Genomic DNA, 72,089 nt, shown 5'->3' with positions numbered 1-72,089 from the left:
AATTTTTCTTCATATTTGAAGTTTAAAAGTAAACAAACTCAACTAATACTCGGCATTTTTTATTAAGTAAAATATAATACTATAATATTATATTTTATCCACTTTTTATTAAAAAAATTATTTATATTTGAGATTCATAAGTAAACTTAATTCCTATGTAAACATTTGATCCCAGTATGGTAGAGATATTCTAATTTTTTATTAGGTAAAATAAAAATAAAAATAAAAACACATAACATTAATAATTATATTTATATTTATATAGATTTGGTCCCTCTCAGTACTTGGTAGATGTGGATTTAAGATACATCTAAGTTGATATATAGTGACATATATATATACACCTGAAGTGGACAAATTTATTTTGTGTTCTATTTATTAAAAAGACAAAATTCCTTTAAAGGGGTGGACTTTATGACAACTCTATTTGCCACCCCTAATGTAAATAGTACTATGTGAATTTGTTGATATAAATAAATACAAAAATGCAAATTATCACTGAGCTAGAGGAGTAAACATGGAATCAAATATATGAGGAAAAGTTACTTGTGCAAGTGATTACCCAAAACCACACCCACTTCATTCAATTCTATCCTCTTGACAAATTTAATGTTTACATAACAAATATTGAAGAGAGCATGGGTTGTCTGAATGGAGGACGAGTCCCACATTGTCCTTGTTCTCGTAGTATGTGTTTGGAAAAAAAGGCAAATTGCAAAAGAAAAGAGAGAAATAAAGCAATGTGGTGGGAAGAGAAAGAAGCATAACAAGAGTGACACAAGTGATACAATGAAGGAAAAATGTGTTTGGAGTGTTGGATTGAAGAAGAACTAATTTCGAGCCAAAGTGACATCGTTCCTTGTAAATTTGGTGTGTCCAATGGTTGCTTGTCCGTATTGGATTAGCCAATGAAGATTTGGTGTAGACGTTGACTCACTTATTGTTTGTTATTCAATAAAGATTTGGTGGAGATGTTGACTCACTTATTTCTTATTGAGTAAGTTGATAAACTTCTAGATTTTTTCTACAAAGCTAATAAACCACTTAGAATCTTTTGAAAAAGATCTCTAAAACCTATAACATTAATAAATTTAATAAGAATGAAGATCCCTTTAGAGATAATTATCCATTAATAAAAAAATAAAATCCGTATATATTTAATACTAAAAAAATAATCAATGTGGTGAACCATTTGCCCCAAACATCTCACATATTAAGAGAGCATAAATTATAGATCCAAATTTGATCTTTTCCATCAGTTACTAGTGATTAGTAGTTAACTCAATCAATTTTTACCAATCAACAAGTTTGTTAACATTGGATCTTCAAGAAGACTTGTTTGATTAGGTAATCATAGTAAGAAGCCACTAACCCATAGCAATCCAATCTGTGATAAAGAGATAAAAAGTTAAACCAAATCCAATTCAAATGGTGATTATAGAATTTGTCTCTATCACTTGAGGTAGTCATCATGGGATCTCATCGTAAATCATGAGAATGAAACATTGCATTAAGAAGCTTAATTCGTTTATTTACATGTTGTTGCGCCAATATAAGTGAGTGTATTCTAAAACCTAGTATTCATTTGTTCTATATTTTTTTTTAAAATGTGTATAATGATGCAAATGCACCTTGACACAATATAGCATCTTACACCCCACTAAAATTTAGCATCTTACACCCCACTAAAATTAAATTAAGTCATAATGTTGATTAAATAAAAATAATTTAAAAATTAAAAATCTTAATATATAAAAATAATACTAAAAAATAAAAATTATATCAACTATTGGAATGGAAGAAAAGGAACTTGGTGTAATTTATTCACAGGGCATTATTTTCCTATCTAATCTATTTGGTACGTCGGTTGTAATCTATCAACCCACAATATTAACTATACTCTACATGATGCCAAACATTATACATTATGTGTGTGAGAAATCACGATCATAAATTATCTTAACATTATATCTTTTAAGCACTAAGAGACTTTCATCTCAAAATTTCTCTTGGATTCTAATATATTGAAATTTTAAATAAATGCAAATTAGAAAGTGAAACAAAAAAATTGACTACTTTTATGAAAAAAAAAATCCATATATACTGTGTTTTCAATATTAATCTCTCCCACATTATGTGTTGTTCTTGATTTCTTTACACCTTTGTAAAAATTAGCCTTTGCAATTATTGTTTTCAATGAAAGGGACTGAAAATAATTTTCAATTAAGGAAACCTTATTGGATCTAAGTTGACTTAGAAAAGAAATCTTACTTGTTAAATCATTTGACACATTGTTGTAGATTAATTACAAATCATTGTTAGTGCTTGAATATTTAATTAAGAGAGTGATTCATTGATATATTATATTAAATGTACAAAATTGGGTTAAATAACTTAATATTGTTGGGCATATGTATATTATTTAAATGTACACTATATATTTATGCACTAGTAGCATCATGTGGATTATGCATTCATCCACATGTAGGTTATGCATTCATCCATGAGTGATAGTATATATTTATGTACTAGTAGCATCATGTGGATTATGCATTCATCCACATGTAATGTAGGTTATGCATTCATCTATGAGTGATAATTGGGATTTAGGGATTAGGGTTATGCATTCATCCATGAATGATAACTGGGATTTAGGGATCATGCTTTTTGATTTATGTGTTAAATTATTTGTATGTAGGCTATATATTTAAGCACTAGGAGCATCCACCCGTGATAATTGGGATTTAGGGATACCTTTTGATTTATGATTTTACTCTTTTTTTTTGTTTGGAATTTTGTAATCTAATCCCAATTAAGGGATTAGGGTTGCAATCTAATATAGGTTAGTGGATTAGGATTGTATATGTTGCATAACACTTAAATTTTGTGTTATGAATGGTTTATTTGATATATTGGAGAAGATAAAGGCGAAATTCTAAGTTATGATGGTTTCTCCAATTATTTTTCTTGAGTAAACAAGCGGATTATGTATGTGCTACCATTGTTCTTTCTATTATGCATTTTTTTACTTGTAAAGAATTAAAACTTACATTTGGCATTAGAATGATGTTATTGGTTTCAAAGAGACATCTTTGTTTCTAGGGTTTAGCTCAGTGTTGGAAGAACGTGTTTATCTTAGGTTTGTGATCAACTTGGTTTTAATGGGAGCATTGAACAATGATTCCTATGTGAAAGGGAAAGGAGAGTAGTTCCAAAATTAAGATTGAGGAGCTTTTTGTAGACAAAAAAAATAGTGAGTCATTGTGGATCTTGGTACTGCACCTACAGACATTGTAACAATATGCTAGATAAGTTGGATAAAACGACAAAAAAACTAGTTATGTTTTTCCAATTTAGTGTTATTGATTATCTCAAGAGAAGTTAAGTGAAGTAATTATTGGATAATTGTAGGGTTATGTATTAGTCTAAACAAGATTTCCTTTTGAAAGAAACTATACCTCCTAAGGATGAATGATGGAAACTCCATTACAAAGCATTTCAATGTCTTTAACTAGTGTGTTAAATTAGCTATTGCCTATTGATATTAAATTTTTTGATGAAGATAATTGCATTACCCTATTTTGTTCTATTGTGTTATTGTTTTATTAAAATGATTTTCGTCACATCAAAATCAATACCAAGGCTTATCAATACCACATTCTAAAAAATGATATAGGTTTAATTTGTATGTAGGATTATCAATACCATATCCCAAAAAATGATATAGTTTTAATTTGTATATAGACTTATCAATACCACATCCCAAAAAATGATAACTCATTTGATATGACACTTTTGAGTATTCTACATCCTAGTATGAGAGACATGTGTAATTCCTTCCCTGCGTAACTTCAAGTTACATGTGTATCTTTTGAAATACAAAATAGAGTATTCTCTAAATAAAAAATAAATTAAAATAATTCTTTTTTTGCTCAAAAGTTGAAAATTTTATCTCTATATATAACTCATTAAAAAAAAATATGTACTAGTTCAATTAATTGATGATAATATAACCTAGTAAGAAAGAGATATAAACCCCGGATGCGGGTGTCATCGAGCCAGGACATGGGGAGCCACATGCCCAGCATGTGCCGCCACGTGATGGACTAAGGACTTTAATGCCCCTCAGCGCCGAGACGTTAAGACGGGAGAAGCATAGCGGAATCCTTAATGAGGTCGCTGGGAATGATGGCGAACCTGCAAAGAGCATTCAATGCGGACAAACTCCAAGGGAATGTCAACTGGTTTAAGAGGGATGGAATGTTGCAGTTATAGGCTCAGAGTGCTGAGCAAGCTACTCAGATCTCTGAGGGAAAGGGTCGCGCCATTGATGCTGAGAGCGAAGATATTCATTCGGAAGAGGTTTGGCCCCTGCTTGTTTATCCTGGGCTTTGTTTATGTACAGTTGAGCTCTGCCTCGAGTCAATTTGGGGACAGCACACAATTGGGGGTGAACGCAGTAACAACAGGCCCTCAAGCACTGCTCTGGAACAAGCTGAGGGCGTCGTTGAAACCATGGTGCGATTGCGTGACAGAATGCCGTGTAGAAGAGGTACTGGGCGTGGTGAGTCTTCGCGTCCCCCTGCAGCGGATGTCCATCATCACTGCTGCTGCTGCTATTGCTACAGAAGGGCGGGAGCCACACCAATTCCAGCCAGTCAGTTTTTGGAGGCCGGCAGCTCCAATGATGGAGCGCCCATGCTTCCAGCGTTCGGCTCAGTCATTTTTACCCTGGGCAGCTCGCGGGATAATGCTGGCATTAACGCACACATCTCAGTTCTTTTTACAAAGGTTCCTGAGGAGAATGCAGAAGAAACGCAACCGGTCTCCGCTGAGGTACTTCCAGAGGGCAATAGGGAGAAACGCCCAGTGGTGCAGCCATCAAATGCCGAGGGTATTTCAGAGAAGGAGCTTCAGCAAGCCCCTACCCGACCTCAAGAGCAAGAGATGCCGGCAATGTGGGCAGGATCCTATGGCAATGTGGGCAAGCATCCCAGAAGGCCAAGGCTGGTGCAGAATTATTGAGGAAAAACCTGAAGATTAATTCCCAGAGGCACTCACTGGCATACATTTCTCTCTCTCTGTCTGGTGTAGGTTTGGGGTCTCGGTTGGTTTCTGGATTATGCTAAATATCTATGTTTGTGTCCTTTCTGTTCTTGTTCACGTTCACGTTTATTATAGTATGGGAAGTAGGCCTGGCAAAGTCTGTTATGCGTCGTTTTGTTGGATGCCCCTGCGTGGGCCGTTTTTTTGCTACCTGGGAACATCTCTGTGTCATGTGTTTTGGTATAAACTGGAAATGCTGCCCCTGCGAGGGCGAATTCTAAGTCAAATTCAGCTACCCAAGGCGCCACTGTCGGCCCTGGGTAGCCTGCTTTTTTGAATGTAATGTTCTCTGTATATAATATAATAGATTAGCTAGCTTTGCCGAGGAAAAAAAAAGAAAGAGATATAAAAATATTTTATTCTCATTCATGAAAAAATTATATATATATATATATATATATAAAACACTTATAAAAATAATAATGAGTTATATAATTCATTTAAATTTTAATATAAAATTAATAAATAACATTTAAAAACATTAATAATAATAAAAATATTCCATATGAATTATAAATAAAATATATTAATAAATATATTACCTAAAATATTTCAATGTTAATTATATATTATATTATATTTTATGTATTAAAAATTTAAATATCTGAAATAATTTTTAAATATTAAATTTATTTATATATTTAAGAATATAATTTAAATCATTAAAAATTAAATAAATAAACCAACTATTTAATTTTCTAAAACAAATTATAAGTAATTTCATTTCATTGAGGAAAAAAATCGAAAAATTTATGCATATCAAGACCATGGTTAAAATAAATCATTATTATCCTTTCATTTAATGTGCGAAAAAAATCAATGCAGATCACGTTTACGTGCCAGAACGACTCGAAATGGATATTTTCTTGTCCGGTAAGAATCCATATGTTAGATAATTAATCTTTAGGATTTATATATATCATGTTGCATCAAAGTGGCTGCTCGTATCAAAACAACAATGTGTACAGCTATTACATATGAATAAATGATAGCTCGTATATAGTTACTCAGATTGGTGCTAATGAAATGTTTAAGGTTGATGATATTTATAATTGTGAGTTTTTTTTAAATATCTGATTGTAGAAATCTTCTTATATAGCTTTGAGAATTCTTTTATGTAAATTTTCTTATATAGTTTTGAGAATTCTTTTAAGTAAATAACAGAAAATTGTATTGAGAGTGATCAATGAGAACCTTTCTTCAAATTTTTCCTTCATCTCTTTAATTTCTTTTCTCAAATAAAAGATGAAAATGGATTATAAATTTTGTCCCATCTTTTTCTCATTTTTGAAGTCACCTGATGGCTCTTATTCTCTCCCACAAGTGGTACATGCCGAGGGTCCTTACGAGCCCCCTCGCGCTCATAGGTACATCCCAAGCTGGGTCCATAATAATGAGATCCAGTATCAATGTAGTTCGACCTCATATGTAAAACAAACTCTACATATAAATGCTTGGAAAAATATATGGTGACTTGGTCATGGTAAGGGAACTGGCCCCAACCTCTAATGAATCTGTCATACAAAAAAGGGGTTGCATCAACCTTCATAAAATATTTAAGTGGAGGGATGTAAAACAACTCCCCACAAACATCAATGTTCTTGGTGGCCTCTTTCACCACCTCCTAAGTAGTTGGGCCTCTAACCTCATGCCTCCTAATCCTTTATATGGAATGTAGGAGGTGGCTTTGCAGGCTCGACCTCTGTTATGCCTTAATCAACCTATTGATGCTATATGGCATCAAATACAAACTATGACAAATCAGTGAATTTCCAGGGAAAAGGGCCTGCAAATCATAAACATAATTTAACATATATAATTAACAAACTAGAAGCATAATAACATATAAACTAAATTGAGACATATCAGTTTAAGACAATTTCAAGACATAAACACATAAAGTTTAAAGAGGATTTAAAATTGCAGGTGTACCTAAAATAGGTGAAGAAGGTCCACTAAAGGTAGCATGATCATCCAGATCTATGAGTGGAACGTTCACATTGGGTGGGCTATATGATCTATCACGAGTCAACTACGTAATGACCTGCAATTGGGGCATGTCTGTGGGATTCATCTGCATATTACATATAATACATATAAAGTAATCCAAGAAAAAAAGGTTCACTAAAATCTTACATATAATACATATAAACTAATCCAAAAAAAAATTGTTGACTTAGAAAGAATGTTGACAAAAAAAACCATTTTTAATCTCAAGTAGAATAATCTAGGGCGAAGTCCTAAACTTTAGAGCCCATTTTTTGATAATTTATCAACCAAAGTATTGAGTTCCATGTAAACACAATTGAAAGAAGTCATCAAATCTACCTTCATACTTTTTAACGTTTCTAAATAATGCATTTTATTCATAGCCTATAAATATGTAAATGCATATGTTAAAAATTGAAATAAACATATTTACAAAACTAATAAAATCTTTTGCCAACCAAATACTCCAATAGACTTTAAGTTCTTAATGTTTGACTTTGACACATGACATGTACTGGGTGCAAGCACATGAAGACAATGTTTCTTGTACAAGACACTACATAATGAAACAATATGGTACAAATTAGAAAATGACCTAAATGATTTTATTCATTGGAGCAAATGCACTTTTCATAATGCATTTAATGTATCTATCATTGAAATATATATATATATATATATATATATATATATATATAGGACTATAATATATAGTTATATGATATTATAGTTATAATAGTATTTAAAGATATGTATGTTAAATGTCATGCTATGTTAGTTATATATGTGTGTTAAATAATTTTATGTTATGTTAAATGTTAAAAAGTTATAGAAATATGTTATGTCATATTTTTTATATAGAATTATAATATATAGGTATGTGATGTTATAGTTAAATATAGTTATGTTATGTTATAGCTATATATGTTATGTTATGTTATGTTATAATTATATATAGTTAAATATTATATATAAGTAAGGTAAATGTTTTGTTATTGTGACTCTACAACCTAATATGGGGTAGATGTCAAGAGTAAATGTTTAACATTTAACATGTATTTATGTTTAACATTTAACATTTAACAAATTTAATCTAATGTCAATGTCAGACCTAATTAAAAATAGATATAATTTTATGTATAAACAAAATATAAATTTAAGTGGAATTGGCTAAGTGGAATTATGTTTGTAGAAATGGTGAAATAATTAAAGTAAGATAGTTAATTTAACGTTTTTGGACTTATAGTTTGAATATAATATTTATATTTTAAAATATATTAGAAATTGCACCTTAGGTTGCAAAGGGAATGCATGTAGCATAAGGAAGAGTGGCATTGAAGAAGGTTCTTAGTTGAAGCAAGTAGTTATAGTTTGAAAGGTGCAATGGTGAAGTTTTGCATTCCAAAAACTTGTGCAATATGTATACCTTGTGATGTCAATACTTTCAAAATAAAATGTTTCCTTGGCTTAAAAGTTTATCAATACCACAATCCACCCAAAGATACTTAAGAAAGAACTAGTTTTAAGACTTGCTTGTAAATTGACAAATGGACAGGTTTTCAATGTACTTAACATTTTCCATAAAAAAATTATTAATGTACAAAAAGTACGTCAAATTAATCTGAAAAGATTACATAATACCATGTTTTTGCTTGACAAAAGGTTGTCTCAAAGTGGTTGCAGACATTAAATATGCCTACTATGGTAAAAATGGAATCTTTCAAGCGAAATGGATGAACATTAAAGGCTTGACAGTCACAACATCTAGGTCATATGAGTATATGTTGTCATATATTTTTCCTACAAACACTATATTTGATTTTTCTCACAATAATCTTACTGGGAAAATACCCACAAGCATAGGTAGTATGAGCCATCTGCGGTTGTTAAATTTATCTTGGAATTAATTGGAAGGGAGAATACCTACAACGTTTAGTCACATATCTACTTTGGAGCTTGGATTTGGCCCAAAATAATATGAGTGGACCAATTCCCAAGGAGCTTGCTAAATTACATGAATTGAGTGTTATAGATGTTTCATCAAACACCCTCTATGGGAAAATCCCAACTAGGACACAATTCCCTACTTTCAATGCAACTTCATTTCAAAATAATAGGTGCTTATGGGGTTGTCATTTATATTCATGTAATGAAAATGAAAGACAAGTGCTTATGGGGTTGTCATTTAGATTCATGTAATGAAAATGAAAGAGAAGGCAAGGTGATAATTCTAGTAAGAGTGGGATGGTTAAGTCACATAGATGAAAATATGTCATTTATAACATTGGGCATGGGAAGGGGGATTGGATTTGGGGGAGTGGTTGTTTTCATTATGTTATGGAAAAGAGCTAAGGATAGGGTAGTACCCCAAAAATACCTCATCCCTTTCTTGGGGTATATCAATTCCCTACTTAAAAAGGTTTATCCAACTCAAGAATTTCAACTTATTGTATGGAAAAATATAATATATGATTAATTAAGAATTTCTAATAATATTGATTTAATTACTAAATTATGCATTGTATTCCCATAATGGAACTATGATCTCAATGGAAATGGCTTCCTCACCTATCATGACACAACAATCTCAAACAGTTGATTGAATAAAGTGATTAAAAAAAACTTATCCCAAAGAGAAAAATGATCCATGTTGCTACAACAAAGTAACTTATGATTAATTCACTTCAAAATATTCTGCAAATATGAACTTGCACATTGATCTCTAGATAATATATGTGAGTTCTATTTTAAATTAAAATTATATAGTGATAACGTGATTTATCTTTGGCACTTCCATAATTATAGATTTCCAACTATCCTATGGAAGGTAATGCTCAAAAGGACCAACCATAGTCAATGCAACAATGGTGATGATTATGTTTTTAGGTGAAGCCACTGAGAGCCACACTAAATAGAGAAACAAGACAGTAAGATCTTCCCAATAATCAGTGTGTTACATATTCTGGTATTAAGGTCATCATGGCCACATTGGGAATGATTTTAGCCATTGCTATAACAATGAAACAAAGTGCAAAATTCTTTGAGTCCTTGCAAGGCATATGCACGAACTTATATTTTTCAAAAATTTTCATTTTGGATTTGATGGAATTGCGAAATCAAGGAAAATAGGCATCACTATTGTAGATATATTCAACGAAATGAATTGTGTCTTGTAAAATCCACAAATATTAGCACCTACCATTGGGATTCTAAACAACCCAAATGGCTAAAATTTGAGCAAAGAAAAAATAATAATTAAAAAACATGCAATTATAGACAAAGAACTGAATAAATAAAATTACTCATGCGTTGAGAAACTCCTCAATATGGCCCTTGGGGAATTGACCTAGTAGACATTGCCCTTTCCCAAGTTATGACATGCACTGGAATCTCCAATTCTTGTCTTCCTTGTTGAAGAGAAAATCCAAGCCCTCTCCATAGGTTTGAACCAATGCCTTCCTAAGATTTTTCCACTTCCTTGTCTTCCAATTACACTAAAAAACCTCATTCGTCATGGTTCCCTTGAGACGCATTATTTCCACATGTTTTGCATCCACGACGTCCACCAAATTCAACGCCAAGGACTGAAAATTAATCGTGGCTTCTTTTGGGCTTCAGAGGCCTAAGGCTAACTTGATGGTGTTGGTGTGTTATGTGTGAATGATAAAAACATTTGATTTATTATAATTGTGTTTCTCCTTCCTTATTTGTCATGGTGCCCTTCAGAGCTGTGATTTCTAGATACTTTACATCCATAATGTCTACCTAATTCAACACCAAGGAGTTTAGAACAATCTCGGCTTCTTTAGGCAGGCTACCCTTTGTGTACACAAATTTTGGATGTCATTATCCCAATTTTCTTAATCTAAAAACAATGGTTTTGGTGCATTGTTGCAACTGTATTTGGTGTCTCATCTAGAAGAGAACCATGAAAAATAGACTGATATAGATTTTCTAAGTTCTTTTGGCACCAAGAAGAGATTGACCATGAAAATGATAGATGGATTTGGAATATGTGAATATTTGCTGTTACAAAAAGCTCTATTTACAAATTACTGATAGATAAAAGGATACTCTTCCACATGACATGGATGACGAAAGTACCATTGAAAATAAGTTGTACCTACACATCATCTCCATTACATTTACTACCAGTGTGGATGCATAACATATATTGACACAACAAAGGTTAAATATTAACATTTAAACGTTGAACAGTCGAGATACCTATCTATAACTATGAATGTAATGTGTGTGCAGGTTTGATGAATGAGAATGATTTTATCAGAAGAAAATGAAAACATTAATCATCTTGGTTTGAAATATCTTCTCTTTAATAGGCTTGAAACTGTATTTATCAACGGAGGCATGGACAGGAGGTACTATTGGAAAAGTTGATGCATGGATTCCATTAAATAGGTAGTGATCATCAATAGAACCACTACACAAGTATTTTCCTACAGAGATTGTAGTATGGCCTGCTCATGGTGTCAGAAGTTTTCCAGTTGTTTCAATCTATTCCTAGAAAAGAATATAATGGCCATGGATGAATTTGAGTTGTTGTATATTTTCACATGTTGTACAAGAAACAATGTATGCAGGACTGCAAAAGAGTGCTCCCTTGTAATTATTTTTACTATCGTGGCCCTTTGTAGTTCCCAAAGTATGAGACTGCCATTGGTTGTAAGTGACGTTGAATGTAAAGAATGAAGAGGATGTGTTTTCTTATCCAGGGATAAATATGAAGAAAACACTGGATATATAGCTCACAAGAAACACCATGGCCTAGAGCAATGAAAAGACATTGAAGATAAATCCAATGGTCTTGGGGGATAGCCTCTTCATGAAGTAGCACAAATATAAGTCTTGTTAGCAGTGTGAAAATGCAACACCAAGTGAAACAGTGACACTAGGCCTCCCAAATTCAACAATTTTGTAGGCATTAGGGCTCCAACCATGATGCTTAGAATCATGTCCAAATTCATTTTGGTTGATACAGGAAACAAGATGTTTCTTGTTGTAAGCATCATTTTTTATCAGGTGCTCAAAAAAATACAACAGAGAAACGTGACCCTGAACAAATCCATAATGTCGTAAAGATTGTTTTCTAAAAATGATTCAAGCAGAATACATTCGACACCAAAGAAAAATCATGTTCACATTATATGGCTAGAGTCTGCAATAAATTAAAAAGAAAATTCATGAACAAGAAAACCATAAACATTCATAAATGCATCATTTTATACAAATTTTCTGTAACGACTATGGCCATAGAGGGAGTTTAATCATTTCCTCCTTGTCCAAAGGAAAACATGTTAAACACACATGGGAGCAAGAACAATATGAAAGATAAATCATGAGAGTACAATTTTTATTAACAAGAGATATACATTTATAGTACAATATGTAACCGTTGGGTTTCACATCCCAAGGTCTCTTGGAATCCTTTTGTCCATTCGGCTTCCACACTAACCCATTGAGGATTAGGTGTCCAACATTCCCCCCCTTAATCCGAAGGGTTATGTATGAGTCCAAGAAGAGAGTTGTAATACAAAATGTGCAAATATGCATGGCAGCACTAGGCTGAATGTGCTCTATGAAATGTTGGTATAAAGGGCGGTGGTTTAAGGATGACCACCAACACTGGAACGCTTAGTGCAGTTCCTAGAACTCTTCCAAAACTGGCAAGAAGCTGAAGTCTTCTGCTAGAGGAAGTGCTCCTATTGTTTTGAAGAGGGAAACCTTCAACCAATAAAGGGACGTCTCACCCCACATAAAAGGGAGAACTTCAACCTGTGATGGTTTAAGGATGACCAACAACTCTGGAATGCTTAATGAAATTCCTCGAACTCTTCCAAAACTGGCAAGAAGCTGGAGTCTTCTGCTAGAGGAAGTGTTCTCAATTGTGTTCCTGGAATTCTTCCAAAGCTGGCAAGAAGCTGAAGTCTTCTGCTAGAGGAAGTGTCCCAGATTTCCAACTCAAGGCATGTTCACGGGCATCTTAGTCTCTGGCTACAACTTTGAAACTGGTGTGGCAGGTTGTGGCTCAGGCTCGCTTGATGTGACTTTGAAGCTTGTAGATGACCATCATTTCCCCCCTGTCAGATTCAAGGTGAGATGATGGAGAAAACTCAACTGCAAGACTGTTCAATATTCTGGAACAAGTTCTGACATGTGTTTGGAATATCTTCTTGGCTGTTGATGCCCATTTCCAAGAAGCGATCCATCCAAGATGAATCTTTGTTCCTGCAGGACGTTTGTTTTTGAAGCATTTGTGTGAAGGATGGCTAGTTTTATGATAATGCTTACATGGATGAAGATCAAAACAATGATCTTTTAGATGGCCAACTCGATCACAGTGTTGGCATTTCACAATCTGTTGTTGTTGTTGTTGTGGAAGAGGGGCAGAATCTGGAACAGCTGACAGTGAACTGTCATGAATGAATCCAACACTCTGAAACTGAATGGGCTTTGAGTAGTCTGGAATATGAAAGGACAAGTCCTTGTCATATCCAAGACCAGTTCTGTGCTTGTTGTGGACAAGCTGTTCCCAAGGTCTGATGGGCTTGGGAAGTGCAGACTGAGTTTCTGCATTTGCATGTACAACTGCTGCTTTATTTGAATGAACAGTAACATTATTGACTTGCTGCTAATGGGTGGTTGTCTCAATGTTCTGAACAGAAACATATTCAGAATGATGACTCCACTGTTGTAATTCTTCTTTTTGTAGCTGAGATTCAAGCTGCAAAAAATCAACTTTTCCTATGCATTTTGTAGACATGTCTGAATTTCTGAGAGAAAATCCTTGCTGATTTTGACTGTATTATCCATAGTAGAGAGTATTAGATTTTCCACTAACTCTAATATTGCACCAATTGGAGCCATTTTTAACCTCAAAAAATAGTAAAACAATGAGGAAAAGATGGACACCAATTGCTCTTTTATATAAACTTATGGCAACAACTTCAAATCAATCAGCTTGCAATAGATTCAACACACAAAGAATGGTGATATCTGGAAAATAGACTCCTCATTCAAAAAATGAATTTTCTTCAATTCACCTGAAAATTTAACTTCCAACAAAGCTACAAGCAATTTAGGCCTCAAAAAGATATTTTCCTGTACCAGCCTTGAATCCAAGGGAACTTGTCCTGGCAACAACTTCAATCTAGTTCAATAACAATCTCTGATATGAACAACCTTTAAGAAAATACACCAATTCGATCTACAAAGGATAGTCTTGGCTTGAAACAATTTCCACTGAACTCCTAAATAATGCCAAATTGCTGCAACTTTAAAGAATATAAACAGTCCCCAATTCTTATGAACATTGAACTCTGTCATTCCCACAAAACCCCAGCATAATCACTTTCAAAGCAGAAATGATGGCTATCAAAACGCAATACCCTTGTGGATTATCTGCCTTTCGAATGAAAGTATCGAAATTAATAAAATAATTATTTGAAGTACCTACACCAACACTTCTTCAGATATATCCAAGTCAGGAGACAAACGAACTGCTGAAGATTCACACACCTTCTTATAGGGCATGGATGTTTTAAATCATATTTAAAATACAAACAAAAAATTGCAGGCAGCTCGGTGTTTTAAATTTCTTCAGAAAGCTGAATAATAGTTGGAAAAAGGAATGATTTGCATATTTTCTGCACATTGGGCATCTTTCACATATTCCAGACCATGCGACCTTGAATGCCCAGATGAATTTTTTTTTTTTCAAAAACAAATTGGGTTTCGGAGAATTTAACCGATGCAAATGCCGCAAAATATCACGGTTTCCTCTGCTTGGAAGAAATAGAACAAGAAGCTGAAGTCTTAAAGTCGGAGAAAAAATATGCAACTTTGATTTGTAACTCAAATGGAGTCCTGATCAGTTGGACACAATTGCTTCACTCTTCAGAGGCAGAACACCGCCAAAATCAAAGAATCAAATGAACAAGGAAAGGTACCTTCCTCTGTGAACGGAGACCAAAACAACACATTTGCTTTCAATTCTTCTGCGTTGCATTGAAAACATGATTTCAAACACACGTTCCAGCATCAGTTTAATACAACACCAACTGTTTTCCCTTCGACCATTTTTCAAACCAACGTAGGAACCCAATACTCGAACAAAAGTAAGCGAATGCACATAAAGACCACAGGACATTCAATGCTTATGTTTCATATTCGAGATATTTCACATCAAGCGAGTGCTGGAGGAGGAGCATGCACAACTGGCTGAGGAGGACTGTAGACTGGTGCACGATGAGCGGTCCTTCCTCCTGGTATTTAGATGGCAGCTAACAAAGATTGCATATACATATGAGATAACATATTTGGAGGGGTTTTCCAGCTTCAGTTTGAGAAATATGCTACCCAATACCATATATCAAGTGGGCGCCATGTCAGTTCAACGCATATACAAAAGCGGTGTATACCAAAATAAAACCGCAGAGCTGTTGTAGGATCAATTTAAAATTGAGATTTAAATATGATTTAAGTACCATATACCAATCGGACGCAGAGACACCATTCAATATATACGCTGGACCATTCTACAAACTCAGTTCATATTCAATATATACACTAGACCATTCAACGCATATACCACTGTAGTTCAACGCAAAGACAAAGCCAGCACCAAAACAAAAAGCTTCATCGGAGGAATTCGCAGAATTCTTCTATAAATGTTGTTGGCGAGCGAATTCTAACAGGGTTTCGCATTGGGCCGTTTGCGTCCTAAATTTGAAGAACAGACAGGAAAGATTCTTGATGAAAAGCATCTTGGATACACAAAGCTATCTGAACTTGTTGTTACATACAATCACTTTATATCAGTGGACAATTCCGGCACTTTATTCAGTCGATTTTCTTCCAAGCGTCCTGCATATGCTACAGGGAAGGAAAACCCCAACGGAAGCCCATCTCCAATTAGGGCTACGGAGTATGTGGATTCTCGGCTCAATGTCTGGTCCAAACAAGTTTCCTTTAGTGGTCAAATTGATTTCATCTTGTCGAATAGAGTTTAGAAGCATTTGCATAGATTATGGATATGTTGCTTCTGCCTATGGAAGCATGAACCCCAATGATCCTCGCAGTGGTCACTTTCACCAAGTAGCATGTGTGCTTCATCAAGACCATCAAACCTCAACAAGGGCAACTTTCACTCGGACATGAACATCATCATTCATATATTTAAGATCCTCATAATCCATCAATGCATTCCAGTGCTTGACATTAGCCCTTTGAACAAGTCACTAACAAGCGATGCAAGACGAGAATACTTTCCTTCTCCAGTGAGAGTACTCTACTTCTGAACAAGCGCGAATATGGAAACAGGCCACAACAGTAACATATGGCAAACCAACTGCATTATGAAAGCTTCCAATTTTTTCCGTTGAAGACAAGAATGAACATGAATAAAGCTGAATAAAATTGATAAATCGATGGTGGGTATACCTGTTTTGGTTGCCAGAGGCGTAATACGATGTCAGAGGCGTAATACCATGTCAGGCTGGGCGGACTGGTCTATGCGCAAAGTTTAGAGAGTGGACAGAGGGACAGAGAGCCCGACAGTGAGCATACTGCATGAAACCATGTCAGACCACCAAGGCAGAGGCAGCGCTGGTGCGCTCTGATACCACAATGCAAGTTTTAGACAAATTTTCCTCAGCCACAGCTAATCATGGAAACTTAAGTAAAATCCTCCATATCATATCCATTAACATAACAACGCATATCATTCCTTTTCTGAGAGTGCAGGTAAGGAATATGGCAGAGAATGAGAGCGCAGGTACAGTAGACAGAACGCAGGTCCGTATAAAAGGAATATGGCAGACAGGGGTCAGAGATGTCAGTCAGCAAGCAGTGGATTTCAGGCAGAAAATTCTCAGGAGGTAGCGCATGCAGTACCAGGAGCAGTTAATTATATATGGAGGAACAGAGACCAGTAGCGGTATTAACAGGGTGCAGCTAAAATTTAGCTGAATAAATATTCATGAAGTTTATGGCAGAAATAAACTGCACAGAGAGGCCATAAAACAAATGGCTCAAATTAATTATGCAGGGCGGGAATACGCCCGCTCTGATACCATGTTAAACACACATGGGAGCAAGAAAAATATGAAAGATAAATCATGAGAGTACAATTTTTATTAACAAGAGATATACATTTATAGTACAATATGTGACTGTTGGGTTTCACATCCCAAGGTCTCTTGGACTCCTTTTGTCCATTCGGCTTCCACACTAACCCATTGAGGATTAGGTGTCCAACAAAACCAAATTCCTACTTTGAGAACCCGGTTCTGCATGGAAATTACCTATAAAATCCAAGGACGAAAATAGATACTCATTGTAAACATATCTAGTTAAACATTACCTAAGACCCATTTCAAAAAGGAACAATAAATACTAAGGAAAAATCTTGCATATCTATAAAATTATTTATCAATTCAAAAGGGGTATGTTGGGTAGGGTTTCTCTTGAACGACATACCATTGAGAGAAGGCCTCACATGTAGACCTCGAAGTCAAAAGGATAAATCGTAGTATAAATCTCGTTACGAATTGTAACTCACTAATATAGGTCGAATAAAGACATGGTTACATGATACAATCCCCAAGAGTTTTTGAAATAGTAGTTGTGATTGAATCAAATCTTTATCAATAAACATAACCCTGATTTTGACAAGATTACTCCAATCCTAATATGATAACTCAAGTATCTACTTCATGTATCAACGAAATTTTAATCTGTACTTCCTATTTTCTTTCAATCAATATGTTAGGTCCCTATACTACTAGTGTAACCCCTTATTGTTACTAGTACAACCCCCTTATTATATTGTTGTTACCATGCAGTCCCCATATTGTTATTATTGTGCCCCATAGAAGCTCACTATTGTTATTATTGTGCCCTTACATTATTATTGTTATGTCGGCTTTGATTATATTATGATCCCTTAGACTCTTATATATAGAAAGGAGGTCTTTTCATTTGTATCATCCAAGAATTGTTCATTTGTGTAATGTAAAGGAGGGTACCCCCTCGAAGAGGCTTATTTTGAAGGTGTTTGTCTATCATTTCTATCTTTTTGTGAGCTGGTTTCATAACATTTGGTATCAGAGATTTGGATTCTAGGGTTTCGCTGCTCCAAACAGGTCATCACAGAATTTTCGCTATAAATTTTTTTCGCCGATGTTTTAGAAGCTAAACAAACAACCCATTTGAGCCGAACTCACTCTAAACCTTAGGTCCGAATTTCAGACCTTTTCTCGCTATATTTTCATAGATATGAGTTTAGGAAGTTAGGGTTTTTGCAAGCTCCAGAATTCCATCTCAAACTGGTCATCTGGAATTTTCGCTATAATTTGTTTTCTACGAAGGTTTAGATTCTTAAATTAAAAAGAATTTGAGAAGAAGTCGTGGTGACGCTTGAGCCTGAATTTCAGATCTTGTTTCGCTATTTTTTCAAAGATACAGTCCAAGGCATTTAAGGTTTTTTCAATATCCCGAATTACGTCCCAAACAAGTGACCTTGGGGAATCGTCATAATGTTCCTTCTGAGCATCAGATCGAAGTTTTGTAAGAAGTTACAGAAAGAGGATGGCCTATAGATTTCTGTGTATCAGTTTCAAGGCTGAAGATTAAAACAGTGACACATGGCACTTCGTACAAGTTCGCTCTTATGAAAAGGTATATAATTAGGTCATCTTGGGAGATTGTGCATAAATCATTCTTGGAGAATCCAATTTTGATTAGACCGGGGGCATTGGAAAGAGGACATAGAGGACTACCACAGGTCATAATTTCAGAACTGGGAGATCTGAAGTTACAGAGTTACAGTTGTTTCAAGATCGAGCTCCGAAAATAAAAAAAAGACAAGTTTGATGGCAAGGATCTGGTAAATTGGATGCCACAGATGGAGCAATATTTTGATCTACGTGAGGTGCAACTGTTACAAAAGGTATGTATTGCATCATTATATCTAGAACCGAATCAATTTTTATGGTATGAAGGGCTTTGTTCTCGAAAACCACTTTTCACATGGTCAATTTTCACGGAGGAAATGATAGCACATTATGAGGATACAAAGAGAAACATCTTCTTTAGCAAATTTATAAATCTCAAACAAAAGGGTTCAGTGGCAGAGCACATTTAGGACTTTCAAAAATTGAATATAAGGGTAAATGATATTCCAGAGAAGCAAAGGATTGATGTCTTCATAGGGACTTTAAAGGATAACATTCAAAATGACGTTTGTCTTTGGGAACCTGATTCATTGGAGAAGGCATTCAGGTTGGAAAGAAAAATTGAAAGCAAAATTATGGAAACAAGGAATCCCACCACTCACGACTATCCTTATGGAAGTATCTTTTCTCCTAGCCTTCCACAACTTACAAGGTTTACACCACAACAATTGGAAGAAAAAAGAGAAAAAGGGCTTTGTTACAATTGTGATGGCAAATACACTAAAGGTCATAAGTGTGCTGAGAAGAAATTATTTTACATAGATTATGAAGAGGAGGAAGAAAAGGATCAAGAAACATCAAAATAAGAAGATATACACCAGGAACCAACCCCAGAGAAAGAAGAAATGAATCTGACCATATCTTGTAAAGCATTGGTAAGAATTACCACTCCTCAAACTCTTAAGATAGAAGGCCATATCAAGAAGAAAAAGGTTCAAGAAGTGAAAGATCACATCGAGAAAGAACAAATGAATCTGACCATATCTTGTAATGCATTGGTCAGAATTACCATTCCTTAAACTATCAAGATATAAGGACATATCAAGAAGAAAAATGTTCAAGAAGTGAAAGATCACATCGAGCATCAAGAAATGAATCCGACCATATCTTGTAATGCATTGGAAGAAATTACCACTCATCAAACTCTAAAGATAGAAGGACATATCAAGAAGAAAAAGATTCAAGCAGTGAAATATCACATTGAGCATCAACAACAAGTTCTCCAACTTTTAAAGGATAATGCCACTTTGGTGCAGAATCGAATGAAACAACAGGCAGATCAACATCGCAATGAAAGAAGTTTTGATGTAGGCGATTGGGTATTTTTACGGCTACATCTCAAGCAAGTTGTTTATGAGAAGGAAATGTTGGCAATACTACATGCACTTACGAAATTGTGACCTGACCTAATGGGAAGAGACTTCAAGGTAAAAATGCATCATGATAGTCTTAAATATGTTTTAGAACAAAGATTATCTTTAGAAGAAAAGAAAAAATGGGTCACAAATATGTTGGTTTATGACTTTGAAATCATCTACAATAAAGGGAAGCAAAATGTTGTTGCAAATGCACTCTCAAAAAAGGACGAGGATGTGGAAGCATTGTTTTGTGTTATTTCTATTATCCAACCAGATTGGATAAATGAAGCAAGGGAGGAATGGAATGAGGGCGAAGAAGTGTGGCCTCTCATTCAAAAGTTGCAGAAGATCCCAGTTCAAACGATATATCCATAACTTGAAGAGGAAGGAAAAATCATATTGGAGCCTGGAGCAGTCATAGAAAAAAGAACCCGACACCTACGAAATCGATCAATTTCAGAGTATCTCATCAAGTAGAAGAACTTACCCGCTAAAGATTTCACATAGGAGGACAAGAAATTTATACAAAAGCATCAAGAACTACTCAAGCATTGAGGACAACACTTTTTGAAGGAGAGGGGCATGTTAGGTCTCAATACTACTAGTGTAATTATTATTACAACCCCCTTATTATATTGTTGTGCCCATGCATCCACCATATTGTTATTATTGTGCCCCATAGAAGCCCACAATTGTTATTATTGTACCCTTACATTATTATTATTATGTCGGCTCTGATTATATTATGACCCCTTAGACTCCTATATATAGAAAGGAGGTCTTGTCATTTGTATCACCCAAGAATTGTTCATTTGTGTATTGTAAAGGAGGTTGCCCCCTCGAAGAGGCTTATTTTGAAGGCATTTATCTATCTTTTCTATCTTTTTGTGAGCTGGTTTCATAACACAATACTACAGTTAAATTTGATTATAGAGTGTGTGAGAATCTATTGTGTTGAAGTTTAGTTAAAGGTAAATTTGGCTAAACTGTTTAATTCTTTGAAAGAAGCTCATGCATAAGCCATTTTAGCCCAAATCTGAAACAAATTTCTATTAAGGAGATCAATTTGTTCAATAAAATCCTTGAGGAAAGTTGTTCAACTCAAAAATGTAATGGAAAATCTCGAATTTGGAAGTTCAATGCCAAAATAAGTTGAAAATCCATAGCATATCTTAGTTGTAAGGCTATCCATATCTTTTTAAAGAATAGTATAAGTATGTCATTTTCAGCAACAAAAAGACAACACATTTGAATTTCAAGAAACAAATTTGCAGAAGAGAAAAGAAAAACTTTGCTTGTGCCTCTGACAGGTTTATTGTTCAATAAATACATCCAACAATACATTAAAACTACGAGAAAAATTCCTATAAAGGTCTAATTTTCTGAAAGAAAACTTCTTCTTCAAGAACCTCGACTCTCCACTCATCCAAAAATCGCAGAACCGAGGCCATTTTCCATGAAAATCTATTGTAATTTTTCCTCCAAAATCTCGAGGCACCGAAAGAATAAACAAACTTTTATAAAGAAAATGATATGCTAGTTTTGTTGCAGATGGACCACAATATGCTACATTCAACAAAATTGACTGCATATTTTTCCTTCTTTTTAAAAAATAGTATAAGTATGTCGTTTTCAGCAACAAAAAGACACCACATTTGAATTTCAAGAAACAAATTTGCAGTAGAGAAGAGAAAAACTCTGCTTGTTCCTTCGACAGGTTTATTGTTCAATGAAGACAACCAAGAATACATTAAAACTACGAGAAAAATGCCTATAAAGGCCCGACTTTCTGAAATAAAACTTCTTCTTCAAGAACCTCAACTTTCCATTCATCCAAGATGGACCACAATATGCTACATTCAACAAAATTGACTACACATTTTTCCTTCTTTTTAAAAAATAGTATAAGTATGTCATTTTCAGCAACGAAAAGATAACAAATTTGAATTTCAAGGAATAAATTTGCAACAAAGAAGAGAAAAACTTTGCTTGTGCCTTCGTCATGTTTATTGTTCAATTAAGACAACCAACAATACATTAAAACTATGAGAAAAATGCCAAGAAAACTTCTACTTCAAGAACCTCGACTCTCCATTCGTCTAACAAATAACGAAAATGAAAAGGAAAGTTTTAATAAACCATATGCCTACATCTCAAGACTATTCCTTCCAACTACCTTCACTTGGGATGATCAACGACTGAACATCCTCCAATCGTCTAACATATAATCCAAAGGCACAAAGTGATGACAGGTGGGCGTAATTACTTTTGAGATATATCTACAGAGTAGTCTTTAAGTGTGACTTTCGTGTTTCCTGGTGATTTCTTACTGGAATCTCGCTATTTTTTTTTTAAATATATAAGATATAAATAGTAGTTATAAATTAATATCCAATTTACCATATCCAATTTATCATATAAATTAAAACCTAGGATTAGGGGAGGAGGTGGGAGAAATATTATGTAAAATGTAATTATTGCATTTCATCTAATATTTATGTCTACCTTCATCCACCTTTTACTAGCATTGAAAAATGTTGGATAAAATATAATACTATAATATAATATTTTACCCAATATTTCCCCTCAATTGGTCCACTTTGTATTGCAATTTTTCTTCATATATGAAGTTTAAAAGTAAACAAACTCAACTATAAAATTAGCATGGGTGAGGGAAAATATTGAGTAAAATGTAATATTTAGTTTGGGGTGATGCCAAATATTAGGTAAAATATCATACTGGTGGGAGTAGTAATAAATATTGGTAAAATATAATACAATAATATTATATTTTATCCACTTTTTATTAAAAAAATTCTTTATATAGGTTCATAAGTAAACTTAATTCCTATGTAAACATTTGATCCTAGTATGGTATAGATATTCTAATTTTTTATTCGGTAAAATACAAATTAAAAAAAAAAAAATCAATAATTATATTTATCTTTATAATGAATAATTAAACTAACCTAGATCCATCTTAAATTTAGATCTACCAAGCCTTGAGGGGATCAAATTTCTTGAGATCTAAGTTGGTATATAGTGAGATGATATGATATGATATATATATAATAAAATTTTCTTTTTTATATTTTTAACTTTAAAGTTTAATATTTTATTTTTAAAACTAAGCATATCATTAAAAATATAAATTAATTTAAATCTAAAATAGTAAAATAAAACAAACTTTCATCTTTTATAAATAGATGTTCACCATGAGTAACCATTGTTTTCTGTTTTGGATTTTTTTGGGTATAGTTTTTGCCAAATTTGTTAGAAATTTAAAATGCATTTAAAAAAAATAAAATTGAAAATTGATTTCAAAAAATTCCTAAAGAAAAACTTTAATACCTAAAATAATTAGAAAATAATGTTTTTACCATTCAAATTCAGAAAATATGGATTTAATAAACAAAAAATTGCAAGCAAGAAAAAATTTAAAACCTTAATTAATTAATTAATTATATATATATATATATATATATATATATATATATAGATATATATATATAGTGGTTTCAAAGCGTTTTCTAGCTTGTTTTTTGTGGTTTTCTAAGTTGTTTTGTTGGGTTTTTTTTATGGTTTTTCGTGGTTTTCTAGGTTGGATTGGGGTTTTCTAAGTTGTTTGAAGGGTTTTTTTGTGGTTTTCATGGTTTTTGTATGGTAAGGTTTTTTATTCTCAAATTAATTTGTTTAGTTTTGAAAAAAAAATTAAATAAAAAAGACAAGAAAATAGAATACCTACCTTCATTTCAGCCTTTGAGAGGTTGGTCGGGTCATTTATGAGATTGGTTTAAATGCTCCATGCTTCAATTGCTCGATCAAGCTTCAATACTATCGGTCGAACTCTAAAATATTTCATGGTTTGTGCAAATAGCACATGCAGACCGCGGGAAGGATATTTAATACAAAAATATGGCTCTATCAAGCCTTAATGCTCGATTGAGCCCTAAAGTTTGAGCGAGGGTTAAAATCAAACCCTCGATCAAGCTATTTTTTTAATGCTCAAGGAGCTCAATTGAGCGCTTAAATTGCTCGATCAAGCAATCTTTTTTTCCACCTAAATGCATCCTCTCTTGCCAAAAAGTGTAACTTAGCTCCATGTTATAACTTGAAAGCACATAATGTTTTCCACATTTCTTTCCCTAAAACATATGTACATGATACTAATAATATTTTTGAATGGTCTGTGATACAGGTGGAATTCGAGGGATAATTCCAACCAAAACCATAATGCATTCTAGACCAGAGGAAGATCATGCTCCAAAATCTCTCTCTCTCTCTCTCTCTCTCTCTCTCTCTCTCTCTCTCTCTCTATATATATATATATATATATATATATATATATATACGAAGTGCACAAATTTATTTTTTGTTCTATTTATTAAACACCAAGGACAATATTGATTTAAGGGGGTGGAGTATATGACAACCACATTTGCTACCCCTCGTGTAAATAACACTGTGAATTCATTGATGTAAATAAATGTAAAAATGAAAATTATGACTGAGCTAGAGGAGTGGACATGGTATCAAATATCTGAGGAGGAGGAGTTTCTTGTGCAAGTGATTACCGAAAACCACACCCACTTCATTCAATTCTATCATCCTAACAAATTTAATGTTTACATAACAGATATTGAAGAGAGCAAGGGTTGTCTGAATGGAGGACCAGTCCCACGTTTTTCTTGTAGTAGTATGTGTTTGGAAAAAATCCAAAATGCAAAAGAAAATATAGAGAAATAAAGCACTGTGGTGGGAAGAGAAAGAAACAGAACAAGAGTGACACAAAGAATGCCCTAGAGCAAATAGAGGGAGAGGATACAATGAAGGAAAAATGAGTGTTTGGAGTGTTGCATTGGAGAAGAAGCAACTTTGAGCCAATTCTTTGTAATGGGACATCATTCCTTGTAAATTTTGTGTGTCCAATGGTTTCTTGTCGGTGTTGGATTGGCCAATGAAGACTTGGTGGAGACATTGACTCACTTATTTCTTAATGAGTAATTTGATAGAGCTCATCATTCCTTGTAAATTTGGTGTGTCCAATGGTTGGTTTTCGGTGTTGGATTGACCAATGAAGACGTGGTGGAGACATTGAATCACTTACTGCTTATTGAGTAAGTTGATAAACCTCTAAATTCTTGCTACAAAGCTAATAAACCACTTGGATTCTGTTGAAAAAGGATCTCTAAAACCTATAACTTTGATATGTTTAATAAGAGTGGCGATCCCTTTAGAAATACCTATCCATAAATAAAAAAATAAAGTCATTATATAGATCCAACAATAAAAAAAAATCAATGTGGTGAACCATTCACCCTAGACATGTAACATATTAAGAGGTCATAAATCATAGATCCAAATTTGATCTCTTCCATAAGAGTTACTGTTGATTAGTAGTTAGCTCAATCAATTTTTTACCAATGAACAATTTTGCTAACATCTAATATTTAAGAAGACTTGTTTGATTAGGTAATCATAGTAAGAAGGCACTAAGCAATAGAAATCGAATCCTTGATAGAAAAAAAAAAAGTTTAAACCAAATTTATTTCAAATCGGGATTAAAGAATTTGTATATATCACTTGAGGTAGTCATCATTGTAAATCATAAGAATGAAATATTAGGTGTTAGGAATCTTAATTTGTTTATTTACATCTTGTTACACCAAGATAAGTGAGGTGCATTCTAAAACCTAGTATTAAAGATATTGTAACATTTGTCTCAGCCATTTTTTTATATGTATCAATGATGTGAATGTATATTAACACAATATAACATCTTACACAAAACTAAAATTAAGTTGTAATAGATTTACAATTGGCTAAATAAAAATCATTCACAAATTGCAAATCCTTATATATGTGAAAATAATACTACAAAAATAAAAATTATACCAATCATTGGAAAAAAAAGAATTTGATGCAATTTTTTCTAGAGAGCATTATTTGCGTAGCTAATTTATTTTGTACATAGGTTATAATGTATCAACCACAATATCAACTATAGCCTATATGGTTCCAAACATTGTGTGTGAGATGACCATCATTAACATAATTTTTTTTAAACACCAAAAAATTTTCTTCACAAATTTCTTTTAGAATTTAACCTGAAATTTAAAATAAATATAAATTAGAAGGTACAACGAAGAAATTTCAAAATAAATATAAATTAGAAGGTACAACGAAGAAAAGTGGACTTCTTTTCCCAAAAAACCATATATAATGTGGGCTCAATCTTAATCTCTCTCACATCATGTGTTGTTCTTGCTTTCTTTACCTCTTCTTTGTAGAAATTAGCTAAATAAAGTAGAATGGATACAAAGATTTCGGGAATGGAAAATTTTGCATCATTATTTTCAATGAAAGAGAATAAAGCCAATTTTCAATTAGTCAAAGTAACACTTAGAAAACCCTATTTGGTCTAGGTTGACTTTAGGAAAAGAATAAATCGTACTTGTTGAATCATTTGACACATTGTTGCAGGTTAATTACAAATATTTAATTAAGAACGTGATTCACTGACATATTGAACTTTGGGCATATGTATATTATTTGCAGGTAGACTATATATTCATGCACTAGGTGTTAGTATCATCATGCGGATTATGCAGTTATCCACATGTGGGTTATGCATTCATCCCCGTGAGTTATAGTTAGGATCTAGGGATGCCTTTTGATTTATGTGTGATATTATTTCCATGTAGGCTATATATTCATGCATTAGGTGTCAGTCACATTTTGTGAATTATGCATTTATCTACGAGTGATAGTTGAGATTCAAGGATGTCTTTTTATTTATAATTTTATTGTTTTTTTTTGGTATTTTGGGATTGCAATCTAATATAAGCCAGTGGGCTAGGGTTGTATATTTTGCATAACATTTAAAAGTTATATTATGAATGATTGATTTTATATACTCGAGAAGATAGAGGTGATACTATAAATTAGGATGGTTTCTCTAATTATAGTTTTTAGAGTAAATCTATATATTATGTATGTGCTAATATTGTTCTTTCATTGTTTTTTCTATTATGTATTGTTTTACTTGTAAAGAATTAAAATTTATTTTTGGTTTTAGAATTAGGTTATTGATTTCAAAGAGACATTTTTGGTTTTAGGGTTTAGCTCATTTTTGAAAGAGTATGTTTATTTTAAGTTTGTGATCCGTTTGGCTTTAATGGGAGCATTGGAACAATGATTCCTATGTGAAAGAGAAAGGAGAGTAGTTCCAAAATCAAGATTGAGGTAAGGAAGTTTAAGATTGAGGAGATTTTTGTAGACAAAAAATAGTCGGTCATTGTGGATTTTGGTATTGCAGCTATAAACATTGTAACAATATGCTAGATAAGTTGGATAGAATGACAAAAAATTAGTTATGTCTTCCAATTTAGTGTTATTGATTATCTCAAGAGAAGATGCTAGATAAGTTGGATAGAATGAAAAGAAATTAGTTATGTTTTTCCAATTTAGTGTTATTGATTATCTAAGGAGAAGTTAAGTGAAGGAATTATTGGATAATTTAAGGGTTGCGTCTGAATCTAAACAAACTTTCCTTTGAAAGAAGTTACACCTCTTAAGAATGAATGATGGAAACTCCATTACAAAGCATCTAATTGTCTTTAATACTATGTTAAATTAGTTATTTTCTATTGATATTAAAATTTTCGAAGAAGATATGAACTCTACAAGTTCCATTAAATCTGACCCTCGGTTCGAGGAAATTCAGAAAGAAATCCAACTTGTCCAATTTCAAATTCAACAGCAGAATGTTCGTCTTGATCATATTGAGAAGCACATTTCGTGCGTGCCTCAATCAGAACTGCTAGGTTCCAACACGAAGGACCCACCTTCGGTGGAGTCCTTTGATGAATAGTAGCAAGCAATTTCCTTTTTGTTTATTTTGATGATGAATATGTAAGTTAGTAGTACTTATGTTAGCATGTTAAGGGTGAACTGGTTTAAAGACACTCATTCCTATAAGGCTTTGCGTGACAAACTTAAGATCCTCATATTTTGAATGGCTTATAATGTGTTCTGATGGCCAACAGATCTAGTTTCCCAAAGTGCGGGTTGAAGCCACGAAACGTCTTTCATGGATGTAACTTTCTTTTTGCAAATGAATGAATGAAAGGTCCTACTAAGATTGCAAAAATAAAAATAAAAATTGAAGAAGATAATTGCATTACCCTATTTTTTTCCATTGTGTTATTAAATTGATTGTGTCCACATCACAAATTACAATCAATACCAAGCCTTGTCAATACCACATCCGAAAAAATAATATAGGCTTAATTTATATGTAGGATTATCAATACCACATCCCACAAAATGATATAGGTTTAATTTGTATATAAACTTATCAATACCACATCCCAAAAAATGATAACTCATTTGATATGAAATTTTTGAGTATTCTACTTCCTATTATGAGGGAGATGTGTAATTTCTTCCACGCTCAACTTCAAATTGACATGTGTTTCTTTTAAAACAAAAATAAAATATTCTCTAAATTAAAAATAAATTAAAATAATTCTTTTTGTGCTCAACTTCAAGTTGAAAATTGTCTCTCTGTAAATATATATATATATATATATATATATCTCGAAAAAAAATTGTACTCATTCAATTAATTATTGACAATATAACCTAGTAAAAGAAAATGTAAAGAACGGATTTTCCATTAGCACCATCCATAGTGGCATGTGTCCGAGTTGAACCAGTGAAAGAAGCGGTTTACCCGAGTAATTGCTCCCGCAGCAGTCGCTACTTTCTCCTTAGAGGGGCATCATATCCTGGGCAATGCTGATTGGCCATCTTAATTAAGAAAATCATATCTTAGGGGTGAATCCCGGCCCTACAAGTGCTGATACTGCTTTGTCCTACTTTCTCCTTAGAGGGGCATCATATCCTGGGCAATGCTGACTGGCCATCTTAATTAAGAAAATCATATCTTAGGGGTGAATCCCGGCCCTACAAGTGCTGATACTGCTTTGTCCTATGTGGCTTTTCCTGCCCTTAATCCTTACTATCCTTTATATATATATATATATATATATATATATATATATATATATTCTAATAAAAATAAATATATAATTAATTTAATTGTTAATATAAAATTAATAGATAACATTTAAAAATATTAATAATAATAAAGATATTACATATGAGTTATAAATAAAATATGCTAAAATATATTAATTAAAATATTTCAAAATATATATATAATATCTTTTATTTATTAAATATCTAAATATTATATTATAAATATTTAAATATATATTATATTATATTTTATTCGTTAAATATTTAAATATCTAAAATGGTTTTTAAATGTTAAATTTATCTATACATTTAAAAATATAATTTAAATCGTTAAAAATTAAATAAATAAATAAACCATTTAATTTTCTTTAAAAAAAATTATAAGTAATTTCATTTCATTTGGAAAAGAAAAATAAACCAATCGATGCATATGAAGACCATGGTTAAAATGAATCAATACTATCATTTCATTTCATTTAATGTGCGGAAAAAATCAACGCATATCAAAGTTACGTCCCAGAACGTCCCGAAATGGATATTTTGTTGTGTGGTTCTACTTCACTCCACAAGTCAACGTCAGCAATACACGAAAATGATTTCATGTTCCGTTTTTTTTTCGGTCAATCCCACTTCTTCACCTCTGTGAGCATCACCCGATGCAATGAGTGCTAAGTGAACAATTCAAAAATCATGAGAAATTAGTCAGTTACCACTACCTCTCATGGAAATGGTCATACATTAATGACTTACATAACGCAGTTGAATCCCAAAAAATCTAATATAATGCACTGCGTAAACCCCTAATACTTAGAGTGTAAACATTTATTTAATAAAAAATTATTTTCAAAATTATAGATAGATCACACATTAAAAGTTATTTAATAAAACTGGCTTTAGATCTATCTTAACTTTGAATCTATTAAGATAATCAAATCTCTCCACATGTAAATCTTTTTTTGAGTGCAAAACTTGAGGAAAGATTTACACCTAAAGAAATTTAATCTCTCTCATTCTTTGATAGATGAAAATAGATAGATCTAGACTGGTTTTTATTTAATCAATTTAATTTAAAAAAAAATAAAATAACATAAATATTTTGAAGATAAATTTAAATTTTTGATTTAGATATTATTATAACAAAATCTAAAAAACTTCCGAATAAAATAAGATAAATCATCATAATTTAAAATCTTGTTATATATTTTTTAAATAAATATATGTTAATTTTTTTAAATTAATAATAACAATAATTTAAAATAAAATTATATTTAATTTATTTTCAAGCTATTTTTAATTTTAACACTATAAATACTTTATTTTTTAATTTTATAACTCAGAGGAGATCAACGCTTCCCGTTTATTTGCCCAACCCTAACGAAACCATGAAAATTCAATTAAACACGTTTCTTTTTCGTTCAAAGTCCTTCCTGTGTATATCATTGTCGTCACATTATTCCAGAATTCCAGAATCGAAGGTTTGACTGGGTTGTCGGTTTGGTTCCGTCAAAAAGTATGGGCTTAGGAATCTGTCCCTGGCTGTAATTGATTTAGAGGAAGGAAGAGAGGACTCAATGAATATGATTGATTTTTTCTCAAATCTACTGCCTCATTCAATTATTAGCATTGGGAGTAGGTTTAGTTTATGTTATTTGGTTTGTTCTTTGTTTTGTTTTTTAACCTATTTAATTTAATTTTAATGTATATGTTTAGTTTATTTTAATAAGAGTAAAAAGCAAATGTTTTTGAAATATTTTTAACTTTTATTAAGTCATAAATTATTAATATAACTAATTTGGAAATTGTTAAATATATTTTTGATGTTATAATTATAATTATCAAATTTAATCTTATATTTAACTCAAATTACTCAATTCACCTTATTATCATATTTTATATTTATATAAATAAAACATCTAACTTTCATCCTCACGTATATTTATAAACAACGATGATGTCATTTTTTGTTAGCCAATAAAAGTTAATAAAAGTTATATGTTTTCAACATATAATATATCTTGTTATATGTATATTTAAGAATCTTGTTATATCTTTTTTAAATGAATATATGGTTAAGGTATATTAATTTTTTTTAGAATTAATAATAGCAATAATTTAAAATAAAATTATATTTGGTTAATTTTGAAGATTTTTTTAATTTTAACAATATAAGATATATAGGACATCGCCGACTCACATTCGTAGGACATCACTAACTCACATTCATTTTCCCAACCCTAATCCATTAGTAATTCCTATCTCCTCGCACATTTGGCTCATTCATTGTTGTTTTTTCTTACTGGTGGTACAATGCTTCCCACGGCTCCTTCTGAGCACCTAGCCCTCGGCGCTAGCACAAATGCCATGATGCTCGGTAAGCACAACCCTTTTCCAGGTATACTTGTTTACTCCTATGTTTTTTTTGTGATCAATGTTTTCTTCTAATCGTTGGGCAGAACATTTAACATTTTTAACCACCGTCACTTGCGCAGACAGGTTCTTCTTCAACCACCAACCATTGTCGGGGTTTTCTCCACTCCCTCTAAGAGAATCTCACAAATCTAGGGTTGAATGTTGTTACAATATATATATATATATATATATATATATATATATATATATATATATATATATATATATATATAGGGTAAGTTGATCTTGACTTCCAACCCGTAGACCCTTCTTTTAATTTATTCCATTCACGGTTTTATACTTGTTTCTTGTTTAAGAGTGAAGTTGTTGGCATCTTTTGCAAGAACACCTGAACCACCAAGGATGACGACATGGTTTCTTAGATGTCAGGTTTCCGCTTGTTGTTGGATTGTGTACCTCTATCTACCAAATATGAAATTTATTCTGAGGGTTTCATTCCTACTTCCCTCTATCAATAGTCTGGTTTTCCCTTTCTTGTTTTACTTTTACCCTATTTAGAGGCATGGGGTTTCCGACCTAACTCCTGTGCCCTCACCTGTCCATCTTGGGCGAATAAAAAAATGGTATAGTTGTGTTCCTCATTTTTTTATATATTTTTTCTTTTCATGGCTAAATGGAAAGTTACAGTCATTTAAGGAGTTCGTTGGGGTTTTACCCTAGCAACTTTCCCCTTCATGCCTCTCTAAGGCCACTCTTTTTATTTTCCATTCTCAAATTAGCATTTCCCCCACTACATTTAACTCTATGGTCCCATAACTAGGTTGGCATCAATTCTTTGTTTCCCCAACACAACTTGGTGGTGGAATTCAAGATAGAAGGGTAGGCGTCCTGCTGCTCATGCAAGCAGGGGTGACGTCTCTTCTATGTCAATTCCCCATGATAGGTTGAAAGCGTATTTCCCGTTTGTTAAATTTTAGAAATCTATAGGTTGCCGTGTGGTTTTTTTTTTTTTTTTTTTTTTTTTTGCGTCTCGTTCTACATTTTCTTATATGCTAGCTATTTTTTAAAGGCCTCTGTTTCCTTATGCACACACTCTCATTCGATTATGCCTATTTGTTTTTCCATGGCATCACAGGTGGCTTATTGGCTTGGCTCACTTTCCCTTCTGGGTTCTCTATTGATAGCATTACTTCTACACTTTTACTCTCGGGCGTATTCCCAACACTAGGTTCAGCACTATTAACGTACAACGGGTTGTGATTACAACTTCTCTTTAATTTTATGTTGTCGCTATTCTCCAATTACAAATCATGTAATAATTTTTCCTAAAGATGTTGTTTGCACTGATATGCTACTCGGTATAAGTAACAATTTCGTATAATGTTATGTAAGGTGTAAATATTTCGGTTAATGATTGCTGGGCTATTTTCTTCCCTTGTAATTCCAGGACTATTGTGTAATGTTATAATCGTTGTACTTAATGCTATCAATTTAATGAATGCTTATGCTTTGACATGACTGGTTGAGTTGTTTATAATATATGATGCTTGGATTCATATTAGTAGCTCATGGACACACAAATAGACCTTTGTATACTAATTTAATTCTCGTTTTCTCTATATGTAGTCGGTTTCCATTTTTGTTCTTATGATTTATGTTTTCACAAACCCTTCATGCACAGTTTAATGTTTATGTGCTTATTTTCACAAGTGGATGAGCTCTTACAAGGATACTCTGATCATGAATTAATATTTTCGTGATGCTACCAAATCGAAAGGAATATTTCTTTTGTTGATACTTCTAAGTCAGTCACTAAATGGTTTTATTTAAAAACTTCATGAATGCGAGATAGGCTCCAATTTCCAATATTGTCTCTTTCTTAAGAAATTGGTAAAGCATAAGTAGTGATATTGATATTGTAATAGCAGGCTTATAAATTTACTACTATATGTCTGTTGGTTTTAATTCCAGAATTTCAAGATTTCACTTATTTCTAATATTCCTAAATTCTCTTGGTATTTCTAGACTGGTTTTTATATAAATATATATGTAATGTATTAATGTATGTCTTGATAATCCTCAAATGACATCTAATGCATACGCTCATATTCTACTACATGCATTGACATATATTAAATTACATATCGCAACTCTAGGTTTACTGACTTTCCATTACCCTTCAGGGTTGTGCCACTCATATAAATGCCACTGCCTAATTTAACAACGACGGGTTTAGCTATCAGTCCACACACAAACGATTTACATAAGAAAACAAGATCTATGCTATCACATCTAAAATTATCCTGAGAAAAATGAGGTGCCTTTTACCCTCTAATGTAATGTTCTGTAATGACTTTTACTTTAGATAGTTAGAAAGTAGTTAAGTAGTTTGACAGTTTTGGTAGTTACCAACTGTCTCGTGATGTATAAAAAGAGGGAAAATTATAGAAGAAAGGTCTGAATTTTGAAGAACTTGAAGACTATACTATTTTGTACTTGATAGACTGATGATTAATGAAAGAATCAGGAGTTTTCCATATAGTGTTGGGTATGATTTTGTAATTTCTCTGTTATGTGTCATTATGTCTCTTCCTCTCTTTAAATATGGTAATGAAGCTACAGGTCTTTGTTTGCTTATGTGAATAAAGTTAAAATTCCTTAAAAGAGCGCTCCCATATTTAAAACTCCTTTCTCTATGTTTCTTCTAAGTTACAGATGATAGTTTCTGTCAAACACAACATATTGTCTTTAATTTCTCAAAATATTCTTCACACAGCATTTATATTCAGCATCACATGGCATCTTGAGATTTTCATATCAGCTAAATATTAAGGGTTTAAGGTCAGGTCCTTCAAATCCTTCAAAAGAAGATACATTATACAAATAAGTGACATGCATAATAAAATTTAATGTCTTAAGCACAATTTCTCCACAGCCTAGAAATTGGTTTCTTAAGGGACAACATTAATATTTTCCTCTGGTTGTGTAGTGAGGAGGAAATATTTGGTTGTATTGAATAAGAATATCAACTTTGGCTTCAAAAAGACCTCATACAAGGTCAGATACCTCACAGCAAAAAGCTCAAGCCCTTTCAGATCCTGAGAGATTTGTTTCCAAGAGGGTTGGAAGGCCAAAAACTCCATTTACACCACATCCTACACTGTCTACACCTGGCAGCAGTTCTACACATCTTTCATCCAAACATTCGCCTTTTCTTGATCAAGAACTGCCTTTTACATCCACTTTATTTCAAGAACCGAAGTGCCAAGAATAGTCTTTAGAGTTTGTTTCTTTTTCAGTATTTAAAAATATATCTGCTATAGTTGTTCAACTTGAACCTATATCTACATTACCCCCTTTCATACTCCATTTATCCCTCAGATAGGTTCTACATCTGTTGGTACTCAAGGTTCAGTAAGTTCAGGTGCAAACATGGCAACACCTGCATTCTTGTTGAATAGGTATGCACCTATTCAGTTTCCTCAACAATTGAATCCAATGCCTCAAGAATACCTAAAAATTCTTCCTCGTTTCTCAGGGGAAGATGAACAAACAACAAAGAAGCATATAGCAGTGTTTTGTAATTTTGTAGAAAATCTCAATGTTGAACACCTGGATGTTGTTTTAAGACTTTTTGTGCAATCCTTAGATGGTGAGGCAAGAAAGTGGTTTAAAGGGCTTGCTAATAACTCTATTCCTACATGAGGAGAGATGGAGCACCAGTTCACCTAGAGATGGGGAGAGAAGCGAGATCACGGGTATTCACTTACAAAGTTCAATTTTATTAAAAGAAAATTTGATGAAAGTGTTGTTGATTTTATGAGAAGGTTTAATAAACTTTACAACAGTCTTCCAGTGGAGATCAAGTCCCCTCCTACTGGTGCAAAAATAACTTTTGTAGGGGCATTTGAATCAGATTTTGGGTTTACATTAAGGGAGAGAAGATCCACAACCCTTGATCATATTCAAATTGATGCTCTAGAAATAGAAGCAAATCTGGTGGGTGCAAGAAAAGAACCAGAGGAACAACCTACCCAAGATAAGGGAAAGGCCAAAGAGGAATCCTCTCAAAGTAAAACATTAGAGGATATGAACAAGGTGATTAAAAATTTGTCTAGGAAATTGATTAAATTGGATTTGGAGAGTAAAAATTCTCAAAAGAAAGTACAGAAAAACAGAAACTTTAATCCCCAATATAGAAGACAACCTCTGCAGATTTTGCAAAAGGAAAGAAAAGACCAAGATCAGGTTCAAGCACCACTTTAGTTAGAGGCAGATCCTAGTGAAATATCAGTAGATCATTATAAAGCTCATGATGATCATATTTCCACATTGTATGCAGGAGGTGAAGATGAACTAGGTGTTGAAGGAGAAGAATATACTGAAATAGATGCCCCTTATGATGAATACTGGAAGCACTTTACTGATTTTATGTAGGCAGAATTGCATAAGAAATATGACTTGAGATCAAGAAAAAGATCTAGAGTTCAAGAAAATGAAAGTGAGCAGTGAGTTCCTGCTCCCTTACAAAAGGAGACTCCACAGGAAGCACAGCCTGCAAAACAGTTAAATAAAGGAAAGCAATAGCAGAGTACAAATAGAAAAACTCAGATGCATCAAGGTGAGCCTTCCCAGGATAAAACTGATAAAATTCCTTTAGAAAAAGATTGTTTCCATTTCAGAAGAGATTCCAGTTATGAGGAAAATTGAAAAAGAAACAGGAAAAAATAAATAAAAAAATACCAAACAGGTCCATGCATTTAGTCTCACTAAAGAATTGGAAAAAAATAAAATTTAGATACCTCTCACAGAGTTGGTTAAGACACTAGTTTATAAAAGGGAGATTACTGAGTTTATTAACTTGTCCCAGAATGTCAATATAAATGACACTGTGAATCTACAAGAAGATAAAACTTTGGCCCACATGTGGAGGAAGTAGATTCTTCAACAACTCCTTTCTACATTTCTTAATTGATTCATGAATTCATATTGCATAATTGTATGCTTGATTCTGGAGCTTCACACAACCTTATGCCACTATTAGTAATGAAACAGTTGAATTTACAAGTTACTAAGCCTTACAGAGACCCGTATTCTTTTGATTCAAATAAAGTCAAGTGTCTCGGTGCCATTAAGGATATGGTGGTGTCATTAGCCCAGATCCTAGCTAGAAGCTTAGTAATGGATGTAGTAGTACCAGATATCCCTTCTAGGTTCAGAATGTTGCTATCTAGGTCATGGGGGGCTAAGTTGGGGGGAGTTCTGAAGTTGGATTTTACTTATGCTATCATACCAGTTTTTGGTGGAGAAGAGAGAAGGTTGTACAGATAAACAAGGTTTGTTAAAACAATTGCAAAGAATGGAGCAAGTAATTCAACTGTGTACAACCAAGAAAAATATGACTTTTCTTGTTTCATGCTGCATGATAATGTAGAATTGGCTGAAGATAATCAGAGGCAACTCACTTCAATTTGTGTAAATACATAGCTGCAAACAGAAGAAGTATGGAAGTGCTTCTTTGATGGGGCCTACTCTAAGGAAGGAATAGGTGCTGGTTTTCTATTAATTACACCTAGAGGTAACATGATCCCATTTTCTTTTAAATTAGAGTTTGAAGCAACTAACAATGTGGTAGAATATGAGTCCTTAATCATTGCTCTTCAAACAACAAAACAAATGGGGGTTCAGTCTATTTCTATTTTTGGAGATTCAAAATTGATTATAAAGCAAATTAAAAATCATTGTCAAACAAAACACCCTAGGCTTAGGGCATATAGAAATGAAGTTTGGGATTTAGTTGAGAATTTCTTTGAGGCTTTCAACATACAATTCATTCCAAGAGATGGGAACAGGTTAGCAGACTCCTTGGCTGTGGTAGCCAGTACCTTTAGGCCTCCTATAAATCCAAGACTGAGATATGAGGTCGAAATGAACCATAAGCCATTTGCTCCAGATAACATAAAACATTGGCAGGTTTTTAACGATGATCACCAGATTAACGAATTCTTGACAATGATTGAAGACTTTCAAGGCACCGAAATTGACCAAGATGGGGATGAAGTAACAGAAGGTGAAAAAGTCGGTGATTTTAAAAATTCTATAGTTAATCAGAAAATTATTCAATTGAAAAATAATATTCTGCCAAGAGGACTTGTCCCTCTTGAAAGACTTTTTAATTCTAATGATGTAGTTGTTAGTTCAAAGAAAGTTTCACAGGATGAACAGATCCAAGATTACAACATTAGAACCCAAAAGGAGCCCAAGTTAGTCAAATTGTTTAAGGGAGTTCCAATTAATTATAAAGAAAGGTATATTGAGCTTTTTAAGAAGTACACTGATGTTTTTGCTTGGTCCTATGAGGATCTCAAGACATATGATGTGAACATCATTCAACACAAGATTCCCCTGAAAGAAGGGATTATCATACCAGAGGTTGGAAGTTCTATTGTTGTTTTTATATGATACTTCGATAGAGAATTTATTAATGGTGGTGGAAAGGGTTGTAGTGAAATCATGGTAGGTGATATCAATGTTATTGTTATATGTTAGGTAACCAAGGTTCCTCTTTAAATCTTGTAAGAAGAGGTAATTTTCATTCTTGTTAAAATGAATGTTCTTTTGAATTTCACCATTCTTTTGCACCTGGTTGGTGTGTATGTCAAGTTTGAGGGTGAGACATAAGAGTCTATGGTCATAATCGTGCTTGTGGTCATTTAGGATGTTAAGATTTACTATACAGTTGAGGATATGGGTGTCAGATATCACATAATCAACAACACTACTTCCCAACCGATGAATGCAAGTCATCTAGCTAGAGGTAGGCCATTTACTAATCCCATTACAAATAATCAGGTCTTGCGAACTACAAAGTTCGATAAGCTCGGTACCAAATATGTTCTTAGTGGTGTCTTCAGAGTATTCATTGAATCTATTAGCTAGGTCACAATCTTCATCAAGCCATAGGGGTTAGGGTTAGAGTTATTTCTTAGGAGAATATTCTGGTTACTAGCAGTTCTAGCATTGAAGTCCCCAAGAAAAATATATCACCTTTGCTTCGAATATTATGGATATCTTGTTCTAAATTGTTGAAGGAAAAATTCTTATCCAGATTGTTTTTCTTATAGGAGGTAGAGTTGATAGGGGCGAAATAACAGATTGCAAGAAAGATCTTATTGGTGCTAGAATAAAAAAATTCGATCCACATGCACTGATTGAGGGAGTCTATCTTATGAAGTTGAACATGAGGAGAAATATGATCTTTTCTATAACACAGTATACCACCAAAACCTCTACGAAAAGATTTCTTGTTCCAGGTTGACCAGAGAATGAATCCATCCATGCAGGGGACCCTAGATTCATCATGCTCCTAGGTTTCAACTAAGAAAATAAGATCGATATCATTCAGGATCCAGCTTAACTTAGGTCCTTTATGCCATGGGAAGCCACAACACTTCCAGAAGAGGATCCAGAGTGTTCTTAATTCCTATTTATTACTGTTGTTTTGAATCCTCTCCCTAATAATAGCTTTTGTATTTCTAATGATTGCCCATTTCTCTTCCCTTCTTGCGTCCTTTACCTTTTGGACTTATTTTCTTAGTTCAACTTGATCTTTTAGGATGAGATCTTCATTTATAAGGATTCTTGATCTTTTCAAGCTTGGTTATTTACTGAGTATATCTACTTTATGTTCATTACAATTTACCTTGATACATGTTAGTCAATGCTTATGTTTAAGTATTTTTCCCACCCTTTGTGCTTCTGTTAGATAGGTTGTTTGAATTTGTGACTTAGATTTTAGTTGTTGGGCTGAGTTATTATACAAATTTTGTTTTGATACTTTAATCTGATCTCTCATGGAGTAGTTTTATTCCATCATTAGTTATTTTTTGTATTTAAATTCTTACATCTTATCTTTCATTCCTTGGATTTTAATCTCAAATGCTATTATTTTATTTCTAAAAAATTGTGAGATTAAAATTCTTAATATTAATCTTTAGAAACCTTAATCTTAATCCATAGCAAAATATTGTGTGGAAATCTTAATCTAATAGATTCGAACCCCAGACCTATTATTGTTTTCTTAATATACTTTTATTCATATTTATTTTTTAATTAATGGTTTTTTCCTAATATTTTATATAATTAATATAATTGGGTGATATTTTTCTTATAATTCAAAATCTATATATTTTCAATCTCTGGTGGTGGTTCGTAGATCTCTCCAGTGGGTTTTCTGTGGTACACCCTCGTGCTTTGTGGGTTTGACGTGGTTCATAAATTTCTGCGTTGGCTTTCTACGGTGAACCTACCCTAATCTCTAGTGAAACAATTGAAACAAGAATTACACACAATTTTTGTAAAGCATAAGCTCCAATTATCTACAATATTTGACAAAGTTATAAATCTTTAGAAAATAAAATAATAACATTTGAAACTGAAATCCAAAGAACTGAAGATAAAGTGCAAGAATTTGAATATAAAAACTCTTGTATCTTATTTTTCATTCCTTAGATTTCAGTCTCAAATGTTATTATTTTATTTTGTAAAATTTTGTATGGAAACCTTAATTTAATAGATTAAGATTAGATTAAAATAAAGATATTTAAAAAAACAACAAAATTTATAGAAAACTTAATCTGGGAAATAATATTCCAACGAATTATTTAGTGGTGAGAAGCCTCCCAAGCTCACTATAAAAAGGCTAGGAAAATCAGTGTTGCAACAAAAAGTATGACATTGAGATCTAATGTGGTTATACCTTGGGCACTTTAAGAAAAAGTCAAAATCATATTAAGAACAGAAAGATAAAAGTTAAAAAATATATTTAAAAATAATATATATATATATATATATATATATATATGAAAAATTAAAAATAATAATAATAGGAAAAAATTAAAATTTAAATCTCAATAATAAATAATAAATAGAAGAATCAATTAATATTATTATATTTAATTTTTCCATATTGCAAATAAAATAATTTATTTTTGTTTAGTTTGTTATTTTTTTATCTTAAATATTCTGGTATATTTTGATTAAACAAAATATAATATAAATTTATTTATTAATTTATTATTTAGATAATCAAATTAATAATAGATGTATGGAGTTTGTCTAAATAATTAAATTAATACAACCATATAAATTAAATAATTAATAAATGTTGATAAAAATCAATTTATAAAAAAAAATCAAAACATCTACTTTATAATATGTTTCATATTACTAAAAACTATATAACTAACTGAACTATGCTTATTTTATTATTATTAAATAAATAATATATTTCATATTACTAAAAACCGTATCTCTTATTATTATTATTAAATAAATTAATATATAAATTAGAGATATATAAAAAATATATAACAATGTTTTTTATTTAATTTATATACACTATGATGAATGAAAAAACTAGAAAAGAAAACCAGTATAATGATTTTATAAATAAATCTTAATTTTTAATTTAAGTTATGTAAACTATAATGAATATTCTAAACTAATGCATAAAAGTTAAATCTCTCTCATCATTATTAATAATTAATTTAAATTTTAAATTTTAAAAGTGTTATAAAACATTAATCTACAAATAAAAACTTGAGTATGTTCTTAAAAATATATATAATTTATTTTATAGAATTATATCGAATTCCAGAAATTCTATAATTTTTTTATTTTTTATTTTTTATAGAATTATATAAAACTGTAAAATTTTATTGTAATTTATTTGTTCTATTTTCAAAGTTATCTCGATTGCAACTTGTAGTTGCATCTAACCAGCTAAAGAAAGTCCATGGAATCTTATACGTTTTGTCTGGCTCTACGTGAGTCGAAATAAGAATGCATCTCTCAAGTCAACATCAACAATGAATTCTGGCTCCGCGTTTTGTTGAGTCAATAAGTAAAACTGAAGTGCAATATAGAAAGTTAAGTTGTTCAATGTTGAATTGTACATGTGCAAATCCGGAGCCATGTATTCATACATTCTGCGTTTATATATGCTTTTCTCTGGTATATTTCGCCACTGCCTACTTCCAGGTCGTTTTATTTTGCCTTGGTTTTACATTGCTGATTCTCTCTTCTATATTATGTCACTTGGCCTTCACAGGCGGCTGATACTCTCCATGTGCATCATTGGTGCTATGTATTTTACAAGACTACGATCATATATGTATCATGATCCATATCTCAATATAATATGTCGATTTTTTCCTACTGAAAGAAAAGAATTGTTCAACTTCAATGATACCAATATATTCTTCAATAAACAATCACAGCCGCTCAAATCTTGCCACACCATACCTGATAATCCTCGCAAGTCAATCCAGACAAAGTAGCGGGTTTTTTTCCGCCTTCTGTTGACAAAATAGAGTTGCAGGGATCTATTTATCGAAAATCTTTGGCTCCGGTTGTGGCTGCACACGGCAACTATCATGGCGGTTTCCATTCTGAAGTTCTTCGTCTGTCTACTACTTTGTTTGGTGAATTTCTATGGAGAGGATGCAAGGAATGCTGTAGCAGCAGAAGATGGGAGGAGGGCAATTAATATAGGCGTCATACTAGACAAGGATTGGTACGGATTAGTGGCAAGAACGGCCCTTGAATTAGCTGCAGGACAAGGATTGGTACGGATTAGTGGCAAGAACGGCCCTTGAATTAGCTGCAGAAGACGTAAATAAGGAGAATAAGCTCCCCAACTCCAGTCGCTTAGCGCTCCAGTTTCGCTTTTCAGATTCTGATGGACAAAACGCAGTCATGGCTGCCTTTGCTGGTATTTATTAAATCCAATAATCACAGTTTAAAATTAGAATTGACTTTGATGGCTTTAATTTTCTATTCACGATTCAACTGTATTGAATAGATAAATCAAAATGTATAAATTATTATGGGATTTTATTTTCATAGCTTTTATATATCCATGTCCTTTGAATTTACATAAAAACATTTTATTATTTAAAAAAGAAGAAGTTGTTTGTCCCAAATTTTATACAGCCGGGACAAAATATGTGAGAGGAGAGATTAAGATTTCCCGGGTTCGAATCTATTAGATTAAGGTTTCCACACAATATTTTGCTATGCTCATTTTCTACAAAACAGAAAGTGCATGCCAAAGCCTCGGATGCAAGAAATCTGAATGAGTAAAATAGCTCTAATAGCAAAATAAACTGCTTTTCTACAGCTGTGGATCTATTGAAAAAACATGAAGTAGTGGCGATAATAGGACCACAAACATCGCAAGAAGCCGGGTTCGTGATAGATCTGTGTACTGCTTCAAAGGTGCCAATGATTTCATTCTCTGTAACGGATCCCCTGCTCTCTGCCCGCCGGTCCCCATATTTCATCCGCTTGCCTCATAGCGACGCTGTTCAGGCCGACGCTATTGCAGCGCTGGTCGAGTACTACGGCTGGAGAAAAGTCGTGGCCGTCTACGCCGACAACGATTACGGCACCGGCATGCTGCCCTTCTTGACCGATTCTCTCAGTAACGTGGGATGTGAAATCGCTTACAGATCGGCCATTCCAGCGAATGCAAATAGAAGCGCTACGAGAACGATGCTTTCCGAGCTGAAGGACATGCAGACGAGAGTTTTCGTTGTTCACATGACTTCAGACCTGGGCGCTGTTTTCTTCTCAGAAGCTCAGAACATGGGGATGATGAGCAGTGAATATGCATGGATTATTACAGACGGGTTGAGCGCTGTTCTCGACGTCATGAACGAATCAAGCATCGCGTCCATGGAAGGCGTTCTGGGAACCAGAAGTTATATTCTAAACTCTACACAGTTGCATAATTTTGATAGCAGGTGGAAGCAACGGTTCATAGCCGAGAATACCACTAAAGGAAAGCCGGCAAAGCTCAACATATACGGTTACTATGCCTACGATGCCGTTTGGATGATCGCTCAGGCTATCAAACGTTTGATGGAAATTTCTGTTCATTTCAAACGCACAAAAAAAACACACAGAGAACAACGCTTTGGTTTTCTACTACAGGATCTTTATTATATAAAAACAATAATAATAAAAAACTGTTACAGAATTTATCTTCCTCGACTCAGAGGGATTTACAACAGGAACTTCAGTTCCAGAACCTGATTCCACTATCTCATAAAAGTATATCTTCAGCACTGCTATGCGTTGCAAGAAGAAAAAAAACTTCTTGGCTAATCCTCTACTCTCGCTACTCGTCTCTACTCTTGCATTTTTTTTTTTTTTTTTATATCGAACAACACAAAAATATCTTTTACAATACGTGTTGCTTTTCCCCACTTCCGTGAAAATAAAAATAATAAAATTTAAGATTTCACCTACATTTACCAACCCTAGTAAATATCATTTATTACACGGTTGAAAATATCTTGCTGGAATTTAATGCATGGCTTATCACACCATCGCATCGCAAGAGGAGAAGGGATGTGCCACCGCCTCTATAACCTTTAATTCATGCGATCTGCGATCTGCGATCAGATCGCATCGCGAAATCGCATCGCAGACAATAGAAGCATGCAGCGAAGGGTGACGAGGGAAAAATGCGATATGCGATCTGCGATCGCATCGCTAAGGAAAAAAAAATTTGCAAGTTGAAATTACCATTCCAACACTCCCCTTTAATTTTAACTGCTGGGTTTTTTCTGCATACCCAGGCATTTCCTAAAATGATCAAAGATTTTCTTTGCCAATGGTTTTGTCAAGATGTCAGCTAACTGTTCCTCTGTTCTGCAGTGCTGCAAAACAATCTCACCATTGTTAACCAATTCACGTATGAAGTGAAATTTGGTATCTATATGCTTTGTTCTTTTATGAAAAACAGAATTTTTAGACAATGCTATTGCCGAGCTATTGTCGCAGTAAATGGTTGTGCCATTTTCCTGTTCATGACACAAATCTCTGAGAACTCTTCTCAGCCATACTGCTTGGCATGCTGCTGCTGTTGCTGCCACATATTCTGCCTCTGCTGTTGACAAAGCTACGACTGGTTTCTTCTTGGAAGCCCATGAGATGGCTCCCGATCCCATATGAAACACATATCTTGATGTGCTTTTCCTATCATCAACACTTCCAGCCCAATCACTGTCAGTGTAACCTGTCAACATGAAACTTTCAGAAGAGGAGTATAAAATACCAAACCCCTTCGTTCCATTCACATACCTTAGAATCCTCTTGGCTGCCTGCCAATGAGTCTCTTTCGGTCTTTCCATAAATCTGGAAATTAAACTCACAGCGTGCATAATATCCGGCCTAGTTGCAGTCAAGTACATAAGGCTGCCAACTATGCTCTTGTACAGTTTTGGATCAAAATCCTTGCTGCTGTCTTCTTTGGTCAATTTCAACCCCACTACAGTTGGAGTCACAGCTGCCTTGCTGTTCTGCATGTTAAATCTCTTCAACACTGCTTCTACATATTTATCTTGAGAAATGAAAACTCCATTTTCACTTTGGTCTACTTCAATTCCAAGAAAATATCTTAAGAAGCCCAAGTCAGTCATTTCAAATTCACTTTTCATGACTGCTTTAAAATCAGCAATGAGAGACGCATCATTGCTAGTAAAAATTAAATCATCTACATATAGAACAACGATAAGAATCTTACCGTCATTCTCCTTTATGTAGAGTGTGGGTTCACCATCACACTTGTCAAACCCATTCTCAATCAGGTAAGCGTCTATTCTGCTGTACCATGCTCTTGGAGCTTGCTTCAGCCCATAAAGAGCCTTTTTCAGTTTACAAACTTTATGCTCTTGGCCTTCAACTTCATAGCCCGGAGGTTGTTCAACATAAACCTCTTCTTTTAACACCCCATTCAGGAATGCAGATTTAACATCCATCTGATAAATCTTCCATTTGTGTTGTGCTGCAATAGACAACACTGTTCTGACTGTTTCCATCCTTGCTACTGGTGCAAAGGTTTCATCATAGTCTTTGCCTTGTTGTTGCTTGTAGCCTTTCACAACAAGTCTTGCTTTGTGCCTGTCAATCTTGCCTTCAGCATTGCTTTTGGTCTTATAGACCCACTTAACACCAATGACATCTTTGCCTTCAGGGAGGTCCACTAACTCCCATGTTTTACTCTTCTCAATTGCACCAATTTCTTCATTCATTGCTTCAATCCATTTATCTTCATTTACAGCATCTTCAAAATGGACTGGGTCATCAACATGACAATATAAAGCAAATAATGAATTCAGACCGGTATTGTTACTTACCTCTCCTTGTTCATAAATCTCATTCAGATTTCTGAATCTTGGTCTTCTTGGTGTGTTAGGAGTTCCATCCGAACTTGAGGGTATTTCTGATCCCTGTGGTGTGCTTGAAGAAGCACTTCCTTGACTTCTTGAGGTTGTTCGAATTCCAGATTGTGGTGTGGTTTGTTGTACTTGCTGTGGTGGAGGAGGAGCCACCAAGGAAGGATTATTTGCTGCAGTCCCTTCCTCTTCTTCTTCGTGAGACACAATTATCTTCACATTTACTGTCTTCTCTAAGCTTCCATCCCAAGCTTCATCTTCAATGAACTGCACATCTCTGCTTACTATCAATTTCTTGGTGGATGGATTATAGAGTTTGTATGCTTTTGACTCATCACAGTAGCCAATAAAGACACACTTCTCCCCCTTACTATCAAGCTTCTTTCTTAGCTGATCCGGTACATGTGCATATGCCACACAACCGAATACTCTCATGTGAGTGACAGTTTGCTTTTGACCACTCCATGCTTCTTCTGGTACTTTGTTCATGACATCTTTAGTTGGGCATCTATTCAAGATATAAACTGCGCAAGTAACAACTTCTTCCCAATACTCATGCGGCAAGTGCTTTGCCTTTAGCATACTTCTGACCATGTCAAGAATGGTCCTATTCTTTCTTTCAGCAACTCCGTTTTGCTGAGGTGTATACCTTGTGGTGAACTGCTTTTGTATGCCATTCTCTCTGCAAAAACGCAGAAAGTCTTGGGAGATGTACTCTCCTCCTCTATCTGTTCTGAGCACTTTGATATAATGCCCACACTGCTTTTCAACAAGAGTTTTGAAGTGGCAGAATTTCTTAAAAACTTCACTCTTCTGTTTCAGCATATACACCCATGTCTTTCTGGTGTAATCATCAATGAAAGTTAAAACATATTTATTTCCGGCAAATGATGGTGTTTGCATCGGTCCACACACATCAGAATGAACAATTTCCAATGGTGCTTTTGCCCTTATACTCTTTCCTGCTGGAAAGCTTTCTTTGTGTTGCTTGCCCAAAATGCAGCCTTCACAAAGGCTATCTGGTTTTTCGATCAATGGTAATCCCTTTACCATTCCCTTTCTGTGCAACAGATTCAGGCCTCCGAAATTGAGATGTCCAAATCTCAAATGCCACAACCAATTCACATCTTTCAATTGTTCCTGAAAGACTTCTTGAGTTACAGTCGCAATAGTTCTGCCTTCCTTCAAATCTGCCCTGAGTTTGGGAGGAAACATTCTATTGCTGGTCATCTGCACCTGTGCAATGATCTTCTTACTTGGAGGTATATCTCTGATTGTACACAAATCATCTTTGAAGAACACGTTGTAACCTTTGTTGATGAGCTGTCCAATGCTCAAAAGATTACATTTCAGACCAGGTACATAGTATACATCTGGCACAATCATCTGTTCTCCATTTTTTGCTCGGATACTGACTCTGCCCTTACCCTTGACAGATATCGTATCATCAGTCCCTGTTGTTACCTCAGATTTCACATTTTCATCCAGATTGGCAAACATTTCAATGTTACCAGTCATGTGATTACTACAACCTGAGTCTAAGAACCAAAAATTTTCTTGTTTGTCTTGTGCTATGTTACATGTTAACAGCACGTTCTTTGGGTTCTTATCATCTTCATTTGCAAAATTAGCATTTTGCCTATTATTCATGTCATTTTGCTTTTTCCTACAGTCATTGGCATAGTGCCCATATTTCTTACAATAATGACATTGGACTTGGGATTTGTCATACCTTTGTCCATGAGCTTGCTGTTTGCTTGAACCTTCATCTTGGTTCTGATTGCAGTTCCTTCCGCTTGTGCTTGCAGGATAATTTCTGCCTCTATTTTGGCTTCTTCCACGACCTCTGTTATTTGTTCTGCCTCGACCTTTTCCTTGGCCAAAAGACATTTGAGTCTTGAATGCTTGCTCAAAAGAGGAATCTGTTCCTCTACTCAGTCTCTGTTCATGAGACAAAAGAGAAGCACTCAGTTCATCTACCGTGAACTGTGAGATATCTTTTGTTTCTTCTATTGCTACCACAATAGATTCAAACCTTGAGGGTAAACATCTCAAGATTTTCTCTAAAATCCTTCTTTCTTCAAGAATCTCACCATGAGATCTTATCTGGGTTATCAAGCCAATAACCTGAGTGAAGAATGAATCTATTGTGTCAGATTCCTTCATGCTGAGATTTTCAAAGTCTTTCCTCAACATCTACAACTTTGCAGTCTTCACCTTCTCCATGCCTTGATAGGAAGTTTTGAGAATATCCCATGCCTCTTTGGATTTTATTGCTGCTGCAATCCGCGGAAAAACACTTTCATGTACTGATTGGAAGAGGAAAAAGAGGGCTTTGGCATCCTTCTTCTTGTCACTCTTCAACTGGTCTCTTTCTGCTGCTGTCAAAGCAGCCAACGCTGTTGCATCTGCAGGTTCAGCATAGCCAGTTTCAACCAGCTCCCATATTCCTTGAGAAGCAAACAATGCTTTCATTGTTATGGACCAATAGCTATAATTTTTCCGATTAAACTGAGGCAGTTGGGGATTTGTCAAACCAGTTCTAGCATCTGCCATCTTAACTTGTGAAAAAATAAAGAAGAGATACTGACTGTAAAAAAATAAAAAAACAAGCAAGAACTTTCTGCTGAAAAAATGCTCAAAAAGCTTCTTACAGCTCCTACAGTGAAAAACAAACTCTTGTTTTTGACTCACTGAGTGCCTAGACTAGCTCTGATACCATGATGGAAATTTCTGTTCATTTCAAACACACAAAAAAAAAAACACACAGAGAACAACGCTCTGGTTTTCTACTACAGGATCTTTATTATATAAAACAATAATAATAAAAACTGTTACAGAATTTATCTTCCTCGACTCAGAGGGATTTACAACAGGAACTTCAGTTCCAGAACCTGATTCCACTATCTCATAAAAGTATATCTTCAGCACTGCTGTGCGTTGCAAGAAGAAAAAAAACTTCTTGGCTAATACTCTACTCTCACTACACGTCTCTGCTCTTGCATTCTTTTTTTTTTATATCGAACAACACAAAAATATCTTTTACAATACGTGTTGCTTTTCCCCACTTCCGTGAAATAAAAAATAATAAAATTTAAGATTTCACCTACATTTACCAACCCTAGTAAATATCATTTATTACACGGTTGAAAATATCTTGCTGGAATTTAATGCATGGCTTATCACACCATCACATCGCAAGAGGAGAAGGGATGTGCCACCGCCTCTATAACCTTTAATTCATGCGATCTGCGATCAGATCGCATCGCGAAATCGCATCGCAGACAATAGAAGCATGCAACGAAGGGTGACGAGGGAAAAATGCGATATGCGATCTGCGATCGCATCGCTGAGGAAAAAAAAATCTGCAAGTTGAAATTACCATTCCAACAACGTTTTGGTAATGCCGAATTTAATTTCTCTCCATCCCCAATTAACCCAAATGAGTCGTCCAATTCACAGTTGTCGAATCTTCCAGTTTTCAAACAAGGGGAACGATTGCTACACCTACTCAGGAACACCAATTTCAAAGGTTTAAGTGGGCAATTGAAAATAAGTGAAGGGGAGGTTACAGGTGCCACATACGAAATACTCAATGTCTTGAGCAAAGACAAAGTCCGCTACCGCCCAATTGGCTGCTGGAGATCAAATGGAACTTCTGATTCCTCACGGACAATGAGTGAGCTTGAAAATGTTACTTGGCTAGGAGTGTCCACAAAAAGACCCCGCGGCTGGGCAACGCCTACCAAGCCGTTGAGAATTGCGGTCCCAATTAAACACGGATTCCAAGAGTTTGTCCGTGTCGAGAAAAATGAAACCGGCGGGCTAGTAGTCTCTCAGGATAAGCCCGGTTTTGTAATTGAAACATTTACAGCCGTTCTCAAAAACCTTTCATATAATGTTACGCCCTATTTCATTCCTTACAATCAGAACGGGTCAGAATTGCCGGGTTACTATGATGACCTAATCCAGCAAGTCTCCTTATCAAAGGTCAGCTGTTAAAAAATTTCTTCCTCTCTTTCTCCATTATCCAGTTCCAGGTATATAAGTGCCTCTTTTTTTCAACCAATCTAATTTGGAGTTTTTTCTTTAATGTCCTGATCAGGAGTTCGATGCAGCTGTGGGGGATTTTACCATCCTTGCAAACCGCAGCATATATGTGGATTTCACTCAGCCCTATTTTGAGTCAGGGCTGGTGATGGTAGTGCCAATAAAGGCAGCCAATCCGAGCAATGCTTGGACATTTCTCCGTCCTTTTACAGGAGCCATGTGGGCTACAACCGGAGCATTCTTCGTGTTTACAGGATTAGTTGTTTGGCTGCTTGAACATAAGGTCAACGATACTTTCAGAGGAAAGCCCAAAGAACAAGTTACAACCTTTCTATGGTAATCATCTCTTTCCAATTTATTTCCATGGTTAATGCATTTTCATTTATGTTTTTTTCAAATTAAATGTAAAAAAACTATGTTGATATCTTTGGTGTTAACTAATGTTTGCAGGTTCTCATTTTCCACGCTCTTTTTCTCTCAGAGTAAGTGTGTTCTTTACCTTCAATTTTTGACATTTCATAGGATTAATTTTCACAAAATTTGTCTTTCTTCTCCTCCAAAGTTAAGGAAATGCTTTACACCAAACTTTTCATTATAATTTCAATATCTGCGTAGATAATTCTCAATCACAGCTCTGTAAAATTGTAATCGTTTTATTAAATAATGATTCAAAGAATTGCAAATGGTTCGTATTATACAGGAGAGAAAGTTGTTAGCAGTTTGGCTCGAGGAGTTATAATAATCTGGCTTTTCTTGGTTTTGATACTGCAATCTAGCTACACAGCAAACCTCACAGCAATATTAACAGCCCAACAAATGCAACCCACCATTCAAGACGCGGACACTCTGAAATCCAGTGGACTGCCCGTGGGTTACCAGGCGGGAACTTTTGTAGGTGAATACCTGGTAGAGCACCTGGGGATAGATCGCAACAAGCTCCAGGGGTATTCATCACCACAAGAATATGCAAACGCACTGTCAAACGGATCAGTGGCTGCCATTTTTGACGAAATCCCTTATATTTGCATTTTCCTGTCTCAACAAAGGGGCTTCACAATAGTTGGAGAGACATATAGAACCGGGGGCTTAGGCTTCGTATGTTTCCATGACATTCATTTTATTTATTGCTACTAGGGTTAAGACTTGTAAAATTGCACTCGTTTTTGCCATTTGGTGTTCGAAATATTCAGCGAGTTTGTTTGTTTTCTTTTTTAACAGGCATTTCCGAAGAGATCTCCGCTCGTATCGGACATGTCAACGTCGGTGTTGGAGGTTGCAGAGGGCCCGGAAAGTCAGGAAATTCGGAAGAAATATTTCAATAACATTACAGACTGCAGCAGCGGAGGGCCGCAAGAAAATTCGAATAGGCTAAGCATGAAGAGTTTCTGGGGCCTCTTCCTCATTACGGGCTCCGCTTCAGCGATGGGTCTGCTCATATATTTGGGCCGTCTCCTTTACACATATGTTCACCATCGCCTTCCACAGGAGCAACAGCACTTCCCGTCCACCAGACATTTAATCTTAGGCCGCTTGAAAAGCTTCTTCAATTACATGGACGAGAGGAAGGAATCCGACAACTCTATGGAAACCAGTCTGTTGAAAACGTAATTTCAACAGCGGCCTGAGTTGACCCGTGGAGCAGCAATTAACTCACCAAAAACCGCCAGAACGAAACCATAAACCGCTTGAGGGATATCAGACCGCCTTCCAGCAGAAAGTGGTTTCCGTACACAAGAGCCCGATACAATATTGTGCAGACGTGTGGCTCTCAACATACGTAAGCAAGTCTGACTTCTCGGGTGCTATCGTTCAGCCGGAAAAGGCCTCCCGATATTCTCCTCCGCTGTCCGATCTGCCTGATTGTTCTCCGCCGTCCATCAACCAAACCTGCATACGGCCAGCATTAATTACATAGCGTGGAGTAAAACTTAAGTTTGGTTGACCATACCTCTTATTAATAAATTGTCATATGTGTAGGTAGATATTTATGTTTTTTTACGGCACTTAATGTTTCTCTTATGTTGGAGGTATGGGCAAGTCAACGATGTTTTAAAAAAAAATATCCTTTTGCATATGTTTTGTGTGTGTGTTCATTTTTGATATGATGAGCCAAGTGAAATATGCTCGTTGTTGTATTGGTTGCACACGGGAGAGTTGTTGCACGCAGCTCATAAAAACAGGGGAGCGCACATGAAGCAAGGAATTAATTTTGCACAGCAGTGCATAAAAGAAAAGCAGAGGAGCGCATTTGTTTTGTAAGCATGTCTAAATTTTGTTTTTATAGTAGTATGTAAAAGAAGGTTTTTACACCAGTAAGTAAAATGTTTTCACAGCAGTGAATGTAAATGAGAATTTTACCCAGCACAGTAAATTCTCAGGTGGAGACAGAGTTTAGTTTTTGATGGCTGAATGTAATTTTTTTTGGTGAATCCCTCTCAGTAAAAGAGGAAGAAATATGTATCAGGCATTTTGTTTTAATGAATAGAAATCTCTTTATGGTGGTGTAATACTCTGTCTTCAGTCATTTTTTTAAAGCTTCCCTGTGCACAAAAGATCCTGGAGTGAAGTAAACAGAGCATTGCCTCTGTGTTTAAGTTTTTGTTTGTTTTTGGGATTTTATCAAAAAAATCCCCAACAGTGGTATCAGAGTAGGCTTAGGCTCTTTGAAAGTGTTCAAGAAGCTGAAGGGAGGAGTCTTTTGTTGCAACAGTAGATCTTCTCCAGTAGAGTGAAGGCTCAGTCAAGAAAATACTCAGGTATTTCACAAAGTTTTTTATGTGTTGCTGAAGAAGCAGTCAGTTGTTTTAAAATACACAGTCAAGAAATTGAAGCATAACTAAGGATGCAAGGAATGGCCAGCACAAGCACTGGTATGGGTATGTTTAACACCCAGCTCCCACAGTTTAATGGGAAAAACTATGACTATTGGGCAATAACCATGACAGCCCTGTTTGCCTCTCAAGATTTATGGGAAATAGTTGAAGATGGTTTTGAAGAACCAGCAGATGAAAATGAGTTTAATAGATTAACTCCAGCAGAGAAGGATCTGCTGAAGAGCAATAGGAAGAAGGATTCAAAAGCCCGTGTGTTGTTGTATCTAGCAGTAGACTAGAGTGTGTTTCCAAGTTTAGCAGCAGCTAAGACAGAAAATGAAGCATGGCAAACCCTCAAGACAGCCTATCAAGGCATGGAGAGAGTGAAGACAACAAAACTACAATTGCTGAGAAAGGATTTTGAGAATCTGAGCATGAAGGAGTCAGATAATATTGACTCATTCTTCACACATGTGATTGGTTTGGTCACACAGATGAGGACTCATGGAGAAACCATTGAAGAAAGGAGGATTGTGGAGAAAATATTGAGGGTCTTACCCTCAAAGTTTGATGCGATTGTCACCACCATTGAAGAGACAAAGGATCTCTCAAACTTTTCAGTTGATGAGCTACATGCATCACTGATAACACATGAGCAGAGGTTGAGTAGGAATGAAAACTCATCTCTAGAGCAAGCCTTCAAGACCCAGATGTCCTTTGGAAGAGGAAGAGGTCAAGGCAGAGGAAACAAGAGAGGAAGAGGTAGAAGTCAAAACAAGGGTGGAAGGAACAACCCAGCAAATGCTCAAGGAAGAGGCAGCAATCCAAATCAGAACCAAGGCCAAGGCAGCAGCGAACAAAGAGGACAACATCATGCTCAAGGACAAAGATATGAAAAATCTAATGTCCAATGCTATTATTGTAAAAAATATGGGCATTATGCCAGTGAATGTAGGAAGAAGCAGCATGATATGAACAATAGATCAAATGCAAATGTCACTAGAGAAAACATCAGCCAAAATAATGTGTTGTTAGCTTGTAACATGGCTGAAACAAACAGTGAAGACATATGGTTTTTAGACTCAGGTTGCAGCAACCATATGACATGAAACATAGCTTTCTTTTCTGCTTTAGATCATAATATGAAATCAGAAGTCACACTAGGAACTGATAGCAAAATTTCTGTTATGGGAAAAGGAGAGGTAAAAATATTTACAAAGCAAGGAGAAAGGAAAACCATAGCAGATGTCTACTATGTCCCTGGAATGAGATGTAACCTCTTGAGTATTGGACAACTTGTTCAAAAGGGTTACAATGTTTTCTTTAAAAATGATGTATGCACCATCATGGATATTGCACCCAGCAAACGATGCATTGCTGAAGTGAAGATGACAAGGAACAGGATGTTCCCTCTTAGAATAAGGGCAGATTTGAAAAACAAAGGAGAAATTGCAGCAGTCGCTCAAGAGGCTTTCCAAAGCGTGCCAAAGGATGAAAATTGGTTGTGGCACTTGAGATTTGGACATCTCAATTTTGGAGGTCTAAATTTGTTGAGTAGGAAAGGAATGGTAAGAGGAATACCATTGATAGAGAAACCGGACAGCCTTTGTGAAGGCTGCATATTGGGAAAACAACATAGAGAAAGTTTTCCATCAGGGAAGAGCATAAGGGAAAAGGCACCCTTAGAGATCATCCACTCAGATTTATGTGGAATGATGCAAGCTCCATCATTAGCAGGCAGCCAATATTTCCTAACATTCATTCATGACTTTACAAGAAAAACTTGGGTATATTTCCTTAAAAACAAAAGTGAAGTGTTCGAGAAATTCCAAAATTTCAAGGTATTTGTGGAAAACCAAAGCGTGCTGCATATTAAAGTTTTGAGAACTGATAGAGGAGGTGAGTATATCTCCAAGGAATTCCTACGATTTTGTAGAGAAAATGGAATTCACAAACAGTTCACAGCAAGGTACACCCCACAGCAAAATGGAGTTGCTGAAAGGAATAATAGGACCATCATGGATATGGCGAGGAGCATGCTGTGTTATGAAACCAGCTCAAGAAAAGATAGAAAAGATAAATCCACGCCTTAGAATTCAGCCTCTTCAAGGGGGCAACCTCCTTTACATTACATAAATGAACAATTCTTGGATGATACAAATAACAAAACCTCCTTTCTATATATAGGAGTCTAAGGAGTCACAATATAATCCAGCCGACCTAACAATAATAATATAAAGCCACAAAAATAACAATAGAGGGATTCTATGGGGCACAGAAATAACAATATGGGGGTAATAGGGGCACAACAATATAAATAAGGGGTATAACTACAATAGTAATGGGGTAATCACTAGTATTATAGGGACCCAACATGCCCCTCTCCTTCAAAAAAGTGTTGTCCTCAACGCTTGAGTAGTTCTGGATACTTCTGCATAAAATTCTCATCCTCCCATGTGGAATCTTCAGCGGATAAGTTCTTCCACTTGATAAGATACTCTGAAATTGATCGATTTCGTAGCTGTCGAGTTCTTGTTTCTGTGACTGCTTCCGGTTCCAATATAATTTTTCCTTCCTCGTCAAGTTCTGGCAATATTGTTTGAATTGGGAGCTTGTCACCTATAACCTTCTTTAAACATGAAACATGGAAAACTGGGTGCAATCGAGAAGCTGCAGGAAGCTCCAATTTGTATGCCATAGTACCAATCTTTTCCAACACCTTGTACGGACCATAATACTTTGGTGATAATTTATTATCCTTCTTAGCTTGCTTTAGGGACATTTGCTTATATGGTTGTAGCCGTAGGAATACCCAATCACCTACATCAAAACTTCTTTCACTGCGATGTTGATCTGCCTGTTGTTTCATTCTATTTTGTGCCAACACGAGGTTATCCTTTAAGAGTTGGAGGACTTGTTGTTGATGTTCGATGTGATGTTCCACTGCCTGAACCTTAGAATTTTCTCTTAAATATGATGTGATGGATGGTGGTTGATACCCATAAAGTGCCATAAATGGGGTCATTTTTGTTGCTGTATGGAAGGAAGTGTTATACCACCATTCAGCCAGAGGCAACCATTTGACCCATTGTGTCTGTTTATCAGATACAAAGCAACGAAGATATCCTTCCAAACATTTGTTTACTATCTCAGTTTGCCCATCAGATTGAGGATGATAAGATGAGCTATGAGCTAACTGAGTACCAAGACAAGAAAATAATTCTGTCCAAAAATTTCCAGTGAAAATGGGATCTCTGTCACTTACAATAATCTTTGGGTTTCCATGTAGCTTTTGAACTGTTTCCATAAATGCAGTAGAAACTGTACTGGCTTTAAATGGATGTGATAATGCACAAAAGTGTGCATACTTGGTAAGTCTGTCAACTACCACCATGATGACACTCTTTCCCTCAGACTTGGGTAAACCTGTGATAAAATCCATTGAAACCTCCTCCCAACGTTGGCTTGGAATGGATAAAGGTTGTAATAGACCCGGTGTCTTAATTGTTTCAACTTTATTTTGCTGGCAAACCAAACATTCCGCCACAAACTTTTGAATATCTGATTTAAGGCCATCCCAAAAAAATTCCTTCTTAACCCTGTGGTAAGTTTTTAAAAATCCTGAGTGCCCTCCTAAGGGAGAAGTGTGCAATTCCATAAGAATCTTTTGTTTTAGCTGGGAATTCTTACAGAGGTATAAGCGATCTTTGTACCATAACGAATCATTTTTCCAGCTAAATGTATCAGAAGTACTGGAATCTTGTTGTAGCTTTCGAATAAGTGCCCACACTTCTTCGTCATTCTTCCATTCCTCCCTTGCTTCGTTTATCCAATCTGGTTGGATAATAGAAATGGCACACAACAATGCTTCCACATCCTCATCCTTTCTTGAGAGTGCATCTGCCACCACATTTTGCTTCCCTTTTTTGTAGATGATTTCAAAGTCATAACCCAACATCTTTGTGACCCACTTTTGTTGCTCTTCAGAGGATAATCTTTGTTCTAAAAAGTATTTAAGGCTATCATGATCCGTTTTTACCTTGAAGTGTCTTCCCATTAGGTAGGGTCGCCATTTCTTAAGTGCATGGAGTATTGCCAACATTTCCTTCTCATAAATAGCTTTGCTTAAAAACTTTCCCTTGATTGGACGACTTTCAAAAGCAATGGGTCTTTCATCTTGCATTAGAACAGCACCAATTCCATTTCCTGAAGCATCACATTCCACAATAAAGGTTTTTGTGAAGTCCGGTGTAGCTAAGACCGGTGCTTGGCACATTGCCTCTTTAAGATGTTCAAAGGCCTTTGTTGCTTCCGGAGTCCATGAAAATGAATCTTTCTTCAATAATGTTGTTAGAGGTGCTGCTATTCTCCCATAATTCTTAACAAACTTGCGATAATACCCTGTCAACCCAAGAAATCCTCGCAGATGCTTTATGGATGTGGGGATTTTCCATTCCTTAATGGCTTTAATTTTGCTAGGGTCTACCTTAACTCCTTCATGAGATACAATATGACCCAAATATTCCACCTCCTGGACTCCAAAGAAACATTTGGATCTTTTTGCATATAATTGTTTCTCCTCCAATAGTTGTAGCACCCTGTCAACATGTTCAACATGATCCTTCCAAGACTTGCTGTAGATTAGTATATCATCAAAAAATACTAACACAAATTTTCTAAGGAATGGTTTGAAAATTGAATTCATCAAACCTTGAAATGTTGAAGGTGCATTGGTAAGGCCAAAAGGCATGACCAAAAATTCATAATGACCCTCATGAGTTCTAAATGCTGTTTTCGGAATGTCTTCAATCTTCATTCTGATTTGATGATATCCCGAACGAAGATCCAACTTGGTGAAGTAAATTGATCCATGCAATTCATCCAGTAATTCATCAATGACAGGAATGGGGAACTTATCTTTAATAGTGAGCTTGTTGAGCTCCCTATAATCTGGACACATGCGCCATGATCCATCCTTCTTGTGCACCAATACTACTGGAGCTGAGAAAGAACTTTGACTCGGTTGAATTATACCAGCCTCTAGCATTTCTGCAACCATACGTTCAATTTCACTTTTTTGGACATATGGATATCTGTACGGCCTGATGTTTGGAGGAACACTTCCTGGAATCAGATGAATAGCATGATCATGATCACGCATAGGTGGGAGACCTTTGGGAGTCTCAAATACCTTGGAATGATTGTCCAGGACTTTTTGGAGATCTGGAGAAATAGATGATTCCAATGTGGAAACATCTAGCGAACATAATTGTGCAATTACACCTCTTTGCTCCTTTTTTAGAAGCTTTGTCATGCCATTAGAGCTGATTATCTTTCCTGGTTTCCCTGCAATACCCCTTAATTCAACTTCCTTTCCTTCCACAGAAAATTTCATGAAAAGTTCTTGAAAATTAAAAGCTATTGTACCCAAGGATTGTAGCCATTGGACTCCTAGTACAACATCAGCACCTCCCATTGGAATGGAAAGCATTGGGCTAGTCAATACATATTCTCCCATGGATAGCTTGATATTATGGCACTTTCCAGAACAATTTATTGTTCCTCCATTTGCAATCATCACTTGACACTCTGGTGCTGGATATAGGAAGCAATTCAATTCTTTTGCTACCCTACAATGAATAAAATTGTGGGTGCTTCCTGAATCAATCAACACTATTACCTTTTTCTTCTTGATTTGTCCTTCTATCTTGATGGTTTGAGGAGTGGTAATTCCCGCCAATGCATTACAAGATATGGTCGGATTTATTTGTTCTTCATCTAGGCTTTGTTCCTGGAATATATCCTCTTCTTTTGACCTTTCTTGCTCCTTTTCTTCTTCCTCTTCACAATCTATGTAGAATAATTTCTTCTCAGCACACTTATGACCTTTTGTGTATTTGCTATCACAATTGTAACAAAGCCCTTTTGCTCTTTTTTCTTCCAATTGTTGTGGTGTCAACCTTGTAGGTTGTGGAAGACTATGGGCAACAACACTTCCGTCTTTATAGTTGTGAGTGGTATGCTTCCTAGTTGCCATAATTTTGCTTTCCATTTTTCTTGCTAACCTGAATGCCTTCTCTAATGAATCAGGTTCCCAAAGGCGCACATCATGTTGGATATTATCCTTTAAAGACCCTATGAACACATCAATCCTATGCTCCTCTGGAATATCTTTTACCCTTATGTTCAATTTTTGGAACTCCTCAATGTGCTCCATTATTGAACCCTTTTGTTTGAGACTTATCAATTGGCTAAAAAAAGTGTTGCTTTTTGTATCCTCATAATGTGCTATCAATTCTTCCGTAAAAATTGCCCAAGTGATAAATTGTTTACGAGAACAAAGCCATTGATACCATACAAACTGATTTGGTTCCAAATATAAAGTTGCCATACGTACCTTTTGTGTGTTTTGCACATTATTGAGATCGAAGAATTGCTCCATCTGTAATATCCATGTGGCGGGATCCTTGCCATCAAACTTCCTCATATCGATTTTTGGAACATGGTGAGTCTTCGATCCAACATTAGAGTCTATGGAATCATGATTAACATTTCTTTTGTTCTCATCATGAGTTTCCTTTACTACCTTTTCACCATTAGTGACCCTTTCTTGTAGCAACTTCTTCAATTCATCCATCTTATCATCCATGCCATCAATTTTAGCGTCCATGCCATTCACCTTAGCTTCCATGCCATCCATCTTAGCTTTCATGCCCTTTATCTTAGATTCCACGCCATTTATCTTAGATTCCACGCCACTTATCTTAGCTTCTGTTAGCTTTTGTGAGCGTGACATTTGTTGCACTTGTTCTTGTAATTTTGATATATCATGTAGCATTTCTTCCTCTTCTTCATGAGTCATGCTAGAGCTTTCAGGTTCCTTACTAGGTGTTTGCATTTTCTTTCCTCGGGGCATCAGTTACCGATAATAATGCTTTACTATGCCCTTTGAATTCCGTTAAACCAAGCTTACACAAAAATAAAAAAAACTACACACCTTTTTTCACTTTATAGAAGCTTGATATTGAATCTGATGTATCTCTGTAATTTCGGATCATCCAATTCTGAAATTGCTACCTGTAGTAGCCTTCTGCGTCCTCTTTCCAATGCCACAAGTCTGAGCCAAATTGGATTCTCCAAGGAAGAGTTATGTGAAATCTCCCACAGTGACTTGCTTTTAGACTGGTTCAGTAGAGCGAACTTGTACGACGTGCCACGAGTCACTGTTTCAACCTTTGAATCTGAAACACACATACAAGAAACTACAGTCCGTCCTCTTTCTGTACCTTTTTACGAAATTTCAATCCGATCCTCAGAGAGAGAGTTATGACGATTTTCCCCAGGTCACCTGTTTTGAATGTAATTCAGGAGTCTGCAAAAAGGCCAACTTCCTCAGATCATATCTCCGAAAATATCACGCGAAAAGCTCTGAAATTTGGACCCAAGGTTCAGCGCCAATTCTTCTCAAATGGGTTTTTTTTGCGACTTCTGAAACGTCACAGAAAAAAAGTTATAGCGAAAATGCCACGATGACCTGTTTGGAGCAGCGAAACCCTAGAATCCAAAGCTCTGATACCAAATGTTATGAAACCAGCTCAAGAAAAGATAGAAAAGATAGATCCACGCCTTAGAATTCAGCCTCTTCGAGGGGGCAACCTCCTTTACATTACATAAATGAACAATTCTTGGATGATACAAATGACAAAACCTCCTTTCTATATATAGGAGTCTAAGGAGTCACAATATAATCCAGCCGACCTAACAATAATAATATAAAGCCACAAAAATAACAATAGAGGGATTCTATGGGGCACAGAAATAACAATATGGGGGTAATAGGGGCACAACAATATAAATAGGGAGTATAACTACAATAGTAATGGGGTAATCACTAGTATTATAGGGACCCAACATGCTGAAGGCAAAGCATTTGCCAAATGATTATTGGGCTGAAGCTGTAAATTGTGCAGTTTACATTTTGAACAGGTGTCCTACAAAAGCAGTGTTGAACAAAGTGCCAGAAGAAGCATGGAGTGGGAGAAAGCAAGGAGTCACCCACATGAGAGTTTTTGGATGTGTGGCCTATGCACACATTTCAGATCAGCTAAGGAGGAAGTTGGACATCAAAGGGGAGAAATGTCTTTTCATTGGATACAGTGAGGAATCCAAAGCCTACAGATTGTATATCCCATCCACCAAGAAATTTTTTGTCAGCAGAGATGTTCAATTCATTGAGGAAGAAGCTTGGGATGGAAGCATAGAAAAAACAGTGAATGTTAAAAACTGTTTGTCTCATGATGAAGATGATGAGGAGGTGGCTGAAATGCACCCCCAAACAGCAACACCAACACAAGGACAGCAAGGGACACCATTGAGGATAAATGAGAGTGCTTCTCCAAGCACACCACAAGGAGGAAATTCAAGTGCGTCTTCAAGCACTTGCACACCAAATGAAAGAGGTAAGAAATTTAGAAATCTAAGTGATATTTATGATGAAGGAATAAATTCCTTATTTGCCTTGTATTGTCATGTTGATGATCCTATTCATTTCGAAGATGCAATTAAAGATAAGAAATGGATAGAAGCTATGGATGAGGAGATGAATGCCATAGAGAGAAACAAAACATGGGATTTGGTTGAGCTACCAAAAGGTAAAGAAGTCATTGGAGTCAAATGGGTTTACAAGACCAAGAGCAATGCTGAAGGTAAGATAGAAAGGCACAAGGCAAGGCTGGTTGTCAAGGGGTACAAGCAGCAATATGGGGGAGATTATGAGGAGACTTTCGCACCGGTTGAAAGAATGGAAACCGTGAGAGCAGTGCTGTCTATAGCAGCTCAAAACAAATGGAAAGTCTACCAAATGGACGTGAAGTCAGCATTCCTAAATGGAGTGTTAAAGGAAGAGGTTTATGTTGAACAACCTCTAGGCTATGAGAAGAAAGGTGAAGAGCACAAAGTGTGCAAATTGAAGAAAGCTCTTTATGGGCTGAAGCAAGTGCCAAGAGCATGGTACAGCAGGATAGATTCATATCTATTGGATAATGAATTTGACAAGTGTGAGGGAGAACCCACCATCTACATCAAAGAAAAAAATGGTGAAATTTTAATTGTTGTCTTATATGTTGATGATGTTATTTTCACAGGTAATGATGATCAGCTCATTAAGAATTTTAAATCAGTCATGAAAGAGGAATTTGAAATGACTGACATGGGTTTGTTGAGATACTTCTTAGGCATAGAAGTAGATCAAAATGAAAAAGGAATTTTTATCTCACAAGCAAGAGATGTAAATCAAGTGTTGGGCAGATTTAACATGCAAGAATGCAAGGCAGCAATCACTCCCACAGTGATGGGATTAAAACTCAGCAGAGAGGACAGCAGCAAGGATTTTGATCCTAGTTTGTACAAGAGTATTGTTGGCAGCCTTATGTATTTAACAGCTACTAGGCCTGACATTATGTTTGCTGTTAGTTTAATTTCCAGATTCATGGAGAGGCCAAAGGAGGCACATTGGCAGGCAGCAAAAAGAATTTTGAGGTATGTCAAAGGTACCAAAATGTTTGGAATTTTATATAATGTCTCAGAAAGTTCAGATTTAATTGGATACACTGATAGTGATTGGGCTGGAAGTGTAGATGATCGGAAAAGCACTTCCGGTTATGTTTTTCATATGGGTTCAGGAGCCATTTCATGGGCTTCTAAGAAGCAGTCCATTGTAGCATTGTCTACAGCAGAGGCTGAATATGTGGCAGCTACAGCAGCAGCATGTCAAGCAGTGTGGATGAGAAGAATGTTGAGGAGCTTAGGCCAAGAGCAGGCAAAAGCAACTGTGATTTTTTGTGACAATAGCTCAGCTATTGCATTGTCCAAGAATTCAGTGTTTCATAAGAGAATGAAACACATTGATACAAGGTTTCACTACATCAGAGAATTGGTGAACAATGGAGAAATTGTCCTAGAACATTGCAGGACTCAGGAACAGGTTGCAGACATCTTGACAAAGCCATTGGATCAGAAAAGCTTTGAATTTTTGAGGAAGTGTCTGGGTATGACTGAATGCCCAGCAGTTGAAATTAAAGGGGAGTGTTGAAAACGTAATTTCAACAGCGGCCTGAGTTGACCCGTGGAGCAGCAATTAACTCACCCAAAACCGCCAGAACGAAACCATAAACCGCTTGAGGGATATCGGACCGCCTTCCAGCAGAAAGTGGTTTCCGTACACAAGAGCCCGATACAATATTGTGTAGATGCGTGGCTCTCAGCATACGTAAGCAAGTCTGACTTCTCGGGTGCTATCGTTCAGCCGGAAGAGGCCTCCTGATATTCTCCTTCGCCGTCCGATCTACCTGATTGTTCTCCGCCGTCCAACAACCAAACCTGCATACGGCCAGCATTAATTACATAGCGTGGAGTAAAACTTAAGTTTGGTTGACCATACCTCTTATTAATAAATTGTCATATGCGTAGGTAGTTATTTATGTTTTTTTACGGCACTTAATGTTTCTCTTATGTTGGACGTATGGGCAAGTCAACGATGTTTTAAAAAAAAATATCCTTTTGTATATGTTTTGTGTGTGTGTTCATTTTTGATATGATGAGCCAAGTGAAATATGCTCGTTGTTGTATTGGTTGCACACGGGAGAGTTGTTGCACGCAGCTCATAAAAACAAGGGAGCACACATGAAGCAAGGAATTAATTTTGCACAGCAGTGCATAAAAGAAAAGCAGAGGAGCGCATTTGTTTTGTAAGCATGTGTAAATTTTGTTTTTACAGTAGTATGTAAAAGAAGGTTTTTACACCAGTAAGTAAAATGTTTTCACAGCAGTGAATGTAAATGAGAATTTTACCCAGCACAGTAAATTCTCAGGTGGAGACAGAGTTTAGTTTTTGATGGCTGAATGTAATTTTTTTTGGTGAATCCCTCTCAGTAAAAGAGGAAGAAATATGTATCAGGCATTTTGTTTTAATGAATAGAAATCTCTTTATGGTGGTGTAATACTCTGTATTCAGTCATTTTTTTAAAGCTTCCCTGTGCACAAAAGATCCTGGAGTGAAGGAAACAGAGCATTGCCTTTGTGTTTAAGTTTTTGTTTGTTTTTGGGATTTTATCAGAAAAATCCCCAACACAGTCGAGAAAGTGATGAAAATCTTCCGAAGGCCCCCAATTTTGGTACTAGTATTTCTACTCCGCCGGCATGGGAAAGTCCAGTAAGCATAAACACCGGCGGTCACATTGAAGAAGAAGGCAGCTATGAATACACCGGTGGTCACATAGAAGGAGGCGGCGGCTATGAAGACAGCGGTGGTCACATTGAAGGCGGCGGCGGCTTAACCACCGATGAAGGTCCCATAGAAGAAGACGACGACTATGAAGACACCTCCTCCTCCACGTGGTCATCGCGCTCTTCTTCATTCCTTTGGCTACCAGGGGCAACATCTTAACGCTTAATAGTCAAGGTTCTTATCATATTTGTGCTTAAAAACATTTAGCTTAATGACGTCCTAAATTTCTGGATATCAGTCTTGTAGAATATTCGTTGGCTGTTCAATAATCACACCTGTAACTTCTAAATTTGGTTTATATTATATTTTTTATTAGTAATTCATAATTGTCAAACTAGGGTTGGGATCATTATGTAGCTGTTATGTCTTAATGCATTTTTTATTTATGAGGAAAATTATCCTGATTGGAATATTGGGTTGGCAGTCATTATAAAGCATATTTTCACACACTACAATGTTTTTAATATTTTAGATTATTAATTTATTTCTTTATATTTAAAAATGATAAATTTATAACCAATCTAATTTATATATTGAACCATTTCAATTTATAATATTAATTGATATAAGAGTTCGTATTATAATTGATGATATTAATTGTTATAAAGGTGGTAGAATATTTGTTGGGTATTCAGTAATCACAATTATACTTTGTAAAAGTATAATTGTAAAAGTGGTTTGTATATTACTTGTATGTTAGATATTGGCCTCTCATCTTTGGAAATTTAACTGAGACCAAATATCATATAGGTTTTCGGATTTCTATGTAATGTTGTTTCATAAATTCTCTTTTAAAATATATTATATTTATATAAAGTGAATATTACTTTGGAATGATAGTATATAATCGAACTAGTTATAATGAAAATTAAGAAAAAGAATTAATGAATTTTATTTATAGAAAATATAATTATATATGATAAATTTTATATGGCTGAAATAATATACGAGTGAATCTAGAGAGATGTGAATATGCATTAAATAACACTAACATCTAATTTGAGTTAATTGATCAAGGAGTTATCACTTAATTGTCATGCATTTAAATTCATCAAACTCATACATATATTTATGAAGTTTCTTCTTGATAACAATACAATAACAAGGTTGTCATGCATGACTTCACTCCATTAGTTTAATTGAAGTGCAACTTAATGTATATAATATCTCCAATACTCCCCCAAAACACTATAAAATAGAACACAATGATTGGTTCTGAGCAAGAAGCCATGTAAGGTATTCATTTTTTGTACTACATTTTCAACATGTCCAATACATCACCCCGATCGGGACGAGGAATTGAACCAGTGACTTCACATCATGGAGTGCCTTAATAGAGCACCCGATCACCGTGTATCCAAGACCCCATGGACATGTAAGGTATTCATTTTACAATGCATCTAAGTAAAATATAATAGTGGAAACAAGAGGAAAGAGGGAAAACCATATGGAAATGACTGCCCACATCCAACTTCAAACTAAAATGTTGGGAAAGAAATACATATGTCAAGCAATTGTGTCCTTCACCCAAATACAATTTTGCAAATGATGAAACTTCTACTTAGTGAAAGTCTTCATGAAGATGTCGACAATTTGTTTAGAAGTGGGATATTATTGTAAATTGATGATGCAATCATGTCATTATGGGAACTTGGAGGTCTAAAATGGGTCTCCTAAGAAAAATAAAAACATAATAATAAAAATAATAAAATAAGAGATGAATTTTTAAAGGAAAAGAAATAAAACTTTTTTAATAGTATTTTTTAGTTATCTCCTTATAAGATTCTTCAAATTTCAATATTTTGATCACTCGTTTGATGCAGAATTAGATTCAACATCCAACAAGTACCCACCATGCATACTTTTGAGTAGATCCTCACCAGAAAAAAACAAAATGAAAATACATGAAAACATGTGTTTTTTCGACAAAACATGTTTTTTTTATATGTATTTTCAATTTTTCTCAATGTGAATCTACTTAAAAGAATGTGAGGTGGGTACTAGTTGGTATCAAATCTAATTCTACATTCAACGAGTGCCTACACTTAAATTTTGAGTAAACTTATAAGGACATAAGTTGAGAATTCAATTAAAAAGTAGTTTTATTCTTTTCCCTCCAAAAGAAATTACTCTTGGGGATGACATCATCATTTCAATCCTATTGGTTCTTTTAAATTTAATTATGATAGTACATTTTTCATTTTGATTCTTTTTTTACTTCAAAATTTCCCTAATGATCAATCCTCAGATATAGTGTAAGTGGATCTCGATGTATGTTGTTTGTTTATGTTGCACTAGTGTTGACGGTGTTGGAAATACATCAACCAAGGGGTCTCCCTCGCATGAAGTCCCAATTAGACCTCACACCATTTGGAGTGGGAGCTCCAACTGGAAATATGGTCGGTTGCCATCACTCTTAGGAATCTTCCTTGGATGCAATTATTAACATAAGATATTCATCTGAAATTGGAGGAGAACTTCTCCTTCCTACAGAGTGATCGTCCTCTAACGCTTTGCAAGTAAAAATGGGTCTTATGAAAACACAAGTTTTAAAGGTCTCTTCAAGGTTAATGAGTTAGTTTACATGTGAACTTCTAAATAATCACATATCATCATTTAACTCATAAATGCATTCAAGAAGAGAAACAATACAAAATTTGGTGATAGACTTCACCCCTCCTGGGCTACATCTCTGGGCCTGCTAACACAACTAGACCGCTCTATATATTCAGTGAAGAAGAGTACATAAAGTTTGCTAACAATATGAGTGGCTAGTTTCCCCTTCAAGGAAACATTCTCCTGCGAAGAACTCTTACTCTAAAAAGCATGAAAACCTATAGCCAGTCATGAAACAATCAATAAGAAAAGTGGTCTCCTACAAAGACCTTGTACTCCATCTGAAAATGAGCATACAAGTACTACAATTCCACATTGAAGTACAAAAAGAGAGCTTTCATCAACAAGACATAGTGATAAAATACAAACATGAGTTGTACCATACAAGTCACAGTTGTTGTACTAAACATCTAAAGGCTAGGAAACCCCTACAAGGTCCTCTCCATGCTCAAAATCCTTTAATAATTGCTCCAAAACAATGATTGATCATAACACCCATGGACTCAAACCTACAAGAAGACTTTTCATATATGCTTCAATCAGTAAACAAATATCTCCATTAGATCCAGAATGTCCAAAAATCCTTATCTGGACTCTTCTTGAGCTCCAAATGGCCAAAAAATTTTCAACTTATGACTCTCCTCATATTTTGTTGTTATTTTTCCTCCAAATTGGATGAATAGGCTAACATAGCAACAAATCTGCCCTAAGTTCTGCTTGGAAGGTGAAAATTTCAACCACCAAAGGTGAAAATTGTGGAATCTTTTACATTCCCAATAACCCTCAACCCAATACCAAAGCCACATGGGTGCCATAGGTCCAAGGGCTGGGCCAATGACCCGCCCTCACCAGTTTAATCCCCTTTACCATTGGGCTCATGGTCACGTTGGCTTTAATGTGGTCGAGGGCCGAAGCTAACTGCCCGCCCCCATCGTCAGAGCCCTCTCCTCCTTGGCGCTTGGTCTTGTGGGCTCCCATGTGCCCAAGACTGGGGCTTAACTCTCATCGGTGCTCTGTTAACCACCGCTTGTGGTCATGTGCATGACTACTTGTGACCCGGGGCTTAATACCAAACCCCTCTCTATTGTGCGTCGTGGTTTTGCCAGGTAGCAAGTGATCGAGGATCGAGGTTGGTCCCCGAGCCCTCTCCCTATTGTGTCGAGGTCTTATGGATTATAGATGACAGGGGGCCAGGGTTGACCACCCAACCCCTCCTCCAAACATGCGCCCAGTGGAAACTTAAATAGAATAGGTGCCCTTAAGGGGTAAGAAACACCGTGCATAGGAGATGGTAAGGCATGGAAGTTGCACGAAGGAGGTCACAGGTTCAAGCCTACTTAAGGCTATCCGAGCGCTTAACAAAAGTTTAGCCAACCACGATGTGCCACGTGGCGACCTCTGGTTAGGCCACGCGACATCCTCTCATTAGACCATCACAACCAACTACAACCAATCAGAATGCAGTATCCTGCAGTACGAGGCTGCCACTTGGCAGGCCAAGATTGGTTTGTATGTGCCCAGTAGGCTTGCTAACATCAGCGGTACAACTTCCCAGTTAGTAGCCCAGTCAACAACCTACAAAAGTTTTAGTTGTTAAGAAAAATGATCATAACATCATAACTTTGTCATATGACATCAGATTGCGGCAAAACAGGTGTTGTTGAAATCAGAACGATGAAAACTATAAATTAACGCAATTTCGAAAGATTCTGGGCACTTTCATTTTTTAGCTAAATTTTAATCACCAGATCATACCTCTCGACTAGGAACTTTGGGACTCCAAAAGTTAGCTTCTCCTAGTAAATAAAATGAGGTAAAAACTCAAAACTTTCCCAAAAACTCAATCCTTAATGTTTTGTTTTTAATTGGTGCATTCAAGCTCCAATCAAGGTACTCCACCTATCCTCTGTGTGAAGACCTTACCGTCCTATCAAGAATCGAGCCACAATTCTTATCACCATGCAAGAACAAAACATTGATGAGTGGAATCTGAAAATGATCTAAAAACCCATCTTTCACGGCTCAAAAAACTTCATCTTGAAGTTCTATTTTTGAAAACAAACATGACTTTCCATCTTGGAAATCATAAGTAATTCAATGCCTCCCATGCACTGATTCAAAATTTTCTTTACTTGTCCTCAAACTAAGCTTGTACGCAAAAGTACTATGGCTGCAAAAATTCAATGACACATTTGGCTTTGTCCACAAAAACATAGTCATTTCTTTGTACAATCTTTAACAAATATTTAATTTACAACAAGTTTCATCTTGAACACTTGTATCTTGAAAATAATTTTAATTATTTTCGTCCAAATATTTGTAAAACTGTTGTTGGTTTTGCTCCCATGGTTTTGATTTTAAAAATAATGAAAATTATTTTCAATTTCAAATCTATGTGCATAATTTATATAAAGTTTTTCCAAATCAAAATTTTTTAAATATTCCTTTGTGTCAGCATATCGGAAGATAAATGAACATAAGTGACCTTTCCTCCTAGCTCAACTCCTTCTGTCAATTTTTTGCGTGAATTTCATTTTCACCTATCCCATAAGGAAGAAATATCTCTTTCTAGCATTGGAAACTCCATCCTCATCTTTACCTCATTAATGGGGGGTCTGAAATCAATGAGATAGTGATAGTTGTAAAAAGCAGTAAATGTGAAACAACTTTTCAAAGGGGGGTATGTTAAAAGTCGAATAGTCAACCCCCAAACCGTTGATTTAGTATTTCACACATATCAAGGTATTTAAATTATGGTGGTTTAATGTGTAAAGCGCAGGGTGGGACATAGACTTAATAATTATAAAGAGGAAAAATGTACAAGAAGAGAGAATTTGGATAAATTCTAATCCAAATATTTTACAGAAGTAAAAAGGGAAAGTAAAAGATATTTTACCAATCATGGTAAAACTAGACATGGTTTTCAAAACCACGGGGAAGAAAAATAGTAGACGGGTTTCACAGAAAAGGGAGGATTATTTATAAAGTTTCATTTATTAGTAAGTAAACCAAAAGTGGGAAAAACTAAATATGAAAACAGTCATTGATTTTGGGTAAATGTTTGTAAATTTAATTCATGAAATTCATAAACAAATAGTGCTACAATGGAGAAGTATTATAGGACATGTTTTTCAAAACCATGGATGGGTTTATAGAGCAATATCTTCATATTTGATTAGGAAATTCATGAGGAAAGGAACAACAAAAAAATATATGAATTTATATTGAAGACATGCTTTTTCAAAACTAGACGAAGGAATTATTTTCATGGAAATATGAAAATATGATTTTATTGGTTTTGGGAAATATTTTTATTAAAATATTTTATTCTCAAAAAATTAAAATTAATATTTTTAAAACCAAAGAGTGACAAAAACCCAATGATTTCCAAATCATTTTCAAATTTCTCAACAATGGTTAAACACCTGAAGGATAATTAACATAAATTGAATCATCAAATGATTTTATCAAAGGATAGGTGATTAATCAAATTCTATAAAAAGGATCAGTCAACTAGATTATGGTAGAGTTGACCAAGATTTGTGGACAATTGACAGGTTCTTGAGGAACAACTCCAATAGAGTAAAATTTGAAGGAGTAAAATCAGCATTTGGAGGTTGCTAGAAGATTCCGAGGATCATCTTCAAATTTTCAAGCAGCGAACCCAGTAGTCAAGGGATCACTCCAGATTTTCAAAGGCAACATTTTGGGCATCTAAATCAGCAGTCAAAGGATTATTTCCAGAATTGGAGGCATAGTATTTTCCAACAGTTCCAAATTTCTTGTAGTTTTTCAGAGATTTTTTTTTTAGTTTTATTGTTCAGATTTGTATTCGAAAAATCTAGACATAGTTAGCTTGATGTAATGTTCTATATACCCTTTGATTTGTAATGGACAGTGGTTGGATTTTCATGTGAGAACCCTTCCATTTTTGTAAAGACTTTTATTACTAGAATTTATTTAAAGTATTCTAGCTCTAGTTCATTTCAAAGTTTGTTTTTCCTTTGTATTTTTTTATAGTGCTTTCATACTTTATTTCTGCATATGTTCAGGGCACATAGGAGCTAGGGCAAGGATAGGCTAGAGTATTGACCTCCCTGAAAGCCTACCGCAAAGTTATTATCATTAGAGAGATTAGCTCATTGAACTGTTTGTTTAAAATAAGCTCTGCTGCATCTTTAATTGTCGCCTTTTGTCATCTCATGAATGTATATGTTTGGTTGTAGAAGTATTCTACACGAATCTACTATATCTGGTTGATTAAGTATTCAATATGATTTCTTAATTATCATATATTCTCTTTTATTCCTTCGTAAAAAACTCTTTAAGTCATGTCATTATGTCAAATCTGGATGCTGACACTTTGATTAAGTTTCAGCAAGAGAGGGATTTATTTCTAAGCAGATATTGGATATTCATCAACAACCACCTACAACAAATAATAAATATGGCCATTGTGCTTCAAAGGTTGTTGTCCATTGATAGTGGACAACATTAAAAAGGGACTTGTAACACTTGAGGGAGCCCCCTCTGGTTCAAGGGCCAGCTTGAACCTAAAGACTGGTCGAGTTGGTTTCCCAGCACAATTTCGCAACCAAGAGCTTCCTTTGTGAAATAAGTACAACATTTGGCGTCGTTTCTAGGGAATGAAGTAACGAAGAGATCTTTCCTTAGAGAATGATAAAGACTAGATCTATTCCTTGCTGGTAAACAAGGAGTAGGCATTTGATATTGGTTGCAATTCCTTCACCTAGTGACTCCACTTTGTTATATGGTGATTCCACTGGGTTACCGATTCCATTGGTTTGAAATGTTAGTTGCATTGAGAAGCATGCTTTTCTTCCTCATGACAATGATGAAGTTCTAGATTTCTATAGAGGATGCAATATTCAAACTTCACCTATAAGCACCCATTTCCTATGGAATTCAAGTTTCACAGTGCAAATATTTTTCAAGTTTTCAGCTGCATACAAGGTGGTTTGCTAGTTAATCCAATCCTCACATGGTTACACAGGAAATTCGACTACACCTAACAATACATATTTTTAGCTCAGTTAGATAGACATGTGTGGGATTAAATCAATCGATCATTGAGTTTCAGTGTGCAGTAGATAATTCAGTTTTGGTGCGCAATTTATGAATTGGTTTTATTTTCAACAGTTTATGGATTGATTCAGTTTAGATCAACAATTATTTCAATTTGAATTCCATTTGCAGTATGTAGTTTGGTTTTCTTGAAGTACAATAAGATGAAGGAGATGGGAAGAAGAATAGTTGTTGACTACTGAATCCACTAGCCCAATGGATTAAGCATTGTTGTACTTACTTTTACTTAAAGAAACTGATAATTTGATTTTAGTTGGCAGCTTATAGATTTCAAAGTGCACAACAAGTTTCAGGCCATAGATTGTAGGTTTGAGAGTGCAAATGATTAATTTCTTATGACAGGACTTCATGCC

The 72,089-nt window shown here is 35.0% G+C and overlaps 1 protein-coding gene across 1 annotated transcript; it reads left to right on the top strand.

Annotated features, from left to right (window-relative positions):
- Window positions 1-42,057: 42,057 nt before the first annotated feature.
- On the top strand, window positions 42,058-64,173 carry LOC149138103 (glutamate receptor 2.7-like). Its single transcript, XM_089450251.1, has 9 exons — window positions 42,058-42,197; window positions 42,781-43,553; window positions 49,274-49,857; window positions 49,973-50,253; window positions 50,368-50,399; window positions 50,618-51,012; window positions 51,136-51,521; window positions 51,675-51,702; window positions 63,844-64,173. The coding sequence occupies exons 1-9, from the start codon at window positions 42,058-42,060 to the stop codon at window positions 64,171-64,173; spliced, it is 2,949 nt and encodes a 982-aa protein (XP_089306377.1).
- The last annotated feature ends 7,916 nt before the right edge of the window (window positions 64,174-72,089 follow it).

The sequence above is a fragment of the Pinus tabuliformis genome, chromosome X (assembly GCF_031772625.1).
Source record: "Pinus tabuliformis cultivar Carrire ecotype Pingquan chromosome X, CPIR1, whole genome shotgun sequence".
Classification (NCBI taxonomy): domain Eukaryota; kingdom Viridiplantae; phylum Streptophyta; class Pinopsida; order Pinales; family Pinaceae; genus Pinus; species Pinus tabuliformis.
The sequence above is the reverse complement of the archived record's forward strand: the minus strand, read 5'-3'. Positions and strand labels throughout refer to the sequence as shown.

Coding starts and splice junctions, on each gene's coding strand:
- LOC149138103 (XM_089450251.1), top strand. CDS start 42,058: ATGGCGGTTTCCATTCTGAAGTTCTTCGTCTGTCTACTACTTTGTTTG. Junction 42,198..42,780: donor GTCATACTAGACAAGGATTG/GTACGGATTAGT, acceptor TAGCTCTAATAG/CAAAATAAACTGCTTTTCTA. Junction 51,703..63,843: donor CTCTCAACATACGTAAGCAA/GTCTGACTTCTC, acceptor GGATTTTATCAG/AAAAATCCCCAACACAGTCG.